The 72,089-nt window shown below is 36.7% G+C and overlaps 5 protein-coding genes across 5 annotated transcripts; all 5 read right to left on the reverse strand.

The window, feature by feature from the left end:
- Positions 1-317: 317 nt before the first annotated feature.
- LOC128235408 (uncharacterized) lies at positions 318-3,709 on the reverse strand. The gene is made up of 6 exons (XM_052950226.1): positions 3,655-3,709; positions 2,802-2,945; positions 2,325-2,404; positions 1,791-1,865; positions 1,140-1,266; positions 318-923 (listed from the first exon to the last, which is right to left on the reverse strand). The coding sequence occupies exons 1-6, from the start codon at positions 3,680-3,682 to the stop codon at positions 379-381; spliced, it is 999 nt and encodes a 332-aa protein (XP_052806186.1). The 5' UTR covers positions 3,683-3,709; the 3' UTR covers positions 318-378.
- Positions 3,710-5,671: 1,962 nt separating this feature from the next.
- On the reverse strand, positions 5,672-8,982 carry LOC128235514 (transient receptor potential cation channel subfamily M member 2-like). Its single transcript, XM_052950323.1, has 2 exons — positions 6,804-8,982; positions 5,672-6,177 (listed from the first exon to the last, which is right to left on the reverse strand). The coding sequence occupies exons 1-2, from the start codon at positions 8,980-8,982 to the stop codon at positions 5,672-5,674; spliced, it is 2,685 nt and encodes an 894-aa protein (XP_052806283.1).
- A 4,786-nt stretch (positions 8,983-13,768) lies between these two features.
- Positions 13,769-18,457, reverse strand: LOC128235409 (transient receptor potential cation channel subfamily M member 2-like). Its single transcript, XM_052950227.1, has 3 exons — positions 18,352-18,457; positions 15,001-17,181; positions 13,769-14,822 (listed from the first exon to the last, which is right to left on the reverse strand). The coding sequence occupies exons 2-3, from the start codon at positions 17,171-17,173 to the stop codon at positions 14,317-14,319; spliced, it is 2,679 nt and encodes an 892-aa protein (XP_052806187.1). The 5' UTR covers positions 17,174-17,181; positions 18,352-18,457; the 3' UTR covers positions 13,769-14,316.
- A 4,752-nt stretch (positions 18,458-23,209) lies between these two features.
- LOC128234918 (prefoldin subunit 2-like) lies at positions 23,210-28,288 on the reverse strand. The gene is made up of 3 exons (XM_052949538.1): positions 28,150-28,288; positions 24,816-24,939; positions 23,210-24,035 (listed from the first exon to the last, which is right to left on the reverse strand). The coding sequence occupies exons 1-3, from the start codon at positions 28,266-28,268 to the stop codon at positions 23,862-23,864; spliced, it is 417 nt and encodes a 138-aa protein (XP_052805498.1). The 5' UTR covers positions 28,269-28,288; the 3' UTR covers positions 23,210-23,861.
- A 5,865-nt stretch (positions 28,289-34,153) lies between these two features.
- Positions 34,154-43,829, reverse strand: LOC128235515 (mucin-19-like). The gene is made up of 4 exons (XM_052950324.1): positions 43,823-43,829; positions 40,249-40,380; positions 37,483-38,331; positions 34,154-37,386 (listed from the first exon to the last, which is right to left on the reverse strand). Exons 1-4 carry the CDS (start codon positions 43,827-43,829, stop codon positions 34,154-34,156), a joined length of 4,221 nt encoding a protein of 1,406 aa, XP_052806284.1.
- Positions 43,830-72,089: the final 28,260 nt, after the last annotated feature.

Genomic DNA, 72,089 nt, shown 5'->3' on the forward strand with positions numbered 1-72,089 from the left:
ATAAATAAATACATGCAATTTGCATGGTAAGTACAAGCCCGAGGAAGCTCACCTTTCTTCTTTGATTGATACCAGGTCCAGGATCTAGCTGCATGCAAGTTTCATTATCTGGCTAATGGCTTGATAGTATCAAGTAGATGTGACTATTGTCACACCCTCTGCAGTACATGAGTAAAGAGACCTTGGCTCAGACACTATTGCTTTAAAGAACACGATTTAACAATTAATTTCTTATAGGACTTAACAGTACGTAACTTTCTGTAGCTTGTTGACATTTTACCCTTTGTGTAACTTCTATTGCATACAACAAGCAAATGTGTGAAACATGCAATTTAATCAAATATCTTTAACAAATATCAAAGGCGACATCTGTTAGGTCTAGGAGCACAAGAGTGAGACCACCTGAGGAACAACACTCATAAGCCCCTGGTAGGTAGGCACTGCTATCTCATGGTTGGCATCAGTTGCGAGTAAGGATGCAAGAGCCGGGTTTCGACTTCCTACGTCAATCACCGTAACGCTTGAAGCCAAGCCGTCCAAATAAGATCCATGTAAATGCAAGTGACCATGATTCCTGTCATCCGATCTATCGTTTGTAATGAATAGGACGGCATCAGAAGCATTAGCCCTTGCACCATTGTCTTGGTGTTGGAGAACATTCCTAAGGTCATGCATTGTTCTGTCGTAGTCGAGTATAGAATGATGAGGACTAATAAACGTACTCGTGTTGTAGTTGAGAAGCTGAGTCGAATCGGCAAAATGGACCAGAAAATATATTCCTCTATCAAATACTGCGAGGCTGGCTTGACTGTCTGCGGGAAGGGATGATGCCAAGGCAGATAAAAACTGCGAAAGAAGCATGTCCGTTGTCTTGTCATCATGTAAGAAGGCTTCTACCAATATGTAAATGTCCCTCTGACACGCTGAAAAAATATATTTTAAAAAGGCAGTGATTTTAAACACCGTTTCATTAGTTTGATGTTTGTCCAGTGTTTTAATCATGACCGATAGTGCTATTAAACATTTTTAATAATATTTACCACATAAGCATAACGATTTGCATGTTTTTAGATTCAACTATTCATAAACAAATGAAACGCTTTTGTTATCGTTTTATGAAAGGCTTTGCAAGTACATACACAAGGTAGGAACAGACGTTGTTGTACTCGCGGTTGCATCGGGTTGATTACACAAATCCACACTGCAGCAGTGGGAGGAAATATCGCGACGACCAACGATGGAAAATATCATACTCCCGTCACACATCTGACAAAAAATATATACAGTTAAGTTTGCGGTGCACTTGTAATTGTGTTTGGTCCGAGCTGGTAACACAAAACCGCGTTGCATCAGTATATCGCGGCGACCAATAATAATAGTGGGGCTTATAGGCATAAGTGACATTGCGCTGACACCGGGCATGTTACACATATCTGAGCTTTACAATTGGAGGATAAATCGCGGCTTCTTTCACACTCAAATATCAGGTGTGTTTAATTGTTTAATTCGCAGTTGCGGTCCTCATACTCGAGTCAAATATCTACATAGACTAATAGTATTTAGTCATAAACATATTACAGTGTGAGGAAAGTAAATTGTGATGGCCGAGTGGTGCATAATGAAAAATGAAACGTAGTTCAAGAACTATTTAAACAACACTTTAAACAAACAACGAAGCTGAATTTATAGTTTTACTAACCAAAACTGTTCTATGTATTTGACAATACCTAATTACAAGCATAGTTGATCACAGCTACAAAATGTAATTAAAATATATTTTTGCAACATACCATATTTGAGGCACAATTGAGTCTGTATTCGTGGTGTCCATCTTTCGAAGACGATACCTCACTCGTCATGCATTTCTGCAATGATTCGTTAGATATATCAAAAGCCACACTCTCCAAAGTTATACACTTCTTTGCATTCAATGAACGGAACACTTTTTAGAAACCATGTTGTATTTATTAACTCATACAAATATTGCTATCGAGAAGCTTAAAATAGAAATGGCATTATACGACAGACACACTCTACAATAAATGGTGTGGTTACCGCATTGGAACGCTCAGCGAAACACAGAGCTCCATTGTGGAGGCGTGGGTGGGGTGGTTAGCCGGTAAAAGACTAGCGAGCCAGAAACGTGTCCTAACATTTATGAACCATTACAATACTAAACATACAAGCCTTATCGGTCCCTGTATTAACTCAAGTAAACTGATATCTGAAAGCCTGACTAGCGAAACATGTTTGAAGTGGATAGCTTCCATAATATGCTCATGGTATTATCCATTGATATTCTCACAGGGAAACTTCATACGAACCTCCCCCATTTGGCATTGTTTTGTCGCTGTGCAACTTTGCACATCCGTTACTGGATCAATGCAGTGGTAACACGTCAAAGCTGGAACAAGAACTAAATGTTATAATCATAAATCATACGCACATATTCATATCTTTTCTTAAAAAGAAAAACCTTAATCGACGCTGCTGACAACGCTGTTCACTTTGTGATTCTCTACCACATGGTTTCTGTTGATGAATCTAGTTTTCTATGTTCACTGTTCAATTGCAAGGATGTTTAAATATTCACTAGCTCTGGTGTTTTTAATACTGATTGGATAAAGTTTACATGAATCGAAAACTTGTTTTATATTATATTTGAGCCCTTCTCTTGCTTCAGCAGTTTTGCTTTGATCGCTTCCAAAATAGAAAAATGATATTAAGATCCTTCACGACATGATTATATATATATATTATAAGTATATCTAATACGCCGTTTAATCTATCTAAATGCTTACGACATAGTCCGCATGTTCTCTGACAGGCGGTGTGGGCAAATACCTCTTCCTGACACAAGCTGCTGTTTGCTCCAATCAGACTCGCACATCCCAAAGGGTCAAGGTCGTGACACACATCGCACCAGGAAGGAACGAATAGCAGAACTAACAGAACATTTAAATTCAAATATCAATTACCGGTTTATTGAGATTACATTCTCAAGACCCGAGCCTCTTCCAACCTCAAAAATCGGCAGAGACATGGTCACAACAATTTGACCTCCTCATGGAGACGATTAGGACATGGCAGTGTTGTTTTAACATGTTTTGATGGAGAAACTTCTAAGTAACATTCTCCCGTCATAGACTTCTTCAACCGTAAAGATAGAATCATAATAAGAATCAAAAGTAAGCTAATTATCAGGGGTGGTATTCAATATGCAAATTATTATTAGGGTCATACATCATTGACTTAATTCACTATATTAGCCAGTTTTGATAACAAATAATCCGATTATCTACATCGTTCTTAGATCCAGATCAGACCAATATTGAATACCAGAACAGCTAATCTCATACATGTACATGTCCGAAAACATTTAAAATAAAATTCGTATTATATGTGCTCATACTATTAGGAATTTGACCACTAACGTAAATTACCGGTTTTTCTTCATCGATGAGGGGCTGTTGGAACCTACGACAAGCATTCGTTTGCTTATATATATAACTGAGCTTATATATATATTCGCTGACCTAAACATATAAGTAATAGAAAAAAAGTTATTTATGTTGTCAAGCTACAATATTGCAATGCATATTGCTTTACATGTATGATGGTCAAAATAACTCTAAATATAAAATGATTACGTACCGAAACATATCCATAGCATTGTAACCATGGCGTCTGCTATGTATTTGGAAAGTCTTAATATGGCGCATAAACCTTATCTCAACCAGACACAGTGATTCCATTATCAGCCTACACCACGATTTAATACAAAACTGGAATGTCTATAAAATAGTTTGAAAATCAGCGCTTTTATAAATGTTCATGATGCATCTGTTTAAACATGTTAATCTACTTCAATAAATACAATTAATAGCAACCTTTTATTTGTTTTATTAAACTCGTAAATACGAAATATCAACGTTAATATGTTGTGTACAAACACTAAACAGTTTTGTATTATTTCAAAGCTCTATAAGACTGGAATGATTAACAAATACATGGCGTTTCAAAAGTATGAGTTTAGGACATGCATAACAAACCTTTATCAATGAACACTAAATAATTCGGCATGAAAATACGCACGTGTAAATATCACTCTTAATATATATGAAGCATTGTCATAAATAAGTACGTGAGTTGGTTTAAAACATGCTTATCAAAGTATATTCGAAATATGAATCAAATCGAAAAGGAAGACCTGACTTTAATATATATTGTATGTAAATAAGAAATGGTTGATAAACCGAAGACATGGAATAAATAATTGCAGGTAACGAGCCACTTGACTTGGAACGTTTTTGTCTTAAGAACACATTACAACATGAAACACAACTATAAAACACGATTTTTAAGTAAATGTCAAAGTATAATTCAGCATTCAGAAAGTCAGCAGGCCTATTAAAGCATGTATATGTATTATATCATTTTCAAGTATTTGAAAGCTCTAGAAGACTGGATATGATTATCAAATACATAGCGCTTAATACAATGGATTTAGGGCTATAATAGAACATGTTTGTATTTCATCATTACATATTACACATATCAGTATAATGTATGAAACAAATTGACAAAAATATGTGAAAAAACTTCGTTTTATTGTGTTCACCATAAACTGATATTAGCCACAATTCATTTTCTATATTAATTAATACGCAGTTGTCGACAAGTAAGACACTACCTCGAATGAAAAATAATGATAGTCTTGGTTCTACTAAAGTTATGTGTAACTTACTCTTCCTATCACAGGAATGCTGAGAACACATTGGTCAAGATATCACAGCCGGTAAGAAATAGTCACAACCCAATGAGCTTAATCCAAGCCAATTTACCTTTCTAATTTGCTAAATTTTAAATATTTGATACAAACTAATGAACAAATTTTAAATATTTGATACAAACTAATGAACAAATTGAAGCAGGATTGCCTGTCAGAGAGTTGCAAGTGGCTGGATTTCTCTCTCGACTGGTGTTTACTAATATATAAACCGAAATATTTTCAAAAATAGAATCCAGCTAAAACCTTAGGCAATAACTACATAAGCAGCCCCTGTGTTCTCAAAGGCGCATTAATTAAAAAAAAATAATTGGTGGTTGTGTATACAAGTAAATAAAATAGATATGAATACAAAATATCATATACTGTGGCAAAACAGTGTAAAGTAATACAGTGGATATTGACTAATGAAAATAGTGAGTTATTCCCCTTAAAAAGTCTACGATATAGGATAAAACAGGTTATTATGATTGAAACAAATAAGGTACGTTTGATATATCTATAAGTACGCTTTATGTATGCTAAATTTTAAATTCTGGAAAATGACAGAAATGTCAACGTCGTTTTTTCACTGACATATCATCAATACATAAGATTTTTTTTATAATATGACATGTTTTGACATTGTTATAGATCTACCCTCCTATAATTACCAACACAGTACGTATTGTGCAAATTAAAAAGGCGTTCCATGTTTTAGTTCTTGTGCTCAACCAACATTTGAAGATACATGAATTTTTCAGGCAACAACATTCGACCTTTATGTCGTCTGACTATACTTTAATACACTCACAGACTGCCTATTGTATTATACCACACGTTAGTAATGTAGTTTAGCATTATGTCAATAAAATGCATTGAAAACCGCAATGTCATCGACAGTTAGGTATCTATCAGCAAGTTTCGCCTGATCTCCGTGTAAGCTCCAGAAAGCGACGATTCTTGCAGACGTTTCAAGTCGTCTTTCTTTAGTTTTGCCTTCTCAGCATGCATTCGTTCCCATCTGATCAGTCGCTCACATTCCGTCCTCTCAACGTGTTCACAAAATGCATTGCCGCAGTGGTCGTGGTGTTTTACCCGCTTTCTGCGTATGTAAAATACAATTCGCATTACGTGACTGATCAAGATAAGTGGAGGACAGAGAAAGGGTCGGTCGTAGTACTCGCGAATCAACTTGAAGCGGAGGAAACACCAGTGCTTGTCGGTTTCGTCTTGGACCTTCTCAAACGTGAAGCTGAACATGGCGATCAAAAGGTTAAGCAGGAGGACTTGGACGATCAGCATGTAGATTGCCATCATGATTGGAACGATATACACCCCTGCTTTGGTAGGGCATCTGGGAAGATCGCCAAAACCAGCCATGGTATCGTTTGTGCAATTTCCAACATCTGGAATGTATAACACGTACATATTGTTGTAAATCTGGTTTAACAGGTTTTTCATTATTTATTCTGATTTTTTAAACATTAAACAATCAATTCTAAACATAAATAGCAGGGTTAGGTTAAGAGTAAAATACGGAAGAATGAGTTTAAGGGGAACAAGATACATATTTTTCAAAAGTATGCTCCCTTAGTGCCCTTGTTTACCTTAGACCTACTGACCTATAAATGAGTATGGTTCATCTACCGGTCAAAGGCCACCTGTCACTGAAACTTCATTGCCATGGGTCAAACAGATCTCGATTTATGGTGCAGACAAAGTTATCATGAGACCGTTGACCGTTAGCTTGACCTCTGAACTAGTAACACCAACAACAAAAGGGGTTATTTACTGTGATGTTTGACGGTCCTGGGTCAAACACTTCTCTAATTATATTACGGACGGCTGTGTTTTTTCCGGACGGAAGCACAGGCGGACGTACTGGCAGTGCTAGTATCAAATATACATCTTCGAGGCATATAAAATAGTGAACAAGTGCTGACTGATATATTGCTCTACAAGATTTATCGGAAAATGAGTTTTATAACTCGGATGACAGAGCTGAGAATCAAAATTCAAAATGTATTATTACCCTCGATGTCTTCCAATCCTAGTTCTCCAAAGATGTTCCAGTAGGGAATCTTCAATGTCTTGTAGAATGTATACCATGTGAAGGGTGAGTTGGGGTACAGGATTGATTGCGTAGCGATAGCATACGACACCACAACGACCATCATAATTATGAAGAAGTAGACAAGGTCTTGCATCATTTTGCCGATCATCACAAGTTTTGGTCCAATATTTCTAAGACATGTACATGCGTGAAGGAGTCGCAAGGAGAAAACAATGAAGTCAAGCGCCATAATTATCCTTGCTAAGTCTAAACTTATGTTGCGCAACACTTCTCCGACAATGAATAAAGCGAGCGCTAACAGGTCGATCCAGTTCCATATATCAGTGATGTAGTCGTCATTCGAAACAAGCTGTTGTCTGATTTCCTCAATAACGAAGGAAAACACCCATACCATCAATGCATAGTTCACTGCGGAGAGCGACTGATTGGTACTGAAAACAATAGCGTATGCAAATAGAGTCAGAAACACTAGGTAGCTCAGCATATTGTACATAAACTTGACCAACGGGCTATGAGTGTAGTCCCATGCTCTTTTTAACATCCATGCAAATCCACCGCAGCACATCTGTTTTCCGTTCCCATTTGTCATAGAATCTTGGCCTACGAAATGCAAGAAAAACCCTGCGAATAATGGATTTATCATTAAGAACATAACTTTCCAAAATGGGTTGGTGGTCTCATCTGTGCTCAATGGTTGAAGCCATATGTCATCCAAGGCCGCTTGGCAAGCGCTCTGTTGTATGAACACTTTATTCTGATTGGCCATAAGCAGTGTAGATGTGCCTCCAAATACCTTCCTCTCCCGTACTAGACACTTCTTGGCCTTGTTCTTCTTATCAGCATAACACTTTGTCAAGATCCAAGTAGATCTATGATCGTATTTACCAATCATCCATTCGATTCTTGATTTCCTATCGTCATCTTCTGTGTACTTCTTCATTCGTTTCAAACACTTGCATGCAAACACAGCCGCAGTCATCTTGCTTTCTGACAGTCGCCAAAACTGGTAAGATATATCATACCTCAGACTAAAGATGGACCAAATGAAAAGGCAGTTAATGGCAATTTCCTTTGATTTTACGCCTTCAGTAATGTCTAACAAAACTTCTGTGGCATCCGATACGTAATCCTGCACATCTTTAAGTGTGTCAAATTCCTTTTTATCAAATACATCGTTACCAATTTTGTTGAAAAGATCAATCAAGTGTCTGTTACAGAACTGAACCAAATCTATACCACTAGAAACAAGAGTGGTTGCGGTTTTCCCGTTGTCGCTTTCTAACGCAAAATTCAGCAGTGTATGTTTGTATGTTTCATTTTTCCACCGTTTGCTGTTTTTTACCAGTGAGGCAACTTGATCATGCGATTCATTCCAGACAATAGAAAGTCTTAAGGAATCGATAGATTCGTCGTTGGCCCCAATCACTGATTTCAAGATTGCATTAGCATATTCAATCGAATTGTCGCTGGTGACAGATGAAACTAGATGTTCTTTTCCTTTAAACTCTTCATCGGTAAATTTCATCTGGGTTTTAGACTTTCCATACGTTAACACCGGGTGATCATTTACCACAGACAGTTTCAAGTATTTTTTGTTGACATCGTGTCCGATGTATAATACCACAACTGGGATTTTTGCGTCGACAGTCCCGAATGCACTGCTTGAAATTGTAGAGTCAAGCTTCACTCGAAACTCATCAACATCGATGCCGTCATCAACAAAAATGAAATGGGTAAATTGTGTATTAACCACGGGATCATCCTTCGGTATTAAACTCTTTTCAACGATCTTCTCTGCGACGGTATTCCAGGGGAAAACACCAATGACCACCGGTTGGTAATCATTGATAGCTTCTACTTCTAAAACAGCTTCTCTCAGGATTTCTCCGACATCATCAATTGCGTCTGAGAACACCCATGTACCTGTGCTAGCAAACACCTCAGCAAGCGCCTTCACAATCTCTTTCTGTTTCTCTTTGTCCGGAAAATCGGAGCCCGTCAAGGACAGTAACAAGCCAGTTCTTTTTAATTCCCAGTTGGAAAATATACCCTCGATGTTGGAGTCGTGGTTCACCTTGCAGTATTTTACTTCTTGTTCATCCTCACCTTCAATCTTGAACGCACCAAACATTTCCATGACGATTTCTTGAAAAGTAAAATAAAAATAACTCTAATATTCATGTGTTTGTATCCCATAAATAGTTCAACTATTCATGATAAAGTATAAGTGAACATATTGTTTAGGAATGTAAACTGTAATTGGTATTCATCGTCGCTGAAAACAAATCGCTATAAATATTGAGTTGTTGCTTATTGGACACTTTTTACGCAGTGTACTAATTTAATGACTGATCTGTGTGAAACATAAGCCAGTGGGACAGCAACCATTTGAAAAAAAAAACGAATTTTTAGCATAGTATTGCTTTACGTTAGAGCTAGCAAACTTCAGTCAAATCATCAGTTTACTAACACCAATGTTATCTGTGTTGCCAAGTATTTAGTGTAAATTATATGTAATTGACATGCTCTCATAACGATCGGTCATTTTTTTTAAATATGTGTCGTTTGCGTTCAAAAAATGATATAATGTCATGAAACATATTTTACAGTACTGCTTTGACTAAACTTGACAGTTTGTGTTAGTTTTGTGCACTAGTGATGTACTACCATCTCACTTGATAGTGTACTAGGGTAAGGAATAAAGACAAGGGGCTGACCAGATAAGGCTATTTCAATTTATAATAACCATAAATTATGATAATTTATTAGGGATGAGGAGCAATTTATTATTTTATTGCAATCCTTGATAAGAAGACCCCAATGCCACAGTTGAGTGTAATACACTGACGCATGTAATTTTCTGTTGTTATTTTTTTCCATATTACGATACTGACATTTTTATCATTTAAAGCAAAATTAAAAGGCTTTCTATAGAACTATTCTGATGATTTCATACAGTACATCGCACCTATTATTGATAGTTAAACGTTTCTGTTCTGGTTTAATGGATGACAGCCTTTTTACAATTTCAATGCAATATATAGTAAACATTAATGTTATGCGTATGAATACTGTATATTAAAATGAGTTTTGAATATGTCAACCATGGTAATACATGTGTACATGTATTTGGATAAAAAAATGTTGACTCCAACAATTGAATGTAAATACGTTTCAATCGGATTTTAGTTTGAATACTGTTCAAAAATGTATTAATTAGTGTCTTAAAGACGAATATCAAGCACAGACATCATCAAAAGAATACTCACGTTAAAACTTATCAATCTTAAACTCCTCTTAATACATGTTCATGTATCCACGTGTGACTGTCGAAGCTGCTTTGCTTCACATGTTTATATATCATAACAGTGTATCCATATTCGAGGTCGTAGCACTATTAAACATCGTTTGAACGTTCAGATTATTCATACAAAACATTCAATACTTTTTTCAAATATAAGTAAAAAATTCAGTTTCATTGCTAAATATAAGTAAATGCTAAACGTGCATGACATTTTTAACAGTACTCAGCTATTTGATGCTATAAAAACGCCTGTCCACTAAATATGTTTTAAAAAGCATTTGGTTAAAAAAGTAGTAGTATTAGTAGTATTAGTAGTAGTAGTAGTAGTAGTAGTAGTAGTAGTAGTAGTAGTATTAGCAGAAGTAGTAGTAGTAGTAGTAGTAGTAGTAGTAGTAGTAGTAGTAGTAGTAGTAGTAGTAGTAGTAGTAGTAGTAGTGTTAGTGGTAGTAGTAGTAGTAGTAGTAGTAGTAGTTGTAGTAGTAGTAGTGATGGTAGTAGTAGTGGTTGTAGTACTTAGTGATTGTAGTATTCGTAGTAAGTTATTCAATAAGTTAAAGAATACTTACAATTATACGAATCTGAAAAAGTATCTCAATACATTCCATGTATCCACGTGAACCCTCATCTACCAAAGCTGTTTCGCTTCACATGTTTATATAGATCTTAACATTGTTAATATAGTTCAGCTGGTAACACTATTTAACATCGTTTGAACGGATTCCAAATGTTCATGCTGGGATGATGAGCTGAACATCAAAGAACAAATTCGATAACAGAAGCCAATAGATTTATACTTCTGTGAGCTATTTAACATACCAGACATAAATCAATAGCATACTTCCAGACATTGTGACTAAAAGCTGTCTACTGTAATGTATTTCCTGCGGGTGTTTTTTTATGAATGATTCAAAATGTGCTGGTCAAGCAATATGATTATAAGTTTTAGTTCATAAAAAAATAGTGCTGACGAGGGAATTCTCTTCAGCCATATTGTTCTCCCACTATGTTTAAACAACCAGTTGTTCTCCTTTTTGTATCTGTATAGGCCAATTTAAGACCATGATTGACATTGGATACGATACGTATAAGGTATATAAAAATATGTGAAATACTATTTATTTAATGTTGCGTTTTATAGTTATTGCATGAGTCGGTATGTGGGATGAACTTTTTGTGGTATTTAAAACAGCATTAGACAGTTATTAGAACTGATTAAACACAAACAAAACTTATTGTGCTTAGCTCAAATCTTTAATACAAATGCTCTAATTAAAGGGGCTAGACACCAGATGATATAGTTGCAACCAAAAAAAACAGGGATTGTCGAAAACAGTTTTTGCGTATTTTTCAAATTCGAAATTTACTGGGGTTGTCTACCACGTAAATCCCAGTCAATTTGAAATAGCGTCGGTATATGCATCTGTACTAATCACGTGACGTTCACATGTTAAATATGCACACTATAAACTGGGAAAACATTATGAGATATTTTTAAACGGATTAATTCAGCTAATACAAAATATTCTTTTAATCATGTAGAATGATGTATTATCGGCCTCATACTAGCTCGTATTGACAATTATATGCTTGTCTTGTGCAAATAATGTATTTGCCGATTTTAAGACCATCTGGTGTCTAGCCCCTTTCAACTGTTGAAATGCAGTGATTCTTATAGGATATCACCTTGTGATATATTCTCCTTTTAAACGCAATCAAAAAAATCGAATACACAGAATCTTATGTTTTATATTCTTTAAGGTATTATAGTGCGCTCTATTTCTGTAACGTAGGAAGCGCTGGAATTGTCGTTCTTTTTGTCACCGTTTATCACCGGAGGTAAATCCTGTAGATTTTCTCGTTATTTTTTAACAGATAAAGCATGTGATTGAACAAGAGCTGTCTTAAAACAGCGCGCTCGACTACGCCGCTTTGACTTAGGAGTGAATACAATAATGATGTATGTGTCTGTCAAAAGCAATAAAAAAATCAACTTAAAAAGTAAACAGTGACCATAACTCTCAGGGGCCCAGAACACAACCTCATGAAAGGTCTCTATAAACTCTTTCAATATACAAAGTTTGCTTGCAATATGTTAACCCTTACTTAAGTTATTCAATACCAACCATTTGTATTACATGTAATAGTAACTTTGACCGTGACCTTGAGTCTAGGGGCCTTAAACGCAATCCCATGAAAGGTATCCATAAACTCTTTATCATATCTCTTTATATATACCAAGTTTGGTCACTATATGTCGAACCTAGCTAAAAAAATTCAATACATAAGGTGACTTTGACGCTGCCCTCCCACCAGCCCGCCCGAAAAATGACGCAATTCATTCTAGTAACTTGTTTTCCCCTTGTGAAAACCTGGTTAAGAATATAAAATTGTACCTGTCAAAAGAAATAAAAAGAAAAAGAAAAAAAGGTTAGTCAATGGCCATAATTTGCATTTAGGGTTAAAATGGAGTTATGTAACCTTATTGTAAGATGGTCGTTATTAATTGTGCGAAGTATTAAGACAATTGAAGGGTAAAGGAGTTGTTTTTTATTATAATCCAAACTTGCCCTAAAACTATAACCTGCCTTAAAACTTTAACCGATGTTCCTAAGTTATTCAGGGGCCATAACTTGTATTAAGAATAATATGGAGCTATGTTACCTCATTGTGTGATGGTCCTGAGTAACTGTGTGAAGTATTACGTCAATTGAATGAAGGGTATAGAAGTTATTAATAAAATATCCCAACCTGCCCTAAAACTTTAGCCTAAGTTCCATAGTCAATCAGGGGCAATATTTTGTATAAAGGATAATATGGAGTTATCTTACCTCATTATGTGATGGCCCTGAACAACTGAGTGAAGTATTAAATGAATTCAATGAAGGGTATTTGACTTTTAAGTGAAAAGCCCAACCTGCCCTAAAACTTTAACCTAAGTTCCTAAGTCAGTCAGGGTCCATAACTTGTATTAAGAATAATATGGAGTTATGTAACCTCATTGTGTGATGGTCCTAAACAACTGTGTGAAGTATTAAGTCAATTGAATGAAGGGTATTGGACGTATAAGTGAAAATCCCAACTTACCCTAAAACTTTAACCGGACGCCAACGCTGACGCCGACGCTGGGGCGAGTAGTATAGCCCTTCTTATTCTTCGAATAGTCGAGCTAAAAATGAATCTGTCACTCGTACACTCGAACACAATTTTATTCAATTCGTCCAGGAAATAATTAATAAGCTTAATAATAAGTAATATGTTTTCCTAAATCATCAAGTACAATTGTGAATTATAACGACTTGTGAAGGATCGTATATTTATATTTATGGAATACATGTAGCATAATTGTCTTTTTCGGAACGTTACAAGAATACAACTAACATCTTCTCGCATTAAGGTAGATAATTTAAAGTGTATAGGTTCGAAAGATAAAAGTGAAAATTTAATATTTCCTATTTTTTATTGAAATACATGCACAACACTGGTAATATGACTGAAATATCTACTCGTAGTATTATAATTCAATATAGCAACATTGTGATTTGGATACACTTTGTACACATGATTTCACTAAGCTAGAAGATGAAATATATTTTAAGTTTCGAATAATACACAGTTCATGCCTTAAAATGACGATAATATAATATTCATATAAGATACAAAATTAAATGGATTTATACTGTTTCAGAAATATTAAATACAATATAATTCTACGTCTAGCACGATTGTTCAATGTATTAAATGCCGATTTGACATTTTAACGATTTGATATTAAAATGTATCCTTCCTTAGCATGTTCTGTCCAGCAAGCCATCTATAAACAAAACTAGTGGACACATTTACCTTTCTCAACACAGCAAAGAACCAGAACATTACACATAACTCGTATCCTAACTGGACGACTTACATCGTTTTGGATTTTGGGCGTCATCGGCAATGAAAAATATACAGAGTTAAAGGTTTACAAGAACAGCCAGTCAGGGTTTTTTATTTATAATTCGGACACTGTATATGTGTAATTGCTATTCAACACTTTTTCCAATAAAACAAACATTAAAAGTTTTTAAACATAACAACATTTAATGAATTGCACCGCATCAAGTAGGCTTCAATAGTTATCAATTCAAGGTCAAACCAGTATGTATAACAACAGTTTCGGCTAGTTATAGTTTAGCTATCGATCAACAAATTACGTCGGATTTCTGTGTATCTTCCAGAAAGTGACGAATCTTTGAGACGTTTCAAGTCGTCTTTCTTGAGTTTTGCTTTCTCAGCATGCATTCTTTCCCATCGCATCAGTCGTTCACCTTCAGTTTTGTGTATGTGTTTGCAAAATGCATTGCCGCAGTGGTGGTGGTGCTCTATCCGCTTTCTGCGTATGTAGAATACAATGCGCTTTATGTGACTGATCCATGTCAGTGGAGGACAGAGAAAGGGTCGGTCGTAGTACTCGCGGATCAACTTGAAGCGGAGGAAACACCAGTACTTGTCGGTTTCGTCTTGGACCTTCTCGAACGTGAAGCTAAACATGGCGATCAAAAGGTTAAGCAGGAGGACTTGTACGATCAACATGTAGATTGCCATCATAATTGGAACAATATATGTCCCTGCCTTGGTAGGGCATCTGGGTAGGTCTTCAAAACCAGCCATAGGATCGTTTGTGCAATCACCAACATCTGAAATGTATTTAATGGTTGTTTTTGTTGTAAAACTTTTGTTTCAATTAACAGACTGCAATTCAATTACTATCATAGGTATAGTGAAAGTAAGACAGAATATCACTAACGACGTTGTAAGGTTATACAATAAAACGTTTACAACCATTAGGAAAAGGCTTAGTTTACAAAACATTACCCTCAATGTCTTCCAATCCGAGCTCTCCAAAGATGTTCCAGTAAGGAATCTTCAACGTTTTGTAGAATGTGTGCCATGTGAAGGGCGAGTTGGGGTAAAGAATGGATTGTGTAGCGATAGCATACGACACCACAACAACCATCATAATTATGAAGAAGTAGACAAGGTCTTGCATCATTTTGCCGATCATCACAAGCTTTGGTCCAATATTTCTAAGGCATGTACATGCGTGAAGAAGTCGCAAGGAAAATATAATAAAGTCAAGGGCCATAAGTATCCTCGCTATCTCCAAGTTTATATGGCGCAACACTTCTCCGACAATAAAAAGTGTCAGTGCTAACAGGTCAATCCAATTCCATATATCAGTGATGTAATCGTCATTCGAAACAAGTTTCTGTCTGATTTCTTCTACAACGAAGGAGAATACCCATACCATTAAAACATAGTTCACTGCGGAGAACGACTGATTGGTACTGAAAACTATAGCGTATGCAAATAGGGTCAGGAAAACCAAATAGCTCAGCATATTGTACATGAACTTGACAAGCGGACTATGCGTGAAGTCCCATGCCCTTTTCAACATCCATACAAAGACGCCACAGCACTTCCCATTAACGTCTTTCTTGGAATCTTGGTCTACGAAATTCAGGAAGAAACCAGCAAGCAATGGGTTAATCATAAAGAGCATAATTTTCCAAAATGGGTTGGAGGTCTCATCTGTGCTCAATGGTTGAAGCCATATGTCATTCAAGGCCGCTTGGCAAGCACTGTGTTGAATAAATATCTTGTCCTGATTAGCAAGCAATAGTGTCGAGGTGCCTCCAAACTCTTTTCTCTCGCGCACTAGACACTTCTTGGCCTTGCTCTTCTTATCGGTATAGCACTGTGTCAAGATCCAAGTGGATCTATGGTCGTATTTTCCAATTATAAATTCTATTCTCGATTTCCTGTCGTCGTCGTCTGTGCACTTCTTCATTCGTTTCAAACACTTGCATGCAAATACAGCCGCAGTCATCTTGCTTTCTGACAGTCGCCAAAACTGGTAAGATACATCATACCTCAGACTAAAGATGGACCAAATGAAAATACAACTAATGGCGATTTCGGTTTCAGTGACACCCTCAGCGATATCTAACAAGACTTCTGTGTTATCGGAAATGTAGCGCTGGACATCTTCAAGCGTGTTGAAATCCGTATTACCAAATCCATTGTCGCCAATTTGGTTGAACATACCAACCAAGTTTTTGTTGCAGAAGTTAACAAGATCTATGCCACTAGAATACAAAGTGGATGCAGTTTTCCCGTTGTCACTTTCCAACGCAAAGCGCAGCAGTTTATTTTTGTATGTCTCATTTTTCCAGCGTTTATTATTTTTTGTCAGAGAGGCAACTTGATCATGCGATTCATTCCAGACAATAGAGAGTCTTAAGGAGTCAATTGATTCGTCGTTGGCCCCAATCACTGATTTTAAGATTGCGTTAGCATATTCAATCGAATTGTCGCTGGTGACAGATGAAACTAGATGTTCTTTTCCTTTCAGCTCTTCATCGGTAAATTTCATTTGGGTTTTAGACTTTCCAAACGATAACACCGGGTGATCATTTATCACAGACAGTTTCAAGTATTTTTTGTTGACATCGTGTCCAATGTTTAATACCACAACTGGGATTTTTGCGTCGACAGTCCCGAATGCACTGCTAGAAATTGTAGAGTCGACCTGCACACGAAACTCATCAACATCGATGCCGTCATCAACAAAAATGAAATGCGTAAAATGCGTATCGACCACAGGATCATCCTTCGGTACTAAACTCTTCTCGGCGATCTTTTCTGCGACGGTATTCCAGGGGAAAACACCAATGACCACCGGTTGGTAGTCATTGATAGCCTCTACTTCTAAAACAGCTTCTCTCAGAATTTCTCCGACATCATCAATTGCGTCTGTGGTTACCCATGCACCCGTGCTAGCAAACACCTCAGCAAGCGCTTTCACAACCTCTTTCTGTTTTCCTTTGTCTGGAAAAGCGGAACCCGTCAAAGACAGTAACAAGCCAGTGCTCTTTAATCCCCAGTTGGAAAATATGTCCTCGATGTTAGATTCTTGGTTCACCTTACAGTATTGAATTTCATTTTCCTCGTCACCTTCGATAATCAGCGTACCAAAAATCTCCATGTTGATTCCTTAAAATAAAAAAACACACATCAGATAATGTTCACTTATACTCCAATTTTATTCAGCGACAGTGTTGAAATTGTTCATAAAATATATATGAACATTTTTATTTAGGAATGTCGCTGCCGTTTTTCACCGTCGATGTAATTAGGCTATTAAAATGTCGTGTTGTGTGTTAGATACCATTTTTAATAAAATCCCGTTTTGTAATATGCTTAAACGAATGTTTAACAGCAAGTACCAACAGCGCTGTTTCATTATTTGTATAATATGCTCGATATACGTATCAAACTAACTAAGAATTAACAAAATTGTGATTCACGATTCAGTGAGACCTATTACTTAGCTTATCTTTTGCCGGACTGAATACATAACAAAATTATATGTTGGCCTTAATGAAGCAAATCAGTAATACTGTCCTCCTATTATGCTTAGTTTACATGCCAGGGGATGTGATCGGTCAAACGTTCAGTATGACCGAGTGAAATATGTGTCAACTGAATTCCGTAGAGTTTATGAAAACAAATATCATATATTGTACTTAATATAGTTAAGTCTAGTAAACTCGGGTTTTACAAATAATGAAAGATTTCTTAAAAACGGATTCATATTTTGCAATTATTTTGAATTTTGTAAACCAAAACTCGCTTAACATGATAAATCTAGGCGGCATATAAAATATGACAGTAATTAGACTTATTCAGAATGAACCACATGCTCATTTTTAGTTATCGTATAAATACGATGGTTTGTTGTCAAAATATGAGTACATTGTATTTGACAGAAACTTCTTAAAGTGACACTCGTATTTAAAACCAACACATACGCATGTATAACAAACAAAACTTTTGAGTGATATACCATTAATTACTTACTAAAAAATGCATTAATGGAAACTTTTGATTAATGATAACAAGACTGTGACCGTGTATTTAATAGCTGAAAACACACAAATCTTAAATGACTGCGAGTCCAAAAAGATTTACGCCGATCAACGATAGTCTCATAAGGTAGAAATTAAACACGGTATCCTTCGATAGAACCATCGATATGTATATGTAATTTTCGATAAATTAAAACAATTGTATTAAATGTGGTAATGCTTATCATCAGCATTAGCAACATCATCGTCATATTAATGTCACTGTAAATAAACTTTATCCACATCTAATACTTACAATTTTCAGTAATCCACTTGAGCAAAGGCGATGAACATTTTCACTGAGCATACACTATCGCGGAAGATTGCTTAACTAATGTAGAGCGGATCTCAACAGTATGTATATGAGGTATAAATCGGATAAACATAGGCGTTTACTGTGAAACTCCGTTTGTCTTTATTCCAGCCGGAATGCTCATTGCTGGGCATGAACTCATTAACAAGGAACACTTTTAGTAACAGAAGGCAATATGTTGACTTCCTCCAGTAAACAGCTTCCATAAATCAATATCATTATTCCACTAGACAATGCAACTTCCACATAGAGGCCTGAAGTAGTTCACATTCTGGTCACTTCTGTATTTTTCCGAGAAATGAAGTGTGAGTGTGCTGCCCGTTTGTGATATGTAATTGATCGGGGTTAGTTGGATTTTTTACGGGGAAAAGAAAACAGCGATTTAAAAAAAATCTAAATATCTTCAAAATTCATGCCACCAGTTCTTTAATCGTTCCTTCCATAGTATAAGCCGATGCTTACGCACTTGTCATTGAATTTATTAAGTGTAACTATACGTGAACTACTTACGTGTGGTCATTAAAGCATCAAGTGTGCTGGCATTTTACGGCCATTGCGTGTCAGATATGTATTATAAAAGCAAACTCCAGGGTATGATGAGTCACGAGGTTTCAAAAAGTGATCATATTTATACTGCAGCTGGAGATAAAATTACATCTTTAAAAGACAAACTCAGACTGTAAACTGAGTACGACCGGGCAGTACAAAACATCGATCTAACAGACATTTTTTAATATTCCATGTCATTTTTAACTATTAAACAGTGCATGTACTGTATAATTATGAAGAGACCGATGACCAAAGTAAACAAGAGGGCCAAGGTGGCCCTATATCGCTCATCTATGTACATGTACTAAGTTTTGTTTTGTTTTGTTTTTACCTTTCGTAACAATTTTGGTATATGTCAACTTCAGAAACCTTCCTGTAAAAATCATGGATATAGGCCTACCGGTTTGTTTGGTATGTCTTTTGAACTGTTTTTCTTAGTTGACCAATTGAGCCCTTTTTCTGACTAATCCTTCTTCTATAAACCAATGAAGTCATGGCACGACATGTCAAACAGGGGATATAATTTGCACAATATACCAGGTAGAGTTGTCTTACTTGATTGTTTTAGTTGGTTTGATAGCTGGGAAGCTTTGTGTAATTTATCAATCAAATGCATCATGTGAATTATAATACTTGCAGGTAAAACATGAACCAGGGTTATCATTCGCATTATTTACAACCTGGAGTTGTCGTACTTAATCGTTTTAGTTGTGTGAGGACTGGGGTGCCTTGTATAAGGTATCAATCCAATACATCACGTGGTTACTGAGATATTGCATCTATAGTTACTTGTATGCAAAACTTTAGCCAATGTGTGACACCAAATTAAACAACGATCAGCAGCAGGATCCGATCCCAGGTCGTCAGGATTGTTAGACACTGTCTTTACTGCTGAACCACACCATTGCAGTAAATGTTAACATTCAAATGTTTAAGTTTTACAGGTTGAGTGAACATACTTTTGAACAAAGTTATCTTTTTTGTCGACATTTCGCTATCAGGCAGGTCAATAAGAAACATTCGTAACACCCAGTGCAACCAGTATGTTTTTTTTTTATCTGCATTAATATAACAAGAGCTGTCACAGTATGTGACGAATGCCCCCGAATGTGACATTGACCTACGAACAAGGTCAGTGCATGAAAAGTTGATCTTGCCTTTACGTGTCAATACATATGGCAAGTTATTTTAAATTGCCTCTGAACATAAAAAAATACCACCCATACTTGACAACCTACACTGTTTTGTCCTTATATTCAAAATTCCCTTGTGAATAAACACTTAGTGTATCTTTCACCTTAGAGGTAGGGACATGGGTCTTGCACACGACACGTCATCTTTGTATGTGGAACACATGTAGCAAGTTATTTTAAAATCTGTCCATACCAGGGAAAGTTATAGCCCGGACACAACAACCTATACCCTATGTCCTTGTATGCAGCACTCCATTGTGAATAAACACTAAGTGTGACCTTGACCTTTGAGGTAGGGACACGGGTCTTGCATGCGACACGTTGTCTTGGGATGTGGAACACATGTGGCAAGTTATTTTAAAATCTGTCCATACAAGGGAAAGTTACAGCCCGGACACAACAACCTATACTCTATGTCCTTATATGCAGCACTCCATTGTGTATAAACACTATGTGTGACCTTGACCTTTGAGGCAGGGACACGGGTCTTGCACGCGACACGTCGTCTTGGTATGTGGAACACATGTGGCAAGTAATTTTAAAATCTGTCCATACAAGAGAAAGTTACAGCCCGGACACGACAACCTATACTCTATGACCTTATATGCAGCACTCCATTGTGAATAAACACTAAGTGTGACCTTGACCTTTGAGGTAGGGACACGGGTCTTGCACGCGACACGTCGTCTTGGGATGTGGAACACATGTGGCAAGTTATTTTAAAATCTGTCCATACAAGAGAAAGTTACAGCCCGGACACGACAACCTATACTCTATGGACTTATATGCAGCACTCCATTGTGAATAAACACTAAGTGTGACCTTGACCTTTGAGGTAGGGACACGGGTCTTGCACACGACACGTCGTCGTGGTATGTGGAACACATTTGGCAAGTTATTTAAAAATCTGTCCATACAAGGGAAAGTTACAGCCCGGACACGACAACATATACTCTATGTCCTTATATGCAGCACTCCATTGTGAATAAACACTAAGTGTGACCTTGACCTTTGAGGTAGGGACACGGGTCTTGCACGCGACACGTCGTCTTGGTATGTGGTACACATGTGGCAAGTTATTTTAAAATCTGTCCATACAAGAGAAAGTAACAGCCGGGACACGACAACCTATACTCTATGTCCTTATATGCAGCACTCCATTGTGAATAAACACTAAGTGTGACCTTGACCTTTGAGGTAGGGACATGAGTCTTGCACGCCACACGTTGTCTTGGTATGTGGAACACATGTGGCAAGTTATTTTAAAATCTGTCCATACAAGGGAAAGTTACAGAGCCGGACGGACGGACGGACGGACGGTGCGATTTTAATATGCCCACCTTCGGGGGGCATAAAAAGTCTACTGACCAAAGTCAAGAGTATGGTTTTAAGTATGATAAATAATAACAAGGCATTCCGAAGGACGGCTATATCCCCCGCCGTTGTTTTTTAGTATATTTTGTTTTTCCCGCAACCTGACTGGTATGTTGAATCTGACCAAAATTGTACACAACCACTGTTCAAGTGAGAATAAAGGAAGTTGTTTGATCGGTAACCTAAATATTCTTTGATATTTGAACATATTATAAAAGGATATTTGTTAAAGTTGTTCACATTGTGTGTAGTGTAGGTAAGATCAATGTCAAGGTTATTTTGGCTAAAAATAGGAAAGAAAATGAGTCCTTGATTTATAACATCGATGAAATAGCAAGCCTTATCCTCTATTTAGCATTGTCATAGTATGGACCCAAAACTTAATGATGGATTACTGGCACAAATTGCAATTGGTTGGAGTTCTTGGATCATTTCAGATATTGTTGCAAAAAGAACATGAAATGTATAAGGTCAATAAATCCAGTAAGAATTGACATGCCTACACTGCTAAATGTAAAAAGCCCGGACTCAAGCATGTGAACTATGACCTTTAAATGTCATATGTGACCTTGAGCTTTGGGGTATGGACCCGGTTCAAGGTCACTGCACATCGTCTCAATGAGGACAACATTTGTACCAAGTAATTTGGTAATCAATCAATGCATAAGTAAGTTATAGCGCGGACACGAGCCTGTGTACTCTGACCTTTAAATGTCTCGTGTGACCTTGACCTTTGAGGTATGGACCAGGGTCAATGTCACTGCACATCGTGTCAATGAGGACAACATTTGCACCAAGTAATATGGTAATCCATCAATGCATAAGTAAGTCATAGCGCGGACACGAGCATGTGTACTCTGACCTTTAAATGTCTTGTGTGACCTTGATCTTTGAGGTATGGACCCGGTTCAAGGTCACTGCACATCGTCTCAATGAGGACAACATTTGTACCAAGTAATATGGTAATCCATCCATGCATAAGTAAGTTATAGCCCAGACACGAAATGTTACAGCCAGACGGACGGACGGACAGACGGACGGACGGAAAGACTGACAGACGAAGTGCATTCCTATAATCCCCTCCCCACTCCGTGGCGGGGGATTAATAAATATGTGTAATTGTATATGTTGCAAAACGTTTGGAAAACCTTTGATTTCAAAGGCCAAATTGTTTATCCTACATGTACAGTGTGTGTATAACACGTGATAAATTAGGTCATATATGCTACGTCAGAAGGCACTATTTTGCTTAAAATAAAGACTTAAAACAAAGATAACTTTTCTTTTACTACACCATTTTAAATGAAACAAAGGGCAGTCCATGCCACTTAAAGAGCCCCGCCTTTGTTGTATTACCGGAGTTTGATAAGATGATTAGTTTCATCAAACACTTCGACAAACCCGTTTCCAAAATAATGTTTTGACAGTGCTCCATCAGACGGCCGTATTGTGAAAAGGTTTGTCGAAGTGTTTAAAGAAACTAAACTCTCAATCTTTCGTAAAAGACCGAAGGTGGGGCTCCGTAAGCGGCGTAGACTGCGATATGTTTCATTTAAAATGGTGAAAAAACGTGTAGTTATCTTTGAATTAAGTCTTCATTCGAAGCAAATTGTTGCCTTCCGATGTAGCATTAATGACGCAATTTATCACGTGGTATACACACACTGATGTATAATGACAACAGATATTATAAAAACGTTTATTTGTGTAATTCAGCATTTAATATTCAATCAGCATTAAAGATGTATTCTAAAAGTGCAATCTAAAGTGCTTTGTTGTTTATTACCAGGCAACCTTTGAAGTATAAAGAAAGTCTACTTATCGAAATGAGCCCTTTTTAACCTGTTGTCTTGATGGAAAGCTGGTGTTGTATACAAGTACTTTGATCCAGTAGACTATCAAAATGTAATAGTAAAGCACACGTTTTGAGGGCACAGTAAAGTTTTCTATTATCTCCATAAATAATATGAGCATTCACTACAACATTGTTTAAAAAAAAACTAAATAAGTAAACTTTAATATGTCAGCTTTTCTACGTAATTTTAAAGCCACAGGTGTACTACAAGTCTGTGTAGCCACAAGAAAACTAAAACTCAAATTTTCAAATGATGGTTGTTTCAGCTCTCTTTTGGCTCTGCTACTTTGAAAATGTTATAAATTAAGTAATCATTGTTTCACTAGTGTAGATTAAAACATCAATTAAGTTTATTTATTGAATATGCAATGGAATTCAAAAAACATATAGTTCAAAGGCTCGATATATAAAATTGTGAAGGAGTAAGCTATGAAAAATGCATGTAAATTATGGTTCAAAGTCCAAAACATAATCTAAGAAAATCAACTGTCCTTCGCCACAAGAACACCTCCAGCTTTTGAGGCATCCTTCTCCTTTTTCTCCGGCTCTTTGGAATCTTCCCCCTTTATTTTCAAGTTATGAGTTTCTCTGTATTTGTTGATTTCTTCTCCTTTAGTAACTAGAGAGCCCTTCATTGAGTCTACCATTTTCTCCATCTGAAACACAATCATTTCAATATAGAGGTATCTTAATGAAACATATTGATAACACAATAGTGTTGCGTCTTTATCGAGAACGGGTCTGACAGAAGCCATCATGTTTATTGTAATCAAGAAAAAGGTGATTTATCCAAGATAATGAAGGAATTAAAAAAAACTATCAAAATAATGCACCAGTCTATTGTAACCACGGCCCACCCGGGGTCCGGGGGTATACCGGGATAGCCGGGAAAATGGGCCGTGTTTTTACCTTCCAGGTTGCCCCGCAGTGCCCGGTGAATGCAGTGGGTTTGGCTTTGGGCCAAAAGTAGCGGGGAATGGGCCTTACCTAGGGTCCCTGGGGTGCAGGGGCATTTGACGGGAATATACCAGCAGTTGGGGGGGGGGGGCGTGGTTACAAATAACTGGTGCATAAGAACATTGTTCTAATGAACTTAAAATGGCTTTGCTTATTCGTCATTATACTTGATGTGGGTGAAAATTTAGTTTAGTTTCTTTTAAGGACTCACTTTTGCTGATTACTACACCAATAAAATGATGGTTTCATCTATTCATAAAGAGAATTTAAAAGATTTAACAAAGTATACAAAATCACTCAAATCAGAGAGATGGTTGATTTCAGACTTTTTTGGAGTTGATTCATGAGAGATGCTGGTTAGAATGTTGAATTTGTTGGGTGGGTGGGTATTTGTTAAAAATTGTAACATGATCTTTACATTATTATGACATAACAAAGGAAGTGTCTTCATCATGTGACAGTAAACAGATTAAACTGACCTGTTCTTTGTTATTCACTAAAGCTGGAAGCACGTCTTTCACAGTGCGCTCCACCAACACTCCGCCAACCAGCCTGAAGCACTTCCTACTCTCATCTACTTCTTTTAAAGTTTCTATTACCAGTCTGAAACACAGAATAAAAACTATTAATAATTCGGGGGGTTTCTATCAGACATATAATCAAGCTATCTGAAACAAATATAACAATCTTTGTAAAATATTTAAAACATAAAATTTGGAATTATATTTTCACCTTTGGACAAGAAGAATATGTTTTAGCAGGTCAATTTGGCCAACCCGGTAGTTACTATTTTGGCTTTGTCCTTTTCGGCCCACATTTCTTTTCGCATAACTTTTCAATAACTTAAACTCAAAGTCTGTTTGATAGCTTTTATTTATGTTGTCAATGTTGTCATATGTGTGGAAAAAAATGTTTAGGTGTATGAATCAAGTAAAAAGACTTTCTTAGCATAATAGTGCCAAATCCCTCAGCTCTGGGGAAAACATGAGGACTATTTAATCCATTCCCCAGTCCCCATGCAGATGAATATCCCTTTGGATATTTCTGTCGGTGAGTTTGATAAAAACTGTAGACTAGACTTCTTGATAAAAGACATTTTTCCACATGATTTAATCTCTGTACTCGATACAGTCCCTTTCAGTTAAAAATAGATACTAGTTTAAATAAAATCCTTTAAAAGTAGAACACACAATAGAAATCCCAGTGCCAGAGCAAATATTGAAGATATATATGATCTCCCTAGTTGAGAGCAAAATACCCTTGCAAGCATTCTAGATATATGGCATTTATTAAATGTTGACACATTTTTAAATGCATAAAACATCTACAGAGCTAATGGCAATCCCACTGGGAAGGTCTCTAGAAATATGACATGATTGTTGTAGAGACCATTTAATGTTTCAATCACCATCTACATTTAATGTATATTTTTTAAAGATTATTTCAAGATTTTTTTTCGAGTTTAAAGATTTATTTTTTTTAACTTGATTTATTATTTCTTATAAAAATAAATCTCATGAATAAATGTCTTTGTTCAGATCATCCGATGTATATTTGTGTTCAAGTATAAAGATATTTTCTTTTAAATCTATTTTTTATCATTTTTTTATGCATATATATAGCTTAATGGAAATAATTGAAATTTTATAAAAAAAATTCTTATATTAAAGCTGCACTCTCACAGATTGAACGTTTTGACAACTTTTTTTATTTTTTGTCTTGGAACGAGCCAATTTTTGTAGAGATTGTTGTAGAGACCATTTAATGTTTCAATCACCATCTACATTTAACAATCATGTAATAGAATAACAATGAAGAGGAAAGAATAACAATTAAGTGTATAGCTCAAGTGATTGTCTTGAAAATTGACATCATAAAACCTCTCTTCAGTTCCAAGTAAATCATACCATCAATATTTTAATACATGGGCTTTCATAGGCAATTTTATAGTCAGTATCAGATCATGTTCTCAGTGGCGAAAAAATATTAATATGTTGAACAGATTTTTAGTATTATTCATTGTGGTATTATTAATATTACATGTATATCCGAAGAAATTCCCAAATTTGCTATAAATGATGGGGAGCGATACAAATCGACCCCTTACCAAATCGGCCTACTACCAACTCGGCCCCTAAGACGTTTTGGCCCTGCCATTTCGTCCCCTTAATTTTATTGACTCGAGACGTTTCAGCCCCTTACTGATTTTCAACAGAGACATTTCGGCCGCTTAATTTTATTTTATTTTTTATTTTGAATATAAAGAAAAAATATCATTTGTCAAATTTTATTTCAAAAGAAGTTGTAAATGAGATCTTTAAATGCACAAATAGACAAATATTTATGAAATACATTGATAAAAAAATCATTAAAGTCTAAATTTAAACCCTTATTTTTAATATAAAATGTTAAAAAAATGTAAGAATGTATTTTGTGACTGTGAAATATTAATTGATCAATAAAGACTTATTTTATTCTATTTTTTATTTTGAATTAAAAGAAAGAATATAATTTGTCAAATTCTATTTCAAAATAAGTTGTAAATGAGATCTATTAATGCACAAATAGACAAATGTTTATGAAATACATTGATAAGATTGATAATAGGTGCTTGATACAGTTTTAGACAGTGGACTTGATATTAAACACAAATCATTATACCTCTTGTAAATATTAGCAGCATGCTTATGTATATTTTTTAAAGATTATTTCAAGATTTTTTTTCGAGTTTAAAGATTTATTTTTTTTAACTTGATTTATTATTTCTTATAAAAATAAATCTCATGAATAAATGTCTTTGTTCAGATCATCCGATGTATATTTGTGTTCAAGTATAAAGATATTTTCTTTTAAATCTATGTTTTATCATTTTTTTATGCATATATATATAGCTTAATGGGAATAATAGAAATTTTATAAAAAAAATTCTTATATTAAAGCTGCACTCTTACAGATTGAACGTTTTGACAACTTTTTTATTTTTTGTCTTGGAACTAGCCAATTTTTGCGAAAATCCATGGAAACCAGTTATAAAGATTGCTGATAAAAAATCAGATCACAGATTTTTATATTTAAGTTCAAAAATTGATGTTTTATGCATTTTTCTTAAACCGTTAGAAAGGGTTTAAGCCATAAAATATTAATTTTCGAACAGAAATATGAAAATCAATGATCTGATTTTTTGTCAACAATCTTATATCATCGGTTTGCAGATATTTACACCAAAATTTCCTCTTTCCAAGACAAAAAATAAAAAAAGTTGTAAAAATGGTATATCTGTGTGCAGCTTTTTAGAAATAAAAAAATAAGGGCAGAAACGTCTATGTAATCAGGGGCAGAAACGTCTACAGGATGGGCCGATTTGGTATAGGGCCGAAAAGGTAACCGATTTCACTAGGGGCCAATTTGGTAAGGGGCCGATTTGTCTGGTAGCCAAATGATGCAGCAATTCCCAATTCCACTGGCATGGGTACAGGTCATAATCCCATGACAAAATTATAACCAGGCCAAAATGATCAATACTGAAATGGTAACTGGGTGAAATTGACCCATTATGGGAAAAATTGAGCACCACATAATGTTGATATTTATAATAAGAACGTTTTAAAGCAGCTTTTCATTATAAAGTCTGAAAACAACCAAATACATGTTGCAGAGCAATACTAAGGTAAGATATTTAAAAAAAACAACGTGTGTTTGTTTCATTGTTTCAGCATGTTTATCCGAAATATCCGAAAATGGTGCAAGTATATTTATTTTGCCCTAATTTTTGAAGCGAATAGAGATAGTTAAATAAAAACAAAATGTACTCACTCATGCTCTTTCATGTCCATTTCAACTTCCGCTACTTTATTTGCTATATTTCTTTGCTGCACTCTTAAATCTTGAAAACCAGCAATGACTTGCTCTTGTGGTGGTTTCTTGGACGCCATGTTTGAAGCAGATTATGAGTTATTTTTCTGAAGGTAGCAGTCAACAGTATGCTATAATCCAGTCTAGAGAAATCGACTCTTCTATGGGCGTACATGCACGTACGTCCGCGTGCAATATTAATCGATGCCTTACCCGGCTGACGATTAAACATATACTTTTCATCAAATTATTCACGACTTCAAACTAAAAAGAGCACTAGTACATAAAAGATCTTTATAAATAATAAAGCGTCGATGATAGTTCTCCCTTTCTTACCGAATAAAACCACAATTTTGACCAATATGCTCTCCTACTGGCTTTTTGTCGTAGTTTCTATGTTTAGTGTTGAAAATCTTTTTGAATAGTCATTTTAAAAATGATGCTATCCGTTCCTAACTTGACAAATCTTAACAGAGCAGCTCAGCTCAATGACAGGCTGTTTTGAGGCAGTGTTTGACACTTCTACACTGATGTTTTCTCCACCTCAGATAAGTAGATCCAATATTTTAACAATGCTAGAAATTCTTATCTTGCCCACGGGCGAAGATAAAATGCCCGTATGGAACTCCTTTTTAAAGGTCACCACATTGTTATTACCTCCCTTGTTGATGACTGTCGTCTGTAACATCATGGAAATCTTGTCTTGTGACAATATTTAGAACGCTAATTTATTATTTCTCGCATTAAATGTCACCATAAAACAGTTTTCACGCACCTTTCAATAAATAATGCTTCACTCTCCTTAGAACTATTTAAAGACCGATTTGACTATTCACATTGTCTGAATCACTGCGCGCATATCCATGACAACCACGAATTATCGCATATCCATACGCAAATATTTTCACTAAGCACAAAAGAGTTCCAGCAAAAAATACAGTTTTCTTAATTTTGTTTGATAGAGGTGGGAGAAAAAGCATCTACCATAGCTGCTCGTGTAAGATAGGTTCATCGATCCCGACCCTCGCGCAGGGTGTTTTGCGGAAACTTGGTAAACCTCGTTTCCGCAAAAAAACCTGTGCTCGGGTCGGAATGAACCTATCTAACACTCTCGGCCAAGGAAGATACTTATCATCTCCTCATTTGAGGGGTTGTGGGAAAACGATCATTTCCGGGATACATTAAGCGACCGTACTTTGGGCACCAAGCACAGAGAAAATAATACAATAACGGGGTACGAGAATCTGCCAACATTCGGTCCCAAAAAGGCTACAGTAACTGTCGGGGTTAAAATTTGACGATATTATGAGAACAAAACAGCTGACGATTGTTACCAAAAAGGGGAACGGTTGTGTCATTAATGGCGACGTCGACGAAGCCCTGATTATTTATTACCATGCCGCGATATGGAAAAAAGGCTTTGAGCAGCACATCCAATTTGAACCCTTGCTAATAATGCTAATAATACGCCAATGTTGGAGGGTATGACAACGAGAGGTACACATACATCAACAACACAGTCTGTGGCAAGTATTATATATATATATACATATATAATCTTATATATGTTGGTACTTGATAAAGACAAACAATATGTATTTCATTTTTATACCAATGTGTATGAAGACGTATCACTTGAACAGCTGTTCTTTTAAACCAAGAAATGTCGTAAATAACTTATTTTTCGGTTGTTTTCAATAAAAAAAATGGACTAACCGATAGTTCTAGATATACTATTTACAAACTATTTAAATAATCAGTGCATAAGTGTATCCGGGTGTCAGGCAACTTTTGATTCTATGTTTTAAAATGGGTTAAGATTATTATAAAGATATTTTGTGATATTGGAGGTCCGCCCCTGACTTCCTGTTTAATATTTCTTCTTGTGCGTGGTTTTCAAAAAAAATAGCAGTAAAGTCAAAATATTGTACGTCGAGTTTCCTAACGAATATTTAAATGCTAGACCTCTCATAGGTAGCAGACGGACGTTATTTTCGAGCTTCTACTTATCCCCGTTGGCCTTATCAAACCCCGCCACATCACTAGTTACAAAAATGCATGTGTATGTGTGTACCAACTTGAGAAAGCATGCAAACGAAAACGACGGTTAATCTAAATTCATCTTTTCTGCAGTCATTTTAAAGTATTTAGTTGTGAAAAATGATTTGGTTTTATGTTAGATTCGTAAGTAAAGTTCCAAATACAGTTGTTTTTTTTAGATTAACGTGCTAACATTGCTAATGTCGAAACGCCCCTGCGAAACGCAAACCCCCAACTCCCAAGGGTGAGTGTGTGCGTCTTCCGGTGCATGAGTTGAGTGCGTAGATATGTGTTGTTGTCAGTTTGAACCAGGTTCTGGGTAGTGTTCAAACATATTTTACCAGATGTTGTCAAAATAGCGAGCTTGTCATTCCGCCTTCAATTAGACCAAGTATATAAAATTATAGATCTACACACAACAAATCTCCATTCATCATAGGGTATTGGCATCCTTAGGTCTATGTAAATGTCCATAAACTGACAACTGAAGGAAAGCACAGCTCATGTACCGGAAGACGCAGACCTCAAAGTAACCAAGCACTGTCGTTGTGTTGTGCGTCAAGCAGGGATGAAGAGTGACATTCACCAGCGGCAAGTTATTGTTCGTGAAATTAAAGTAAAATCGAAGGTAATGAAAGCAGCACGGCCACTCCATCTGTTTTGTTTTTCTTTTATTTAAATGATTGTGGTATTTCATATGAAATGGAGGGTGACAACAGAGAATTTAATCTGGTACTTTTAACAGGAATGTGATTATTACAAAATAAAGTTTTATTTCCTATCAAGTGTCAAACACGACACCGGCCCATTTTTATAACATTTGATAGAGAAATAAATATTTTATTACCAATGATTTAGTTTTACAAAACGTCAAACGACCCAAACCCCGTCATCCGTCATATACATTAACAAAAAGTCCACATACTGCACTTTATAACCTCTTGTTGGAAATAAAGGTGTTTATATCCCTGGTTAGCGCTTCCCTGGTTCTTTAACGTGCACAAGTGTATAGCACTGTCACACGGGACCCCCATAGAGAAGAAGAAGAAAGTTTATTCAAAAGCAATATACAACACACTACATATTTGAAATAGGCCAATATGACCCTTGATCAAATTAATATGATACAATGGCTTATATATACATTTATGGCGGAGCATATTTATAAATAACATCCCTCCCGGAAGACGATGCTTTTTTAGTGGTGCGGCGGGGAATCGACCCTGCGACCACTGAATTGACAGTCAAGTATGTTTCCACTAGACCGCGGATCCGCCACTTTTAGGTAACCTCAACATCTTGCTGTGTAAACCATTTTGCCATGAGTAGACATACGAGTGTTTAGATGCAAGACGTGGTCTTTGTAGTCACCATTTCACTACACCATTAGTATGTACGTTTATATATTTTACATTCATCTCTATACATTTAAAATGGCCCAAAATAATATTCATAAACTGATAAATGTTTGTATTCATGCTACAGCTTTCATACGATTCTCATTCTGTAGTCTTTCATTATTTTCATGACATTGTATATGTCAATTATCAGGTTAGGTGCCAATTTCTGTATTTATACTCTAGTATAAATAAAACTTCTTTTTTTTATCATAAACCGGGATACAAAAAAGAAACGATAAGTTGTACTTTTCATTGTATTCATCAATAAGCAAGCAACACCAAAATATACTGGTGAAATTGTAAAAACCATCTAAGTACATTTCTACATATGAAGTAGCTGGTATATGTGGAGAAACTATACTCGAACGTGACCCCATGTCATATAAGGGCTGGTGTGCTTAGGCTTGTAAAAACTGACGAAAATAAAGATTTAACACGAAATCACGAGGAAAATGTGTTTTTTGCGAGTATTCGGTAATACACAGATAGAAGTTATTTAGCAAAAGGATTTTAAATGAAACTGCAATATTTAATCACGAATGGCTACAAGTGACCGTTCAAGTAGTTTGCAAGAAGAGTTTCTACATGTACAAGGTTTACACAATCAATAAATAAATAAATAAAAATACAAACTTAAATAAAACATATGAATTATAAATATAGCACCAACTTAAATGAAATAAACAGTACAATAACAAAATTATGAGCACTAAACTATTAAAAACATATAATACATTAGTCAAGTAAAATTTGAGCAAACCATAATCATAAGTTTTAACATAGCATTTAACAAAGTATTTATCTAAATCAAAACCAAAAGCAACTTCACCAAGGAGACAAGCAAGGTGTTAATGTAGAAAACGGTAGAGATTGTGTTGTATTGAATTAATAATAGGTTTCAACTGCCAAATATGTCATGATTGTATGTATTTATAATTTTACATTTTAATGAAAACAAAAGAAATAATTGACATTCTTTAAAGTTCAAAAAGTTCTTTAAGTTCAATGCTGATCTTCATGAGGGCAGAAGGGTGCTCTCAAAAAAGGACAGGGTGCAGCACCCAACTCTTTAGCTTAAACCCTATTAGTAGTACCAAGACCTGAGACAAGGCTGGCATAAAGAAATAGTAAGCCAGCATATTTATGCATGTGTGGTCTGCCTGTGTTGATTGTACGTTTGATGTTTCTTGTTTAATGGTTTTTGTGTCCATACTTGTGCTTCTAAACAGGGTGTTTGCTTAAATAGTTGACTACTTGGCTAGACCCTGTAGTTTTCATTGTATAACCAATGCTATATGAACATGAACACACAAGTGTTGCAACATGAAGCATTGCTATATGAACATGAACACACAAGTGTTGCAACATGAAGCATGTTTACTAATAGGGATTAGATTAACTACAATCCAAACTATAAGATACTTAAATCACTACAAATGTCTGACATAAAAGATGTAAAAAGCGATACAGTCTAATGCAACAAAGAGTTATAAAACCAAGAAACTAACACCAATACAGCACGCATAAAGATATGTATATAAATAGTAAGAGATCAAAGCAACAGCATCAAAATCCTAAACAAGAACATCGCATGTGGATCTTTCAAATGTCAACGCTTGTCTCTCTTAGACTCTTTACAGTCATAAAGGAGTAAAACTCAAAAAGTATTAAGGCAGAGATTTGGGCTTTGCTATACATGTGAGTATGGTATTTGCCAACATTTTTAGTAAATTCCATTTTAATGTCTTGGACAGGTTTTGAGATATGAACAAGGTTTAAAAAAAATGCCAGGCCAACGTCAACACCTAAGCTATCACAAAATCCCTATACATTTTTCAAGCTAAAATTCATCAGCATAATATAATAATAAAATTTTGTAACAATCCGCAAAATAATTTGCAAAAATGATTCTCAAAATCTATTATAATTTGAATATGATAGGGTATTGACTCCAAGTCTGACTTAGCATGCCAAAGGGTGATGACAAACTATGATGTATAAATAAGCCTACATGTGTATGTGCATAAACAATTCATTGAATTACAACACTTGAAAGTTTGAATGCTACAAAAATGCCACATTTTCTAATGTGTTACACATATAAGTATAGATTACTAATATGTTACGGAATCAGTAGTTGTGTCTGGTGTAGTAGTTGTGATTGCTTCAGTAGTTGTGTCTGGTGCAGTAGTTGAGGCTGCTTCAGTAGTAGTGTCTGGTACAGTGGTTGTGACTGCCTCAGTAGCATTGTCCTGGTGCAGTAGTTGTGACTACTCAGTAGTAGTATCTGGTGCAGTAGTTGCGACTGCTTCAGTAGTAGTATCTGGTGCAGTAGTTGTGAGTGCTTCAGTAGTATTGTCTGGTGCAGTAGTTGTGACAGCCTCAGTAGTAGTATCTGGTGCGTAGTTGTGACTGCTTCAGTAGTAGTATCTGGTGCAGTAGTTGTGAGTGCTTCAGTAGTATTGTCTGTTGCAGTAGTTGTGACTGCTTCAGTAGTTGTGTCTGGTGCAGTAGTTGTGGCTGCTTCAGTAGTTGTGTATGGTGCAGTAGTTGTGATGCTTCAGTAGTATGACTGGTGCAGTAGTTGTGACAGCCTCAGTTGTAGTATCTGGTGTAGTATTGTGACAGCCTCTGTAGTAGTATCCTGGTGCAGTGGTTGTGAGTGCTTCAGTAGTATTGTCTGGTGCAGTAGTTGTGACAGCCTCAGAAGTAGTATCTGGTGCAGTAGTTGTGAGTGCGTCAGTAGTTGTTTCTGTTGCAGTAGTTGTGAGTGCTTCAGTAGTATTGTCTGGTGCAGTAGTTGTGACAGCCTCAGAAGTAGTATCTGGTGCAGTTGTTGTGACTGCCTCAGTAGCATTGTCTGGTGCAGTAGTTGTGACTGCTTCAGTAGTTGTGTCTGGTGTAGTAGTTGTGATTGCTTCAGTAGTTGTGTCTGGTGCAGTAGTTGAGGCTGCTTCAGTAGTAGTGTCTGGTACAGTGGTTGTGACTGCCTCAGTAGCATTGTCTGGTGCAGTAGTTGTGACTACTTCAGTAGTAGTATCTGGTGCAGTAGTTGCGACTGCTTCAGTAGTAGTATCTGGTGCAGTAGTTGTGACAGCCTCAGTAGTAGTATCTGGTGAAGTAGTTGTGAGTGCTTCAGTAGTATTGTCTGGTGCAGTAGTTGTGACAACCTCAGTTGTAGTATCTGGTGCAGTAGTTGTGAGTGCTTCAGTAGTATTGTCTGGTGCAGTAGTTGTGACAGCCTCAGAAGTAGAATCTGGTGCAGTAGTTGTGACAGCCTCAGTAGTAGTGTCTGGTGTAGTAGTTGTGACTACTTCAGTAGTAGTATCTGGTGCAGTAGTTGTGAGTGTTTCAGTAGTATTGTCTGATGCAGTAGTTGTGACTGCTTCAGTAGTTGTTTCTAGTACAGTTTTTGTGACTACTTCAGTAGTAGTATCTGGTGCAGTAGTTGTGACTGCTTCAGTAGTAGTATCTGGTGAAGTAGTTGTGAGTGCTTCAGTAGTATTGTCTGGTGCAGTAGTTGTGACAGCCTCAGTAGTAGTATCTGGTGCAGTAGTTGTGACAGCCTCAGTAGTAGTATCTGATGCAGTAGTTGTGAGTGCTTCAGTAGTATTGTCTGTTGCAGTAGTTGTGACTGCTTCAGTAGTTGTGTCTGGTGCAGTAGTTATGGCTGCTTCAGTAGTTGTGTCTGGTGCAGTAGTTGTGAGTGCTTCAGTAGTATTGACTGGTGCAGTAGTTGTGACAGCCTCAGTTGTAGTATCTGGTGTAGTATTTGTGACAGCCTCTGTAGTAGTATCTGGTGCAGTGGTCGTGATTGCTTCAGTAGTATTGTCTGGTGCAGTAGTTGTGACAGCCTCAGAAGTAGTATCTGGTGCAGTAGTTGTGAGTGCGTCAGTAGTTGTTTCTGTTGCAGTAGTTGTGAGTGCTTCAGTAGTATTGTCTGGTGCAGTAGTTGTGACAGCCTCAGAAGTAGTATCTGGTGCAGTTGTTGTGACTGCCTCAGTAGCATTGTCTGGTGCAGTAGTTGTGACTGCTTCAGTAGTTGTGTCTGGTGTAGTAGTTGTGATTGTTTCAGTAGTTGTGTCTGGTGCAGTAGTTGAGGCTGCTTCAGTAGTAGTGTCTGGTACAGTGGTTGTGACTGCCTCAGTAGCATTGTCTGGTGCAGTAGTTGTGACTACTTCAGTAGTAGTATCTGGTGCAGTAGTTGCGACTGCTTCAGTAGTAGTATCTGGTGCAGTAGTTGTGAGTGCTTCAGTAGTATTGTCTGGTGCAGTAGTTGTGACAGCCTCAGTAGTAGTATCTGGTGCAGTAGTTGTGACAGCCTCAGTAGTAGTATCTGATGCAGTAGTTGTGAGTGCTTCAGTAGTATTGTCTGTTGCAGTAGTTGTGACTGCTTCAGTAGTTGTGTCTGGTGCAGTAGTTGTGGCTGCTTCAGTAGTTGTGTATGGTGCAGTAGTTGTGAGTGCTTCAGTAGTATTGACTGGTGCAGTAGTTGTGACAGCCTCAGTTGTGGTATCTGGTGTAGTATTTGTGACAGCCTCTGTAGTAGTATCTGGTGCAGTGGTCGTGATTGCTTCAGTAGTATTGTCTGGTGCAGTAGTTGTGACAGCCTCAGTAGTATCTGGTGCAGTAGTTGTGAGTGCGTCAGTAGTTGTTTCTGTTGCAGTAGTTGTGAGTGCTTCAGTAGTATTGTCTGGTGCAGTAGTTGTGACAGCCTCAGAAGTAGTATCTGGTGCAGTTGTTGTGACTGCCTCAGTAGTTGTGTCTGGTGTAGTAGTTGTGATTGCTTCAGTAGTTGTGTCTGGTGCAGTAGTTGAGGCTGCTTCAGTAGTAGTGTCTGGTAAAGTGGTTGTGACTGCCTCAGTAGCATTGTCTGGTGCAGTATTTGTGACTACTTCAGTAGTAGTATCTGGTGCAGTAGTTGCGACTGCTTCAGTAGTAGTATCTGGTGCAGTAGTTGTGAGTGCTTCAGTAGTATTGTCTGGTGCAGTAGTTGTGACAGCCTCAGTAGTAGTATCTGGTGCAGTAGTTGTGACAGCCTCAGTAGTAGTATCTGATGCAGTAGTTGTGAGTGCTTCAGTAGTATTGTCTGTTGCAGTAGTTGTGACTGCTTCAGTAGTTGTGTCTGGTGCAGTAGTTGTGGCTGCTTCAGTAGTTGTGTATGGTGCAGTAGTTGTGAGTGCTTCAGTAGTATTGACTGGTGCAGTAGTTGTGACAGCCTCAGTTGTGGTATCTGGTGTAGTATTTTTGACAGCCTCTGTAGTAGTATCTGGTGCAGTGGTCGTGATTGCTTCAGTAGTTGTGTCTGGTGCAGTAGTTGTGACAGCCTCAGTAGTATCTGGTGCAGTAGTTGTGAGTGCGTCAGTAGTTGTTTCTGTTGCAGTAGTTGTGAGTGCTTCAGTAGCATTGTCTGGTGCATTAGTTGTGACAGCCTCAGTAGTATCTGGTGCAGTAGTTTTGAGTGCGTCAGTAGTTGTTTCTGTTGCAGTAGTTGTGAGTGCTTCAGTAGTATTGTCTGGTGCAGTAGTTGTGACAGCCTCAGAAGTAGTATCTGGTGCAGTTGTTGTGACTGCCTCAGTAGCATTGTCTGGTGCAGTAGTTGTGACTGCTTCAGTAGTTGTGTCTGGTGTAGTAGTTGTGATTGCTTCAGTAGTTGTGTCTGGTGCAGTAGTTGAGGCTGCTTCAGTAATAGTGTCTGGTACAGTGGTTGTGACTGCCTCAGTAGCATTGTCTGGTGCAGTAGTTGTGACTACTTCAGTAGTAGTATCTGGTGCAGTAGTTGCGACTGCTTCAGTAGTAGTATCTGGTGCAGTAGTTGTGAGTGCTTCAGTAGTATTGTCTGGTGCAGTAGTTCTGACAGCCTCAGTAGTAGTATCTGGTGCAGTAGTTGTGACAGCCTCAGTAGTAGTATCTGATGCAGTAGTTGTGAGTGCTTCAGTAGTATTGTCTGTTGCAGTAGTTGTGACTGCTTCAGTAGTTGTGTCTGGTGCAGTAGTTGTGGCTGCTTCAGTAGTTGTGTCTGGTGCAGTAGTTGTGAGTGCTTCAGTAGTATTGACTGGTGCAGTAGTTGTGACAGCCTCAGTTGTAGTATCTGGTGTAGTATTTGTGACAGCCTCTGTAGTAGTATCTGGTGCAGTGGTCGTGATTGCTTCAGTAGTATTGTCTGGTGCATTAGTTGTGACAGCCTCAGAAGTAGTATCTGGTGCAGTAGTTGTGAGTGCGTCAGTAGTTGTTTCTGTTGCAGTAGTTGTGAGTGCTTCAGTAGTATTGTCTGGTGCAGTAGTTGTGACAGCCTCAGAAGTAGTATCTGGTGCAGTTGTTGTGACTGCCTCAGTAGCATTGTCTGGTGCAGTAGTTGTGACTGCTTCAGTAGTTGTGTCTGGTGTAGTAGTTGTGATTGCTTCAGTAGTTGTGTCTGGTGCAGTAGTTGAGGCTGCTTCAGTAGTAGTGTCTGGTACAGTGGTTGTGACTGCCTCAGTAGCATTGTCTGGTGCAGTAGTTGTGACTACTTCAGTAGTAGTATCTGGTGCAGTAGTTGCGACTGCTTCAGTAGTAGTATCTGGTGCAGTAGTTGTGAGTGCTTCAGTAGTATTGTCTGGTGCAGTAGTTGTGACAGCCTCAGTAGTAGTATCTGGTGCAGTAGTTGTGACAGCCTCAGTAGTAGTATCTGATGCAGTAGTTGTGAGTGCTTCAGTAGTATTGTCTGGTGCAGTAGTTGTGAGTGCTTCAGTAGTTGTGTCTGGTGCAGTAGTTGTGGCTGCTTCAGTAGTTGTGTCTGGTACAGTAGTTGTGACAGCCTCAGTAGTAGTATCTGGTGCAGTAGTTGTGAGTGCTTCAGTAGTTGTTTCTGGTGCAGTAGTTGTGACTGCTTCAGTAGTATTGTCTGGTGCAGTAGTTGTGACAGCCTCAGTAGTAGTATCTGGTGCATTAGTTTGGAGTGCTTCAGTAGTTGTTTTTGGTGCAGTAGTTGTGAGTGCTTCAGTAGTATTGTCTGGTGCAATAGTTGTGACAGCCTCAGTAGTAGTATCTGGTGCAGTAGTTGTGAGTGCGTCAGCAGTTGTTTCTGGTGCAGTAGTTGTGAGTGCTTCAGTAGTAGTATCTGGTGCAGTGGTTGTGAGTGCTTCAGTAGTATTGTCTGGTGCAGTAGTTGTGACAGCCTCAGAAGTAGTATCTGGTGCAGTAGTTGTGACAGCCTCAGTAGTGACTGCTTCAGTAGTAGTGTCTGGTACAGTAGATGTGACTGCTTCAGTTATAGTGTCTGGTGCAGTAGTAGTGACTGCTTCAGTAGTAGTGTCTGGTGCAGTAGTAGTGACTGCTTCAGTAGTAGTGTCTGGTGCAGTAGTAGTGACTGCTTCAGTAGTAGTGTCTGGTACAGTAGTTGTGACTGTTTCAGTTGTAGTGTCTGGTGCAGTAGTTGTGGATGCTTCAGTAGTTGTGTCTGGTGCAGTGGTTGTGACTGCTGCAGAAGTAGTGTCTGCTTCAGTAGTTGTGACTGCATTAGTAATAGTGTCTGCTGCAGTAGTTGTGGCTGCTTCAGTAGTAGTGTCTGGTGCAGTAGTTGTGGCTGCTTCAGTAGAACTATCTGGTGCAGTAGTTGTGAGTGCTTCAGTAGTATTGTCTGGTGCAGTAATTGTGACTGCTTCAGTAGTTGTTTCTAGCACAGTAGTTGTGACTACTTCAGTAGTAGTATCTGGTGCAGTAGTTGTGAGTGCTTCAGTAGTATTGTCTGATGCAGTAGTTGTGACTACTTCAGTAGAAGTATCTGGTGCAGTTTTTGTGACTACTTCAGTAGTAGTGTCTGATGCAGTAGTTGTGACGTCTTCAGTAGTAGTATCTGGTGCAGAAGTTGTGACTGCTTCAGTAGTATTGTCTGGTGCAGTAGTTGTGACAGCCTCAGTAGTAGTATCTGGTGCAGTAGTTGTGACAGCTTCAGTAGTAGTGGCTGCTTCAGTAGTTGTGTCTGGTGCAATAGTTGTGGCTGATTCAGTAGCTGTTACCTGTGCAGTAGTTGTGTCTGTTACATAAGTTGTGATTGCTTCAGTAGTAGTGTCTTCTGCAGTAGTTATGATTGCTTCAGTAGAAGTTTCTGCTGCAGTAGTTGTGGCTTCTTCAGTAGTAGTGTCTGATACAGTAGTTGTGGCTGTTTCAGTAGTAGTGTCTGATACAGTAGTTGTGGCTGCTTCAGTAGTAGTGTCTTCTGCAGTAGTTGTGGCTGCTTCAGTAGAAGTGTCTGTTGCAGTAGTTGTGGCTGTTTCAGTAGTTGTGTCTGGAACAGTAGTTGTGGCTGTTTCAGTAGGAGTATCTAGAATAGTAATTGTGGCTGCTTCAGTAGTAGTGTCTGCTGCAGTAGTTGTGGCTGCTTCAGTAGTTGTGTCTGCTGCAGTAGTAGTATCTGGAACAGTAGTTGTGACTGTTTCAGTAGTAGTATCTGGAACAGTAGTTGTGGCTGCTTCAGTAGTAGTGTCTGCTGCAGTAGTTGTGGCTGCTTCAGTAGTTGTGTCAACTTCGGAAGTAGTATCTGGAACAGTAGTTGTGGCTGCTTCAGTGGTAGTATCTGGAACAGAAGTAGTATCTGGAACAGTAGCAGTGTCTGCTGCAGTAGTTGTGGTTGCTTTAGTACTAGTATCTGGAACAGTAGTTGTGGTTGCTTCAGAAGTAGTATCTGGAACAGTAGTTGTGGCTGCTGCAGTAGTTGTTGCTGCTTCAGTAGTTTTGTCTTCTGCAGTAGCTGTAGCTGCTTCAGTAGTTGTGACTGAAACAATAGTTGTGGCTGATGCTGTAATTGTTGCTGCTTCAGTAGTAGTATCTGCTGCAGTAGTGGTGGCTGCTGCAGTAGATGTGGCTGCTTCAGTTGTAGTTACTTGTGCAGTAGTTGGGTTTTGTCCACTAGTTGTGGCTGCTTCAGTAGTAGTGTCTGGAACAGTAGTTGTGTCTGGTGCAGTAGTAGTATCTGGAACAGTAGTTGAGGCTGCTTCAGTAGTAGTATCTGGAACAGTAGTTGTGGCTGCTTCAGTAGTAGTGTCTTTTGCAGTAGTTGTTGCTGCTTCAGTAGTAGTGTCTGCTGCAGTAGTTGTGGCTGCTTCAGTAGTTGTGTCTGCTTCGGTAGTAGTATCTGGAGCCGTAGTTGTGGCTGCTTCAGTAGTAGTATCTGGAACAGTAGTTGTGGCTGCTTCGGTAGTAGTGTCTGTTGCAGTAGTTGTGGCTGTTTCAGTAGTAGTATCTGGAACAGTAGTTGTGGCTGCTTCAGTAGTAGTGTCTGCTGCAGTAGTTGATGCTGCTTCAGTAGTAGTGTCTGCTGCAGTAGTTGTGGCTGCTTCAGTAATAGTGTCTGTTGCAGTATATGTGGCTGCTTCATTAGTTGTGTCTGGAACAGTAGTTGTGGCTGCTTCAGTAGTTGTGTCTGCTTTAGTAGTAGTATCTGGAACAGTAGTTTTGGCTGTTTCAGTAGTTGTGTCTGCTTCGGTAGTAGTATCTGGAGCAGTAGTTGTGGCTGCTTGAGTAGTAGTATCTGGAACAGTAGTTGTGGCTGCTTCGGTAGTAGTATCTGGAACAGTACTTGTGGCTGCTTCAGTAGTAGTGTCTGCTGCAGTAGTTGTTGCTGCTTTAGTAGTAGTGTCTGCTGCTGTAGTTGTGGCTACTTTAGTAGTAGTGTCTGCTGCAGTAATTGTTGCTGCTTCAGTAGTAGTATCTGCTTCAGTAGTTGTGTCTGCTGCAGTAGTTGTGGCTGCTTCAGTAGTAGTGTCTGCTGCAGTAGTTGTGGCTGCTTCAGTAGTTGTGTCTGCTTCGGAAGTAGTATCTGTAGCAGTAGTTGTGGCTGCTTCGGTAGTAGTATCTGGAACAGTAGTTGTGGCTGCTTCGGTAGTAGTGTCTGCTGCAGTAGTTGTGGCTGCTTCAGTAGTAGTATCTGGAACAGTAGTTGTGGCTGCTTCAGTAATAATGTCTGGAACAGTAGATGTGTCTGGTGCAGTAGTAATATCGGGAACAGTAGTTGTGGCTGCTTCAGTAGTAGTGTCTGGACCAGTAGTTGAGGCTGCTTCAGTAGTAGTTTCTGCTGCGGTAGTTGTTGCTGCTTCAGCAGTAGTGTCTGCTGCAGTAGTTGTGGCTGCTTCAGTAATTGTGTCTGCTTCGGTAGTAGTATCTGGAGCAGTAGTTGTGGCTGCTTCAGTAGTAGCATCTGGAACAGTAGTTGTGGCTTCTTCGGTATTAGTGTCTGCTGCAGTAGTTGTGACTGCTTCAGTAGTAGTATCTGGAACAGTAGTTGTGTCTGCTTCAGTAGTAGTATCTGGAACAGTAGTTGTGGCTGCTTCAGTAGTAGTGTTTGCTGCAGAAGTAGTATCTGGAACAGTAGTTGTGGCTGCAGTAGTTGTGGCTGCTTCAGTAGTAATGTCTGGAACAGTAGATGTGTCTGGTGCAGTAGTAGTATCGGGAACAGTAGTTGTGGCTGCTTCAGTAGTAGTGTCTGGACCAGTAGTTGAGGCTGCTTCAGTAGTAGTTTCTGCTGCGGTAGTTGTTGCTGCTTCAGTAGTAGTATCTGGAACAGTAGTTGTGTCTGCTTCAGTAGTAGTATCTGGAACAGTAGTTGTGGCTGCTTCAGTAGTAGTGTTTGCTGCAGAAGTAGTATCTGGAACAGTAGTTGTGGCTGCAGTAGTTGTGGCTGCTTCAGTTGTAGTTACTTGTGCAGTAGTTGTGTCTGGTCCACTAGTTGTGGCTGCTTCAGTAGTAGTGTCTGGAACAGTAGTTGTGTCTGGTGCAGTAGTAGTATCTGGAATAGTAGTTGTGGCTGCTTCAGTAGAATTATCTGGAATAGTAGTTGTGGAAGCTTCAGTAGTAGTGTCTGCTGCAGTAGTTGTTGCTGCTTCAGTAGTAGTGTCTACTGCAGTAGTTGTGACTGCTTCAGTAGTTGTGTCTGCTTCGGTAGTAGTATCTGGAGCCGTAGTTGTGGCTGCTTCAGTAGTAGTATCTGGAACAGTAGTTGTTGCTGCTTCGGTAGTAGTGTCTGTTGCAGTAGTTATGGCTGTTTCAGTAGTAGTATCTGGAAAAGTACTTGTGGCTGCTTCAGTAGTAGTGTCTGCTGCAGTAGTTGTTGCTGCTTCAGTAGTAGTGTCTGCTGCAGTAGTTTTGGCTGCTTCAGTAGTTGTGTCTGCTTCGGTAGTAGTATCTGGAGCCGTAGTTGTGGCTGCTTCAGTAGTTGTGTCTGGAACAGTAGTTGTGGCTACTTCAGTAGTTGTGTCTGCTTTAGTAGTCTTATCTGGAACAGTAGTTGTGGCTGCTTCGGTAGTAGTGTCTGCTGCAGTAGTTGTGGCTGCTTCAGTAGTAGTGTCTGTTGCAGTAGTTGTGGCTGCTTCAGTAGTTGTGTCTGGAATAGTAGTTTTGGCTGCTTCAGTAGTAGTATCTGGAACAGTAGTTGTGGCTGCTTCAGTAGTAGTGTCTGCTGCAGTAGTTGTTGCTGCTTCAGTAGTAGTGTCTGCTGCGGTACTTGTTGCTGCTGCAGTAGTTGTGTCTGGAACAGTAGTTGTGGCTGCTTCAGTAGTCGTTTCTGCTGCAGTAGTTGTTGCTTCTTCAGTAGTAGTGTCTGCTACAGTAGTTGTGACTGCTTCAGTAGTAGTGTCTGCTGCAGTAAGTGTGGCTGCTTCAGTAGTAGTGTCTGCTGCAGTAGTTGTGGCTGCTTCAGTAGTAGTGTCTGCTGCAGTAGTTGTGGCTGCTTCAGAAGTTGTGTCTGGAACAGAAGTTGTGGCTGCTTCAGTAGTAGTGTCTGGAACAGTAGATGTGTCTGCTTCAGTAGTTGTGTCTGGAACAGTACTTCTGTCTGGTGCAGTAGTTGTGTTAGCCTCAGTGTTAGTTTTAACAACAGTTGTATTGGCATTTTCAGTTGTAGTCCCGGTTTCAGAAGTGGCAGATACCGTAGTTATAGTGTATGTATGATTTGTTGAATTTATGTATTTGGCGTAGAAAAGTAATAGGAAGCAGACTCTTTGGATAGTTTTTATCCTGAAATTATAAAACAAAATGCTGTTTTTACTTGAATATAACCTAATAGAAAGATGATATGTCTTTGCAAATTATTATGTGTGAGCACATTCGCGCGAGTGTATTTCTCTTGTTAACGTATGTATGTGCGTGTGGTCGTGCGAGTCACTGTGTGTGTTTTGTGTTTATAATTTAAAATGTTCAAGCAGACAACTTGTTGTACAAACCCTTCATGACGAATACTGTATTGTTATTGATATATAAAGTTGCTGTAATAGCTTAAAACAGAAACTTTACCTATTATGAAACATGATTGTAATTTAAAACAAGCTTAATGGTATACAAGATGGAAAATGTGCGCGGTGTTTTTTTTATAGAAATAAAATGTAAACACCACAGATGGATAGAATATATGTGTAACATACAATAAACATGTCGGACGCAGTTTTTTGTATTATGTAGTAAGGTTAATAGACACCAAGTTTGTTGAAAAAAAAAATATAACGTAAAACGCAATAATCAATAAAATACGGTTTTAAAATATCGTTATTACACGGCCGCTTTTCGTTCTCCGGGAAACTTTTAAAGACAAGCGGAAGTATTCCTTTTGACCTTCAAACGTAAGAATACAACCTACATTTTCAGCCAATGAAATTGCAAAAAGGCAACCATTAAGTAGTAGACTTAATCATTAAGATTTTCAACTTCCGCGCGTGTTTAAATGTATCAACCAATGAGGTTATACTCTAAGTCAGTTAGATGACATGAAGTGAATTTTTAATGATATGGAAGGACTCGTTCGCTACGCTCACTCCGCTCATTCTTAATCATTAAGAATTCACTTCATGTCATCTAACTATTACTTTTATTTGCTGTGTATTGAATCACGTCGTGTTTTTTTCAGCATTTGATTGGTCTAAAAAATATAGGTCAAACCAATCGAAAAAGCCACGCCTAAAACAAGTTCTCTTCAACAGGTTTTGTTATCTTTAGAAACTTTCATTGGACGAGACGATTTGGGTTTTTTCGATTGCTTTTTAACCTTGCCCGTGTTCGAGGACAGCTTCCTACATCATGTACAACAACAGTACAATGAACATGAAAATTGTTTATTATTATTAAATTCATTCGAGTACACAATAACGGATTTGATTTAAACACAAGCGTTTCTCAAATTGAAATAATAAATGCAAACTAGGTAAGAACAGTGTGAGAAATAGGTGACAAAATGCCCTTCTGCCAACGAATGATCTTACAAAAAAGGTTTTTTAATGTTTCGTTTTTGTTTCAAGATGACCTTATCGATTTCTACGCATAATAAAACACTGGAACTACGACTAAAAAGCATTATAAGCGTAATAACTGAACGCGTCAGCAATGACGAAATTCCTTACAGACACATATGTTCATGACATGGTTTAATTCTCTGCATAACAAAGAACTGTACTGAGGCTGCAACTACAAGGGGTGTTACACTGTATTCTGATGTGCTTGTCACATTAAGGACACACTATAATGCATCAGTCAAATGTAACCACGCCCCCCAAGGTCCGGGGGTATACCGGGATAGCCGGGAAATGGGCCGTGTTTTTACCTTCCATGTGGCCCTGCAGTGCCGGGTGAATTCTGTGGTTTTGTCTTCGCGCCAAAAATAGCAGGGGATGGGCATTAGCTATTGTCCTTGGGGTGCTGGGGCATTTGGCGGGGATTGTACCAGCAGTTTGTCTCCGCAGGGTGGGAATTTTTCCCGGGCTTGGCTGGACCGAAAGTCAAAGTCCCCGCTATTCCCCGGACCTTGGGGGCGTAGTTACGGTGCATAAACACACTCCGCCACTTTAATTCCTCAAAACTCACATATTGCGCTGAGGTGTATTTTACTTAGCTCCGTAATTATTATAATAGTTTACCAAGTTACAATAGTCAAAGTCAGTTGTCGCTATGGCCTCACTTTCGACATTACTATTCAATGTCGCTTAACAATGAACTGCTCCTGTAAGGACAAAGCCACAGTGAAAGATAAATGTGAGAGCAACCCCATACATCCACTGTGTTAAATATTCCAACCATATGTAATCATTAACATAAAAAGACGTGCGCCGTCACCTCCAAAACCATCGACAATAAATTAAGGCTCCAGCGTGTAATGGGGCTTTGGTGGCTCCTCCAACAATAAATCTAGGCTAGAATCAGGCTATGGCGAGGCGTTCTGACGTTATGCATACATGCTTTTCTACCATTATAGATTGAACAACTCACTAGGGCCGGTGGCGTCGTTGTTATTATTCTATTCTTTGTAGTTCTCGTCTTTCTCAATCTACCTTTTGGGGACTGCGAGGAATACAGAATGTTGTATTGACCTTCATGTTACTCGCATGTTAAAACACGCCTTAACACGGCCTTAATCGTTAAAGCTGCATTCTTACAGATTTACCGTTTTTACAACTTTTTTTTAATTTTTGTCTTGGAATGAGCAAATGTTTGCATGAATATCTGTAAACCAGTGATAAATGACTGCTGACAAAACATTTGATCGCAGATTTTTATAATTTCAGTTCAAAAACTAATGTTTATGGCTTAAAGCGTTACTAATGGTTTAAGAAAAATGCATAAAACATCAATTTTTGATCTTAAATAGAAAAATACGCGACTGATTTTCGCATAAATTGGCTCTATCGAAGACAAAAAAAGAAGAAAAAAAATGTCAACACGATCAATCTGTGAGAGTGCAGCTTTAAGCTCAAGGAATTGACTTGCTTAAAGCTGCACTATCACAGATTGGCATCTTTTTTATTTGTTTTTGTTTCAGCATCAGTTGGTTTTGGTATCAATGCCTTCAATTCAGTCATATAAGATAATTCGCAATAGAACAGATCTCAATTGTTTGGAAAACTGCCGAAAATATATTTTTTTCTTAAATCGTTTTTGTAAAAAAAACCCATCAATTTTCGAACGTACATATGAACAACTGCGAACTGATCTTTTGTCAGCAATCTTATCATTGGTTTTAAGACATTTACGCAAAAGTTGGCTCATTCCAAGACAAAAAAATGTCAAACGGTCAATCTGTGAGGGTGCAGCTTTAAGTTAAATGATTTAAGGCAGTAATAAGTATTGATACTCAAATTCCGATGCATGATGACCCTCTAACATTTGGATAGCGTTTTTTACAAAAATAAACATGTAGATAAAGGATATTTAAATATCATACGGAAGAAAAAACATGCTTTTAATATTGGTCTTGAAACTGATACGACCTATGACACGCCTTACAAGTTTACGTACTAAGAGATTATGTAACAGGGCATAAACCAAACAGGTAAATGCACTCGGAGAGGTCACCAAGCCATGAGCATCATGTATACTGTATCAAAAAACAATGTTTATATCTGAGTTTAACATGATGTAATGGCGTTAATAGACACTATATTTTTTGAAAGCAGCGCACTTTGTTTTCTTAAATAATTGTATATGCATTAATATTTTAAACATAACAATGACGATAACATGAACCTGCATTCTTTATTAATAATGAATAAAACAATACATACTATCATATCAATTTCATTTACCTCTAATATTAGGATCATGACTTAAGATATAAAATGCGAAAGAGTACATCAGCTCACTTGTGGATAATAATAAGTGGTTCCGCTTCGCCACTTAGGGCCAGTTCTTGTTCTTTTCAATGCATAAAACTGCACCTTGAAAATGATACTGACTGTGTTTCAATGTATTGAATTATCTATATTATATCAAACCAATAGAGGCTATTGAGTTGGTCTTCGATTTTCAATGCATACATGCCATTGAATACGGAAGAAAAAATCCAAATATTGGAAAAAATGATCAAAAGAGTGAATGGAAATGACGAACTTTTGGGCGTATAGGCAAGTTTAATTATGATAAATGCATACGATTTATCGATAACAACTTGTCGTGTCTGTGACATATAGTAATATGAAAATATTTTTTCGCTAAAGAACGTGACTAATTATATAAATAGTTGTGCAATTATCATGTCTATGCATTTATTCAACCGAATAATAAGGCAACAATTATGTTTATGGTACCCGGAAGAGTTAAAAGTGAACACCGCAAAGTCCTTGCTTACATGACTTCTATACTAACGTGACTTGCTAAATTTTTTGTAAAAGCGCTAGATTTTTTATATAACGCTTAACATCAATATGATATACACTAATTCCTGTACATATAACAAGATGGAGCTTTGAAAAGACATAATACTGGTACATGTAGACAGGTTAGTCTACCATAATACTAGTACATGAAGACAGGTTAGTCTTCCATAATACTAGTACATGTAGACAGGTTAGTCTTCCATAATACTTGTACATGAAGACAGGTTAGTCTTCCATAATACTTGTACATGAAGACAGGTTAGTCTTCCATAATACTAGTACATGAAGACAGGTTAGTCTTCCATAATACTTGTACATGAAGACAGGTTAGTCTTCCATAATACTTGTACATGAAGACAGGTTAGTCTTCCATAATACGAGTACATGAAGACAGGTTAGTCTTCCATAATACGAGTACATGAAGACAGGTTAGTCTTCCATAATACGAGTACATGAAGACAGGTTAGTCTTCCATAATACGAGTACATGAAGACAGGTTAGTCTTCCATAATACTTGTACATGAAGACAGGTTAGTCTTCCATAATACTAGTACATGAAGACAGGTTAGTCTTCCATAATACTTGTACATGAAGACAGGTTAGTCTTCCATAATACTTGTACATGAAGACAGGTTAGTCTTCCATAATACTTGTACATGAAGACAGGTTAGTCTTCCATAATACTTGTACATGAAGACAGGTTAGTCTTCCATAATACTTGTACATGAAGACAGGTTAGTCTTCCATAATACTTGTACATGAAGACAGGATAGTATTCCATAATACAAGTACATGTAGATATGCTACTCTTACATAATACGAGTACATGAAGACAGGTTAGTCTTCCATAATACGAGTACATGAAGACAGGTTAGTCTTCCATAATACTTGTACATGAAGACAGGATAGTCTTCCATAATACTTGTACATGAAGACAGGATAGTCTTCCATAATACTTGTACATGAAGACAGGATAGTCTTCCATAATACTAGTACATGAAGACAGGTTAGTATTCCATAATACTAGTACATGCAGACAGGATAGTCTTCCACAATACTTGTATATGAAAACAGGATAGTCTTCCACAATACTTGTACATGAAGACAGGTTAGTCTTCCATAATACGTGTACATGAAGACAGGTTAGTCTTCCATAATACTTGTACATGAAGACAGGATAGTCTTCCATAATACTTCTACATGAAGACAGGTTTGTCTTCCATAATACTAGTACATGTAGATATGCTACTCTTACATACTACTTGAACATGTAGATATGCTACTCTTACATAATACTTGTACATGTGCTACACTTACACAATACTTGTACATGTAGATATGCTACACTTACACAACACTAGTACATGTAGATATGCTACTCTTACATAATACTTGAACATGTAGATATGCTACTCTTATATAATACTTGTACATGTGCTACACTTACACAATACTTGTACATGTAGATATGCTACTCTTACACAACACTAGTACATGTAGATATGCTACTCTTACATAATACTTGAAGATGTAGATATGCTACTCTTACACAATACTTGAACATGTAGATATGCTACTCTTACATAATACTTGAAGATGTAGATATGCTACTCTTACACAATACTTGAACATGTAGATATGCTACTCTTACACAATACTTGAAGATGTAGAAATGCTACTCTTACACAATACTTGAAGATGTAGATATGCTACTCTTACACAATACTTGAACATGTAGATATGCTACTCTTACACAATACTTGAACATGTAGATATGCTACTCTTACACAATACTTGTACATGTAGATATGCTACTCTTACACAATACTTGTACATGTAGATATGCTACTCTTACACAATACTTGTACATGTAGATATGCTACACTTACACAATACTTGTACATGTAGATATGCTACTCTTACACAATACTTGAACATGTAGATATGCTACTCTTACACAATACTTGTACATGTAGATATGCTACTCTTACACAATACTTGTACATGTAGATATGCTACTCTTACACAATACTTGAACATGTAGATATGCTACTCTTACACAATACTTGTACATGTAGATATGCTACACTTACACAATACTTGAACATGTAGATATGCTACACTTACACAATACTTGTACATGTAGATATGCTACTCTGACACAATACTAGTACATGTAGATATGCTACACTTACATAATACTAGTACAAGTAGATATGCTACTCTGACATAATACTAGTACAGGTAGAAATGCTACTCTTACACAATACATATACATGTAGAAATGCTACTCTTACACAATACTTGAACATGTAGATACGCTACACTTACACAATACTAGTACATGTAGATATGCTACTCTTACATAATACTAGTACATGTAGATATGCTACTTTTACATAATACTTGTACAGGTGCTACACTTACACAATACTTGTACATGTAAATATGCTACACTTACACAATACTTGTACATGTAGATATGCTACTCTTACACAATACTTGTACATGTAGATATGCTGCTCTTACACAATACTTGTACATGTAGATTAAAAGTATCTTCCATGGCCGAGAGTGTAAGATAGGTTCATTTCGACCCGAGCGTAGAGTGTTTTGCGGAAACGAGGTTAAACGAGTTTCCGCAAAACACCATGCGCGAGGGTCGGGATTAACCTATCTTACATTAGCGGCTATGGTAGATGCTTTTCTACCACCTCAGTTAAACAAAATTAAGTAAAAATGTATTTTTTTTGCTGGAACTCTTTTGTGCTTAGTGAAATTAATTGCGTATGGATATGCGATAATTCGTGGTTGTCATGGATATGCGCGCAGTGATTCAGATTATGCTAATAGTCAAATCGGTCTTTAAATAGTTCTAAGGAGAGTGAAGCATTATCTATTGAAAGGTGCGTGAAAACTGTTTAATGGTGACATTTGAAGCGAGAAATAATTAATTAACGTGGTTGTCATGGATATGCGCGCAATGATCCAGTTACTGTTAATAGTCAAATCGGTATTTTTAAAAAGTTCTAGGGAGAATGAAGCATCATTTCTTGAATGGTGCGTGAAGACTGTTTTATGGTGACATTTGAAGCGAGAAATAATAAATTAGCGTTCTAAATATAACCATTAGATAAGATTTCCTTGATGCTACTGATGACAGTCTTCAACAAGGGAGACAATTACAATGTGGTGACCAATAAAAAGGAGTTCCATACGGGCATTTTATCTTCGCCCGTGGGCAAGATAAGAATATCTAGCATGGTAAAATTATTGGATCTACTTATCTGAGGTGGGAGAAATGCTACTCTTACACAATACTTGTACATGCAGATATGCTACTCTTACACAATACTTGTACATGTAGATATGCTACTCTTACACAATACATGTACATGTAGATATGCTACTCTTACACAATACATGTACATGTAGATATGCTACTCTTACACAATACTTGTACATGTAGATATGCTACTCTTACACAATACATGTACATGTAGATATGCTACTCTTACACAATACTTGTACATGCAGATATGCTACTCTTACACAATACTTGTACATGTAGATATGCTACACTTACACAATACATGTACATGTAGATATGCTACTCTTACACAATACTTGTACATGTAGATATGCTACTCTTACACAATACTTGTACATGTAGATATGCTACTCTTACACAATACTTGAAGATGTAGATATGCTACTCTTACACAATACTTGTACATGTAGATATGCTACTCTTACACAATACTTGTACATGTAGATATGCTACTCTTACACAATACTTGTACATGTAGATATGCTACTCTTACACAATACATGTACATGTAGATATGCTACTCTTACACAATACTTGTACATGTAGATATGCTACTCTTACACAATACTTGAACATGTAGATATGCTACTCTTACATAATATTTGTACATGTAGATATGCTACTCTTACACAATACATGTACATGTAGAAATGCTACTCTTACACAATACTTGTACATGTAGATATGCTACTCTTACACAATACATGTACATGTAGAAATGCTACTCTTACACAATACATGTACATGTAGAAATGCTACTCTTATACAATACTTGTACATGTAGATATGCTACTCTTACACAATACTTGTACATGTAGATATGCTACTCTTACACAATACTTGTACATGTAGATATGCTACTCTTACACAATACATGTACATGTAGAAATGCTACTCTTACACAATACATGTACATGTAGAAATGCTACTCTTACACAATACATGTACATGTAGAAATGCTACTCTTATACAATACTTGTACATGTAGATATGCTACACTTACACAATACTTAATAGTCATTTATGAGTTAATTGCAAACAAAATATAAAGGTACAAGGAATGTGTTAGTAAGCAAGCCTATAGAAATGTTATTAACATATTTCCGGGCTACAACCAACATCTACAGAACAAATTTGATACCGTTTCAAACTTTTCAGTTCCGGTTGGAATGGTTGCAAAATTGGACAGCCGTCTACAATCCAAACTAAACTATAACTAAACTAAACTAAACTATATCGTATTCAAAACGGGAATTATCCTTAAAAGTTAAGGTTCGTAAAAACACACACCAATATCCAAAGTGACTGAGATGTAGTCGTTTCGTCAGTCGATAAGTTACTTTACCGACGATTGTAATCGAAACACACAGAAGGGTTCAAAATTTGTTAACGATCTTCAAATTCAGTAAGCAAGTATGTCTGAACTCTCAAACACAATCCAAAGTGAAAATGAGTCCTACGAGGAGGAACACATTAATCTCAAATGAGGGGAGATCTATGAAGGAAAACCTCGTATTCTTTAGTATCCATGAAAATTTTAGCACATACACTAATAACTCATAAGACACAGAAGTCAGACAACATATGAACATTCACAAACAAGCACTTGTAAAACATGTACAAACTGGTCCAACCATGAACAAAGACAGTATGGTCAAAGAAGCCAATGTTAGATTTGATCGTGTACTTCACGACTCGGAAAACTAAGCCGGTCAAAGCAAAATTTTAGAAGTTTAATGTCAGAAAAGTGGTTCGAGATGCTAGAAAAAGAAATATGAAAAAGTCATGTGTTTTTATATAAACGACCACTTTCCCCCAGAAATGGAAGATCGTAAACGCGAACACTACGGAGTAATGCGCAAATTCGAATCAGACCAATCAGTTTCGGATAATTGTCCGCGATAACCCATTTGTAGGGAATAAAGTGCACGACCTTTTTGCAGAAGCACAGGTATTTCCAAACCCAAGGTATACAAGACCCCGACAAAGTGAACGACCCTCGGGCAGGCCATTAGTAAACGAAAGGCCACGTACACGCAAAAGTTTTTTGTGAACCAGCCAATACATCTTTACCTTTCGACGCAAAACAGGGTAAGTGCTTTGAGTGACATGGCCGATGAACAGCCTTACATTAGAGACCAACACAACGTTCTCCACACATTCCGCTTGTTGAAACGACACTAAAACGATCTCTTGATGACACAGATCCAAATTCTCTACTTGCCAACACCCCCAACGAGCCTCATTCTTCTGGTTCCGTTATCCTCGAAGAAACGTTCAGGCAGTCGTAGGGGTTCTTCAGGACAGGCCGGAGGACAGCTGTATTACTAGTGCATTTAGTACTGTATCCTGGTCAAATAGTGTAGGTCAGGAACGGATTATTACATTTTGTTTTTATTGAATGTGTGTGGACCCTATTTGAAAACAAGCTAGTCCAGTCTTTTGCTCATATATTAATATTTACACCCCAACTATCATTCCTTAAATGAACTGCCTTTCGGCAATTGCGATTACCAATCGACGGACGCAACATCTTCGGATATGTTCGGATCGCAATTCATCGCATAACAGTATACATGAAAACTATTGATCTTATTATTGTTTGTATTGTGTCAGCAGGTCCCTTAAAATATGAATCAACATTTTAGAAAGTGTTATTTTATTATATTTTCAATTTATTGTTACCATTAGTGTTTCAATTTTACGTTTAAAAGTGATTTCAAGAGGTGGATCTTTTCCCGCGTTATTGTGACGTCATTTGAAAAAAATGTTTCCGGTTACAGTTGGGTCGTTCTATTTACAGAGTGGGTAAGAATGGATTGCTGAAAGGTTTTCTTAAATGAAATGAAGTATTTTTCAACAATTCTTCAATGAAATAATGAACTATTGGTGTAATTTTTAGTAATGAATTGCGGGGTTGATGTCATTATCAGGAATATGAACGCAATTGGGCTGGTCAAAGAACGCGTGGAGTCCTTCGGACTCCACACACTTTGACCAGTCGAATCGCAATTATACACCGATAATGACATCAACACCGCATTTCATTCCTTAAATGATTATAACAAAATTGGTCTCCAAGAAACAAAGACCGACTCCTTAAGATACCGTAGAAATCCAAAATTGTACTTGTTATTTTAAAACCAGGCCAACTATTGCTAAAAGAAAACCATGTCGAGTATGTGTAGGAATTAAAAAATAGCACCTTATATTACAGTAATCGATTAAGATAATGATCTTGTGCAGCGGTTTATTTCATCTAGCAAAATAACCTGTCGCAGTGTCTGTGGTGGTGTCGTATACTTGCCACTTGAAAATTCGGATTATGCAAACGCTGGCCGTTTTATGATATTAGAAAAGGACGTCGAACAGTTTGCAGAGAAGTATGAGCACATCTGTCTCTTTGGAGATTTTAATGCTAAAACTTAAGATATGCAAGATTATTTAAGCAGTTATTATGATATAGTTCATGAAATGCAATAAGATGAACTTGATGAAGATTTATAGATAAACGTTAAGTATTTCTTATCAAATGTGCTTTAGCAAAACATCAATATGGACTGTGTATGAAATAATTATGGTAATAATTGGGCAAAAATTGTGACTTTGTGAAGTTAATTAATATGTATATTTTAAACGGTCGTACGACCGGTGATTTTGAAGGAAATAAGACAGATGTTAGCACGGTCGAAAAATTTAATTCGAACACCAAATTTGTTTGCAAATATTATTGAACTCAAAGAAGACGATTTCTCATTTTTTTTTCAGATATTCACAATCGTGTTTATACTTGTATGCTATTTTGAGTCAATTGTGAAACATTTGTTAAATAAATTGATAGTCCTCCGAAAGTGTTAGACTATAGGATGATAGTAAAAAGTATGATTATGTTAGTAACATTGGTTCAGGAAAGATTAGCGATATTCTTTAAGAGTTGATACGGCTAGAAAATATAAGTTCTATCAACGTAGATGCATTGAAAATGTTGTGTCAAGTTTTTGTCAACTGTTACAAGATGGTCTAAAAAAACGTTGAAAGTGAACCACAATCTAAGCATGTCAATGGAAAAAGAAATGATTAGTCACGTTGTTGGCTTAATGGCTAATGCGAAGAAAGTGCAAGACAAAGATTTCATACAGCTAAGTTAAGGTATACATGAAATAAAAGAAATGATGCTAATAGACAAAATTTGAATTAACAGGAAGACTTTTCGAGAAAGTATTGAGTGTAAATTTTAAAAAGGTTGACGAGAAAACGCGAATGAATTAAGGAAATTCGGAAAAGCTCAACCAAAACATTTTTGGAAAGATATTCAAACAAAACAACCCAACCGGTTCAATACCTCTTGGCAAGATATGTACACCTACTTTAAAAAATATAAATTCATATAGCCATCCTGATAATTTGGATCGTAATGGTGACAATATGGTTTACCCCATCAATGAAGGAAATGAGTTAGATATGCCAATTAAAGAAGCAATTAAACATTTCAAGAAAAATAAGGATAGTGGCGAAGATATGATTTTAAATGAACATATTAATGATGAAGGTTCTGTACTACAAAACTAGACTGTTGGTGTTATGAATCCAATTCAAAAGAACAAGAAAGATATGTCTGAACCAGCTAACTACAGGCCAATTACCTTACTGAGTTGCTTTGGTAATGTTTTACTCTAATAATGAAAAACAGGCTTCAGAAATATGTAAAGAAATATGATTTGTAAAGTTTTTAATCTAATTTTGGCAAGGATATTCAAAAGTAGACAACATGTTTTTACTAATATGCCAGTACATATTCTTCATAATTTCAAGAGAATGTTATTTGTGCATTTATAGATCTTAAAGGTGCATTTGGCATTATAAATAGAAAATATTTGTGGCTCAAATCAATTAAAATATTCATCGAAGGAAAGTTCTTACGAATTGTTCGCAACATCTACGAAAACGCAAAGAGCTGTTCTTGTGTAAATGTAATATAACATATTAAAAACGTGCTATAGGTGTATGGCAAGGAGAAAGTTTATAACCGCTGATATTTTCGATATTTGGTAAAAGATTTGCACAGTGTTTTTTTACACAGTAATTTAGTAAATGGGACAAATGTGTAAAAATATGATAATGATGTTGATGGACTTTTAAAATTGATTTTAGTATTATATGCTGATTGTTTTTGTCAGACACATATTCAGATAATCAAAATGCTCTTATATATATGACAATTATTGTATTATATGAATTGTTAACAATACCAAAACTTTTCTTAGGGCATACATATTAATTATAAATTCTTTCAATGTAATGAAAGACTTCAATTAGTTTACGAATACAAATATTTAGGTGTGTTATTTAGTAAAAGTGGTTCTTTTTTAACGGAAAAGAGAATATTACAAAGCAAGGTACTAAAGCTATGTTCTGTTTTTGGAAATAAATATATCACTGTCTTTCGATCGATGTACAATAAGATTTATAAAACAAGGATGTTTAACTTATTCTGTTATATGAGTGTGAGTGCTTGGTATATGGTTACAATAATATTCTGAAAAAAAGTTCAGTTTAGGTTTTTAAAATATGTTTTAGGTGATTTAAATAGTACATCGAACTATATTGTATATGGCAAAACTGGCGTTAAACCATTACATGTTGATATTGACACTTTGTTGATTGACCTTTGGGCAACATTCATAAGCCACACTTTCCCAAAAAACACAATCTTGTTTTGTGCAGATTTATGTTTTCCGAAAATCCTAGACAGGCACACTTTCAGTGGATACGTCATACAAAAGATATATTTATAAATTGTGGGCTTATCAACATTTGGCAGAGTCATGAATTTTTAAATAAATGTTGAATTAAGAAACCTATATCTAAAACATTGTCAGACCTTTTAATTAATGAATGGTTTTCTAGTATAAATAGCTCAAGAAAATGTATTGTCTTCAAATTGCAAAAAGAAAACGAATGAATTTGAAAATTATCTTATATGTGATTAAATTTAGCACAAAAAACAACAAATTGGCAGTCGAAATTGGAAGCTGGAATAATATCGAGTATAAAAATAGAAAGTCTCCAATCTTTAATGATAAAAGCATAGGGGACGATTTCATTATCTGTTAAAATGTAAGGAATTTATCATAAACGGAAACGCTGTATAGACAGCAAATACATACGTTACCCAAACATTGTTAATCTTAACCAAGTGAAAATAATAAGTTCAAGTAATACTATACAGTATGAAAGTAAATTGATGAAAGAAATAATGCCTAAATTTTGTTCATGCGCAATTGTTATTTTATATGCCTCCTCCATGAATTTGTGTCTCATGTTAAACTAATGTTAAAGATCAATGAACAGTCGCAATTATGGCATGGTATGTATTGTATCTATTCTTATTAAAATTACCATTGTCTCAGACAAGTCTCGCTCTTAATATTGTGAAATATGTATGATACCAAAACTCTTTTTTTGAGGTGTGACATGAATTATATTTAATAAATTTGAAGCTTGAAACTTGATACGGTTATGACCTTTAGCACATATCACTATTCCGCAATTTATCATTGACGCACGATGCATTTACGTACTTCAGTACATAATGGACAAATGTTTTAATGAAGCAATAGTTTAAATATATGAAACAGTAAACGGGATAATCGCCAAATTAAATACAATCAAAATTATTTTATGTTATGAAAATCCCTAATTTGTCTCAACGATTAATGTGGTTATGATAATTATACTATCCTATCTCCTATCGCATGTCATGAATACATGTGTTGCCCCTCAGACATTACAAAGCTGGAGGGGCAATTAGCTAATACCGCACATTCCAATGCACCAGTCAAATTAAATGTTCAAAGATGTCTTTGATTTACATAACTTGTTCTTAAACGGAAAAGTGCATTTGTAAATACGTATTATGAGCTATGTATGGTTCCCAGGGACGATATTAAAATCAGATAATTTGAAAATTATGTATGTTAAATATTGATAGACAGGTAGATACCTTATAAATAAGTTCCTTCTTATTTCAATCTACCGAGGTTTTCAAATATATCCTTAAAAGGACCGAAATGTGAATATCACATGAACATAAAAAAATATCATTCAGACATAATTTCCTATCAGTAACACAGAAACGGGGAAGATATATTATAAAGAAATGAGCTACAAAGCTTTAAGCAAACATTGTTTCCAATTTAATTGCTTACAAACGTCTGGAGTGGTATTGTCAAATTACACATGTGTAAAACAGTAATATACATGATGTTTATATTTAACCGGAAACAAGATATGGCATGTGATAAATTATTATATGATGTAGTATTGTTAAAGGTACTAGACACCAGATGCTACACTTGCAAGAAAAAATAACATGAAATTGATAGTGTTGTGTACAGCACATTGAATCCTACTTCCTAAGGTATCACATCGCTTACGACATATTCATCTTTCGCAGTTTTTGCGTAATCTTTAAAATATCAAAATCAAGTGCGTTCATTTATCCAGGAAGTTTAAAAATAGCTTCGGTATATTTATCATTACTCTTGACTTTTACATGCTAAATATACACACTTCATGGCTTACCAACAGTAAGGACAGTGCAATGAAACTCTGGTAAAGAACGTAGACAAGGTGCCTGACAGAACATCGGCGGTTAAATTGATGTATGAAAACATTTGAAAGAGGTTAACAATGTTGAAAATGACACTTATCGATATGATAGTGTGTTAAACGATCACGTGACTTGCAAGGTATTTGGAAAACCTATTTCGAGCTTTTTAAAACGGGAGAGCCATTTAACGCTTTTTAAACGGGGAAACTACGCCAAGACATAATAGTTATAATCATGTGTAAAAAAACATTTTATCGGCCACATTCTAGCTCGATTTATGGTGTCTAGTCACTTAAGTATTGATTAACATCGATTTTACAGGTTTATAATGATAGAGAGGTATATGTTGAATCACAGTATTTGTTTTATTCAGTTTCGTTGGTCCAAATTGAGTTATATCAGTGTGTGTATACCACGTGATCAATTACGTCATATATACTACGTCAGAAGGCAACATTTTGCTTAAAATGAAAACTTAAAACAAAGATAAATTTTCTTTGAATACACCATTTTAAATGAAACAAAGGGCAGTCTATATCTCTTAAAGAGCCCCGCCTTCGCTTTATTATCGGATTTTGATAAGGTGATCAGTTTATCAAACACTTCGACTAACCTGTTTCCTAGATCATGTTTCGAAAAAACTCCGTCAGACGGCCGTATTGTGAAAAGGTTTGTCGAAGTGATCTAAGTAACTGAACTCTCAATCAAACTCTGGTAATAGACCGAAGGTGAAGCTTCGTTAGCGGCTAGACTGTGCTGTAATTCATTTAAAATGGTGTAGAAAGAGTGAAGTAATCTGTGTCTTTATATGAGGCAAAATGTTGCCTTCCGACGTAGAATTTATGACGGATTTTATCACGTGGTATACACACACACTGTATAGGACTAGCAGTGGATATATTGAAAATTTGTATGATGATCATATTAACCTAATACAAACATACATATATATATCGATACTGCATCACAGTTCTTGACACTAAATATAACAGTAGATATCACCTGTTCGCTTTACCATTGTCCGGCTATTATGGAAATGCTTAAAATTCTAATTTTTATGACATTTTAAGGGGCTGTCCCACGTATGATAAAATAGCGGGAAAAAAAGAAAATTGTCAAAAACTGACATAAACTTGGCATCGATGTGTACAATGCATTGAAACATACTAACTGAAGTACCACATAGTTTACAATTTATTTAAGTTTAGCAGTTATTTCGTATTTTTCCATTAAAAAAGATTACTGGGTATGTCTACCAGGTAGAATTCATTCCTTATGCGTGATTGGCTAGTCGGTGCTATCACGTGATATTACCGAGGTAGGTATATGGCTTAATTATGTCAGCCATTTACAGTAAGCCTTTGTAGCTCAGTCAGTACGACGCTGAAGTGCAATTCTGGCGACAAGGGTTCGAACCCGGTCTCCGACACAACTTATTTTTATATTTTGGTACTTTTTTTACAATTATGATATCAAAGTGTAAGACATTCTATTAGATAATTGTCCTGAGATTCGTTACAGAAAAAAACATTTTTGGTGCCAATATATGAGACAATCTGTCAATATTTTGCTTGTGCTATGTTAAGGTTAATCCCGACAATAAAGATATTTGATATTTTGTTCAGATTTCTAGAGGTAATAAAGATGGAGAATAGGGCTGGTATTCAATATTGGTCTTAATTGGATCTAAGAAAGATTAAGCTAATCGGATACTTGTTATTTATAACTGACAAATACAGTGAATGGAGTCAAGTATGAATAACCATGAGATTGAATGAACTTGCACACTGAATATCACCCATGGACCATGGTCAGAATATGTTTCATTTTATATCATATCCTATTACTTATCGTAAGCATAGCTAAGTTTAAACAGTTCTTATTCACAATACAAGATCAGGTATACAAACATATAGCATTATTAAACCGGTACGCTGATGAAAAACGCACGCTAAATTGGATACGCTGATGAAAACGCAAGCTTAATAATACGCTGATGAAAACGCAAACTAAATTAGATATGCTGATGAAAAACGCAAGCAAATTAGATACGCTGATGACAAACGCAAGCTAAATAAGATACGCTGATGAAAACGCAAGCTATATTAGATACGCTGATGAAAAACGCAAGCTAAATTAGATCCTATTATGAAAAACGCAAGCTAAATAAGATACGCAGATGACAAACGCAAGCTAAATAAGATACGCTGATGAAAACGCAAGCTATATTAGATACGCTGATGAAAAACGCAAGCTAAATTAGGTCCTATTATGAAAAACGCAAGCTAAATAAGATACGCAGATGAAAACGCAAGTTTAATTAGATACGATGATGAAAAACGCAAGCTAAATTAGATCCGCTTAAGAAAAACGCAAGCTAAATTAGATATGCTAATGAAAAACGCTAGCTTAATTAGATACGCTGATGAAAAACGCAAGCTAAGTTAGACACGCTGATGAAAAACACAAGCTTAAATAGATACGCTGATGAAAAACGCAAGCTAATTTAGATGGTAAATGGATAATGTAGGTCGAAATGTGTTGCGAAAATTGAGAAAAATATTCAAGCTTATACAGTGTCTCTTTCTTACAAGCTGCCTTAAAATACAAAGTGGTTGCATACTAAGTATATTAAATTGCAATGTAGTTACAGTATTGCATGATGTAGGTATATCGGTTAATCGTATTGCAATTTAAAACGGGTGCATGAACTTGAGAATGTACATGCAACAGTGGTATGCAATGAAATAAACATAAGATTACGAATGTGGAGAAGCGAGAAAGGACGAAGGAGGTAGAAGTTGTCAGGTCTGTTTAAAATATGTTATTGCAGTCCAAATCTGTTGGTCTGGTTAGTTTAGTTTAAACTTCTTTATTTTACAACGATTGTGATGCAAGCTATTGTAACTTATATTAATCACTCTCGTTGGCACGATGTTGCGCGAGAGTGTGGTCTTGTGTAGTGGGGGAAACTGGAGTACCCGGAGGAAACCCACTTGCCCGTCTTGGTGACCACAAACCAAACTCACATGTACCCAGGCCGGGAATCGAACCCGAGTGCCTAGGTGAGAAGCGAGTGCACTAACCACTGCGCTAACCGGACACATCTGGTTGATAAATGTTTGGACACACTTGAAGTCGAATTCATTTGGTCATTCGCCTCTTTTCAGCCAAACAGAATGAGTTTAGTGTGATCGGCCTGAAGGTGTAATGGTCTATGTAACTTGTCAAGTAGGCTGACTTTTGAATTCCGGAAAATTTGGCAGAGAAAGAAAAAAGTGACACGTGTCTTTGTTTTCCCCGCACTGACAACATTGACTATCTACAATAGTTTTGAGAACAGGTGCTCGTTAAGAGAGCTGCAATGCATGTGTAACCTTGCTTGGTGCAAACTTGACTTCCGATCTCAATCGTAATTAAACCGAGAAACAATTGTTTTGTTTAGATTGCAGATTGCGTTTAAAGGCTGGAAGGGATTGGGATGATGGAGTTTCGTCAGGGCGTTCCACGAAGAGACAAGAGATTGGACAAGAGCTGAGATCTGCATAGAATAATGTGGATGTTATGCCCCGATGTATGAAGATTACAGATGGTTGTACCTTCAACACGGAAGGGTATCATGGACGACAAGTAAAAAACGGAGTCATTGAATTCGACGTATTGTATAATATGGTGAGTTTGTGTTTCAGTAGCCTGTCATTGAGTGACTGTGTATAGATTGTTTAAAGACACAGGTCGTGTTGCACCGGAGATAATGTATTATCTCAAGTTCTTCATCTACCGCTTGCGCGATATTGTCCCAGACGACATCGGCGTACTCGGCTAAGGGTGTATAAAATAGTTCTAGTGAATTTCGATCGAAAAAAGACTTGTAAAAACTCACTAAATGTACCCGCTGCCAGACCATTTGTTTGTCTGACTGAATATGTTCATGCCAGGAGTAGGAACTTAAAAGGGGACACACACGTGTGCATGTTTAGTAACTGCCTTGGTCTGGGTATAATTTAAAAAAAAATAGTATAGCTTAAATAGTCCAAATAAAATAATTTGTATAATTCCTGTGACATGTCTGAACAAAAAGGGAAGGTAGGTCGGTTTGGTCTTTGGCACAATTTCCTACATATTGAAGCCATTCATGATGCTCCCTTAGTGCACATGACCCCTGGGATCAGGTAAGAAAGCTTGCCACATAAGCAGGTTCACATGAAATCTCAAAGCAGCTGACCAATGATGGCTGATGCTTAAGTATGAACTGGTTTACCCCGGGAAATAATTCAGGGTTAGATTGCATGTGTCTGCATTTGACTGCTTGAGAGTTCTTCTGGCTCATTAGGTGACAAACCTTTGCCCAGAAAACAGACGACAGCAACGTTAATGTGTCGGAGCTACACAGTCTTGACAAATGTATAAATCATTTAATACCTGTCAATCTATTCCACCTTTTACTACTATTAGCCTATTTAACATACTATTAATTTCTTTTGCATACTTCAATCCTAGCTCAAGAGTATTATTTTACGGTATAAATTTCAAGGTTACTTTATCAAAAGTACATCGTCATCTTAAGCTGAATGCTGCTTTAAAAATGCTATTTTAAAACCAATACGTAAAACAAACAACTCGCAAGGATTATCCTCATTCACGGACGTTGACACCAATGTTCTGACAGTTGACGTGATGCTTGTAGGGTGATCATTACTGTGAAACAACTCTACAAATGCCCAACTTTAGGGATATGATATGGAAACTTTTTGAAACTACAGGTAGAAGACATGAAGTCGCGATAGAGGCTTCCATATTGTTGTTTTTCAGTTCAACGAAACAATCGCGACACATCCGGTAGATTCGTACTCACCGGTTTCGTACCTCTCAAATCATTACCTATGATTCGTACCTATTTGGAATACTTTTTTTTTCAGAATTTTGAAATTAAAAAGATATTTGTTCCCGGAACCATACCCGTTATTTTGTTTGGCCTTACCAAGCTATATTCGTATACAAGCGCTAGATATTAAACTTTGTCTTTCACAACATGGACCAAAATATTGACTTTTCCCATGATCCTCGCTTTTGGAATTATTCAATCATATCATGCGCTCCGCGTATACTTTCAATAGCCCAGGCTTTGGGTTCAGTTACTTTTGAATGTGTTCATTCGGCTACGTCTTTGCTTAGATTTTTCTTATAATTATAGTCAATTAGTGGCTAGAACACTTTTTTTATTTTGGTTCACACACTGTATTGTAGAAGACACTTTTGAAACTGAACAATTTCACTAAAATATAATAAAGTCTTGCTTTAAACTCTGAACGTTTAAACAATTACATAATAATGGCAAGTCATAAGTCACGCTTACGGAAACGCGGATCTATTGATCGATTACATCTTCATTCAATATCTTCTTCACAAGTTTGAACATTTCGCCCCGAGACCTTCAGATAATTAGTAGTTTAAGAATACTAGAAGTAAATGTTTACTTAATGGAATTATGACAAAAACGAGTTACACACAGAACTATCCTCTTACAGGCATATTATTATTAATCAAAATTAAAAGCTGTCTGTACAAGGTGTCTATGTAATTGTTATGTCATAATAATTGTATTGACCTAATTCATGTGACAATGTCGACAATCATATTCGGCTGTGTCACAACGCCTTTTCGCAGCACATTTCAATAACCGTAAAAAAATGTTAATTACTTATCAGCGTAAGTGACCATGATGTTTAACATTTCATTTTTAGAAAAACACCTTTGAAAATCATATGAACATATAAAATGTACTTGAAACTATATCAGCGATAGAGTTGCTTTAAAATAATGAGATGTAGATCTGCATTTTTTTATACGCCGTATGTATAGGGGTGCTTATAATACTTCGTGTTTATAGTGGCGCTTTATAAAATGTCGTATGTATAGAGGTGTATTACAATACGTCGTGAGTAAAATGATGCTTTACAATACGTCGTGTGTATAGAAATGCTTTACAATACGTCGTGTGTATAGGGGTGCTTTACAATACGTCGTGTGTATAGAAATGCTTAACAATACGTCGTGTGTATAGAAATGCTTTACAATACGTCGTGTGTATAGAAATGCTTTACAATACGTCGTGTGTATAGAAATGCTTTACAATACGTCGTGTGTATAGAAATGCTTAACAATACGCCGTGTGTATAGATGTTCTTTATAATACGCCGTATATATAGAAATGCTTTACAATACGTCGTGTGTATAGAAATGCTTTACAATACGTCATGTGTATAGAAATGCTTTACAATACGTCATGTGTATAGAAATGCTTTACAATACGTCGTGTGTTTAGAAATGCTTTACAATACGTCGTATGTATAGAAATGCTTAACAATACGCCGTGTGTATAGAGGTTCTTTATAATACGTCGTGTGTATAGAAATGCTTTACACTACGTCGTATGTATAGAAATGCTTTACAATACGTCATGTGTATAGAGGTGCTTTATAATACGTCGTGTGTATAAAGGTGCTTTACACTACGTCGTGTGTGTAGAAATGCTTTACACTACGTCGTGTGTATAGAGGTTCTTTATAATACGTCGTGTGTATAGAAATGCTTTACACTACGTCGTGTGTATAGAAATTCTTTACACTACGTCGTGTGTATAGAGGTGCTTTACAATACGTCGTGTGTATAGAGGTGCTTTTTAATACGTCGTGTGTAAAGAGGTGCTTTATAATACGTCGTGTGTATAGAGGTGCTTTATAATACGCCGTGTGTATATGGGTGCTCTCAAATACGTAGTGTATATAGAGATGCTTTACAATACGTAGTGTGTATAGAGGTGCTTTACAATACGTCGAGTGTATAGAGGTTCTTTATAATACGTCGTGTGTATATGGGTGCTTTATAATACGTCGTGTTTCTAGGAGTGCTTTATAATACGTCGTGTGTAAAAAGATGCTCTCAAATACGTAGTGTATATAGAGATGCTTTACAATACGTCGTGTGTATAGAGGTGCTTTACAATACGTCGTGTGTATAGAGATGCTTTACAATACGTCGTGTGTATAGAGGTGCTTTACAACACGTCGTGTGTATATGGGTGCTTTATAATACGTCGTGTTTCTAGGAGTGCTTTATAATACGTCGTGTTTAAAAAGATGCTCTCAAATACGTAGTGTATATAGAGATGCTTTACAATACGTCGTGTGTATAGAGGTGCTTTACAATACGTCGTGTGTATAGAGGTGCTTTACAATACGTCGTGTGTATAGAGATGCTTTACAATACTTCGTGTGTATAGAGGTGCTTTACAACTCGTCGTGTGTATATGGGTGTTTTATAATACGTCGTGTTTCTAGGAGTGATTATAATACGTCGTGTGTAAAAAGATGCTCTCAAATACGTAGTGTATATAGAGATGCTTTACAATACGTCGTGTGTATAGAGGTGCTTTACAATACGTCGTGTGTATAGAGGTGCTTTACAATACGTCGTGTGTATAGAGGTGCTTTACAATACGTCGTGTGTATAGAGATGCTTTACAATACGTCGTGTGTATAGAGGTGCTTTACAATACGTCGAGTGTATAGAGGTGCTTTACAATACGTCGTGTGTATAGAGGTGCTTTACAATACGTCGAGTGTATAGAGGTGCTTTATAATACGTCGTGTGTATAGAGGTGCTTTACAATACGTCGTGTGTATAGAAGTGCTTTATAATACGTCGTGTGTATAGATGTGCTTTATAATACGTCATGTGTATAGAGGTGCTTTATAATACGTCGTGTGTAAAGAGGTGCTTTACAATACGTCGTGTGTATAGAGGTGCTTTTTAATACGTCGTGTGTATAGAGGTGCTTTATAATACGTCGTGTGTATAGAGGTGCTTTATAATACGTCGTGTGTATAGAGGTGCTTTACAATACGTCGAGTGTATAGAGGTGCTTTATAAAACGTCGTGTGTATAGAGGTGCTTTACAATACGTCGTGTGTATAGAGGTGCTTTACAATACGTCGAGTGTATAGAGGTGCTTTATACTACGTCGTGTGTATAGAGGTGCTTTATAATACGTCGTGTGTATAGAGGTGCTTTACAATACGTCGAATGTATAGAGGTGCTTTATAATACGTCGTGTGTATAGAGGTGCTTTACAACACGTCGTGTGTGTATGGGTGCTTTACATTACGTCGTGTTTCTAGGAGTGCTTTATAATACGTCGTGTGTAAAATGATGCTCTCAAATACGTAGTGTATATAGAGATGCTTTACAATACGTCGTGTGTATAGAGGTGCTTTACAATACGTAGCGTGTAAAAAGATGCTCTCAAATACGTAGTGTATATAGAGATGCTTTACAATACGTAGTGTGTATAGAGGTGCCTTACAATACGTCGTTTGTATGAGGTGCTTTACAACACGTCGTGTGTATATGGGTGCTTTACAATACGTCGTGTTTCTAGGAGTGCTTTACAATACGTCGTGTGTAAAAAGATGCTCTCAAATACGTAGTGTATATAGAGATGCTTTACAATACGTAGTGTGTATAGAGGTGCTTTACAATACGTCGTTTGTATGAGGTGCTTTACAACACGTCGTGTGTATATGGGTGCTTTACAACACGTCGTGTGTATATGGGTGCTTTACAATACGTCGTGTGTAAAAAGATGCTCTCAAATACGTAGTGTATATAGAGATGCTTTACAATACGTCGTGTGTACAGAGGTGTTTTTCAATACGACGTGTGTATGAGGTGCTTTACAATACGTCGTTTGTATGAGGTGCTTTACAAAACGTCGTGTGTTTAGAGGTGCTTTATAATACGTCGTGTGTATAGAGGTGCTTTACAATACGTCGTGTGTATAGAAATGCTTTACAATACGTCGTGTGTATAGAGGCGCTTTACAATACGTCGTGTGTATGAGATGCTTTACAATACGTCGTTTTTATGAGGTGCTTTACAATACGTCGTGTGTATATGGGTGCTTTACAATACGTCGTGTTTCTATGAGTGCTTTACAATACGTCGTGTGTAAAAAGATGCTCTCAAATACGTAGTGTATATATAGATGCTTTATTATACATCGTGTGTATAGAAAAGCTTAACAATACGTCGTTTGTATAGAAATGTTTTACTATATGTCGTGTGTATGCGTCTTGAAATGACGTCATGAATATATAACAAATTATGACATCATCTTACCGGATATGACATCACAATTTAAAGAAAGGAATTTTCTTTCAAAGTGTGAGTTTATGGTGTAATTTCTACATTCGTTCTCTTCATATTCGGAATTAAAACGATCGGATATATTAGCATAAATGATTTCGGGTACATCTCTGTAATACAGTAGCGCGTGAATTGCTATTGCTTAGTCGGCTCATCGGCAACGGTGGTGCAATAAGGGTATGTCTGTTTGCTTTTTGCAACCGGAAAAAAGCATGTTATAAAAGGATTCTGACATTTGTCATCATATACTACATAGAGGATAAGTGATCCTTTCAGCGTGAGATCGTCATACATTTCACCGAGTGAGCACCAATGGATATATTTCACGAATGGCGTAGCCACGTAGCCAGTTTGTATGCGCACGTGACGTCGTTGAAATCGTGTCACAGCCTTCTGCAATTTGGTATTTTCACTGTTTGTTACAGTGACATATCAATTTTATTTCACTGATAAATCTCTATTAACCTCATGAAAGCATATTATAAACACTTTCATTCAACTCGTCCTGGAAATATGTTATAAAGCTTGCCAAGTTCTCATTTACTAGCACACTTCTAGAACTCGATGAATAAATGTGTGTATTTCATATAACAAAACGTGAAATGGCCTATGCATATTTATACGTGCATTGTATATCTTTAATTGAATATGATTGACATGTGATGGTAACCAAAACTGCAAATTGTGTCCCACATTTAATCTCATCTGTAGTCACGCGACTGCATGTACTAAGTTTAATTTTAATTGTCTGTTAGGACTGAATTTGATTGAATGTTTCATTTTCGTTTGAACCTGTTGATATCAAATCATTTTATTGTATAAGAAGAGAAATATTCAGTATGTGCAAACCCTTCCATTTAATAACCATTATTTTGTTAAGAAAGTAATTACAGTCTATTGATATTATCTACCAGGCGGGCTGTTGTATCTAATTTCAGTTCAACTAAAAATTCATTATAAAACTACCTGAACAGTAACAAAAATTTCATAGTATCCGCATCAGATTGTTCCATTCAAATATTATACTTTGCAAGCAAATCGGCCTTAAAATAATTGTTTCAAAGACAGTTTTACAAAGCAAAAAAACTATTGATTTTTCCAGCGCTTGACATATTGATCATGATCGAAACCATAACCGAAACTCTGGTAATTCATTGACTCATGTCTCTCTTCAAATGATTTGCAAAAGGTATATTTGCATAATTTTGATATCTCTAAAATATGGATATAATTGTCTGTATACGATTGCGTTCGTAATTTACCTTAAATGGCAACACAGCAATGTTCAAGTTAACTGATTTTAAATTATCATTAACACTTTTGTACAGAAGTGAATAGTTATTACTACAAATCATACAGCCATCCTGGCCAAAAATTTCATTGTAAGTTCTGTCCTCGACGAAAATTAGAAGCCTTCTTTCGAAAATTAATGCCCGCCTTTTGAAAATTGAAATTACATTTCAGAAATGCATAATTTTATAATTTAGAGACAGTTAATAGGATGGGAACATATTTTCAAGTTTCGTCGTTGTCGTTTTTTTTCAAACTAGTTAAACATTTGTCGAAGGAATTGGTTGTGGTGTTATGAATCCCACGCATTATCTTCTACTAAATAATATGAATCTGTATATAAAGTTTGAAGTAAATAGCTCAAAGACGTGGGACAAAACATAACAGACTATAATTATAAAGTACCAATTAGTTATGGTTCATATACATACTCTTCTCCTCAGCCCTATATGTGTTTCAAATTGAAGACAATACCTTAGCTACTTTTTGAGTTATGTTTCGGGCAAAAAAAAGTATAAAGATATGATACAGGGGAGATAATCCTGTAAATATAGAGGTTGGATTAGCGCCTTTTCTCACTGAACTTCCGCCTTTTGTTATCTTTCTATATATCATTTTTGTTTTAAATAACTTCAATTCCTTTCAAGTAATGGTCCGGACCAGCAGCAAAGTTTACAAGTAAAAGGGGAGATAATTCAGAATATAGGATTATGGTTCTTGAGCGAGTTGCCCTATTTCTATGTTTTAAGTATAATAGAAATTTCCTGAGTAGTTTGTAAGTTATTTACGGGTAAGAGTGTAACGGACAGACAAAAAATGGGCCTGACAAACGGAGGGACTGACAAAGCGGCGATTATAAGCCATCCCCTTGATAATAATATTAACATACAACTTAAAACTGTATTGAATGTCCTATAATTGGCCCTTAAAATTGGCTAATCGATTTCTTTATCTATCAAGGCATTGATAGGTCCGCTGTTCTCATATTACATTTTTTTGTTATCATTGCAATTTATACAACAACCAATTAGTGCCAATGCGTCCCCAATTTTCTTAAAAACCGGCGCTCCCTTCAAATGCCTTTACAGGTACTAGTGAACTGTTGAAGTTTAACACGGGAAAGAAAGGAAAGAATGTCGAGTGCGTCTAATCTTGATTATGCCGAATAAAAATGTAACTAAAGCTTTTGTTATAAAGGATATCAAATACATTTACTCAAGTTAAAATCGGTGCATCTTAAGATCTTCTCTGTTTCATAATCATGCTTGCTTTAAACTGATGTTAAGCCAATACGCAACCAAAAATGAAATTGTTTTAATAAAATGTGTTCCATTTATAAGGTTATGATTAATTATAAAGTTACGTGCTAAGTCACTGGTATTTTACACAGTAGTTTGATGGGAATAAACTCCTTCTTTGGTGTCACATGACCTATAATAAAATAGTGACATCGAACTTAAAATATTGTTTTCTTCAGATTTATCAAAGGGGTCACTCTTACCAAAGATCTAGCAAAATAACTATGACAAACTGAATTTTAACAATGTCAGAAAAAAACTCGAAATGCCTGAATAGCAGATATTTAGCCACGTCCTAATTATTGTCAAATACGTATCTAAATAACGATAATTTGAAGTAATATTTCCAATTATCTCACCTTGTTACTTTAATTCCCATGTTAGATATTTATTGTACATCCATATGTAAAAACAATCCCAATATACAGCACGGCATAAACGTCCGCTCTTTTTTGAAAACCACAAAGTAGTTCCAGTTCTATGAAATCGTTCACAAAAAATAATCAAACTTCACAATAAATCAAAATCTTGTTTTTTTCATTAAGTTAATACACATTGTGAGTTCTAAAATGTATCCAGCTTGGGTAGAATGTGAAACCCTTATCACAAACACGTTTTATTTCCTTTTTCTACCAAAGTATTAACAATTACCAAGTTAAACTCCAACTCTACAAGAACCGATCGAAAATATTTTTTCCAAGTCTGATTAAGATGACGAAGACGACCCGCCTATCCCTTCGTAAAATCTACTATTGTAATTGTTATATTACGGGTGAGATAATTCACCAATGATAAGGTCTGAGTAAGTACCCGCAAGGACTAGGCGCATTGCAGTGTATGAACAGTGGCGGTTAGTCTCGCATAGATGGTAGTTTTAACTCAAGAAATAAAGCCAACCCATACACAAGTACTCGCACTTGTCTTGAAAGGCCTTGATGCATGAACACTTTCGCGTAAACTGTGTTGATTGATATCAAACGATTTTCGATACTATATCTCCCTTTTGCTTGCATTTTGTAACAAGTAAGTCGTCGGATCCAATGTTACGGGTAGATGACAAAACCTGACGTAGGTCCCAGCCCTAAACACTTGTGATGTTGATAATGTGCAGTCATTCAACTAAAATAAGACCAGTGATATATTACTTATTCCGTATTGGACTGATGCTATGGACTGGTCAACATAGTACAGAGAAGATAATGCAATACTTCATAATACTTATTCTAGTTTGTAGTAGTCTTTTTATGTCTTTTGACTTAAAGGCACGTGTGTGGTGCCCACGTTGATAGCGTATCAGAGTCAGCGGATCCCGGTTTTAATCCACGCTCGAATAGCGTATCAGAGTCAGAGGATCCCGGTTTCAATCCACGCTCGGAGCTTCGTGGTCATCTCCTAGGACCGGTAAAACTTCTTTATCACGTTTACATTTGATTTTACAACTTTTTATAAAAAACTATATATATACGGTTATCATGGGCTCTGCGTGGTATGTGTTTCTCCACTACAATGTTAGTCCCCTGCAGTGATTTCTTTTGACACTTATCTCCCAAAGCAGGAACCGTGATTGAGAACGATATATCAGACATGTGTAAGCCAGAGATGGTAAACACTTTTTTG

This window comes from Mya arenaria, chromosome 5 (assembly GCF_026914265.1).
Source record: "Mya arenaria isolate MELC-2E11 chromosome 5, ASM2691426v1".
Lineage (NCBI taxonomy): Eukaryota > Metazoa > Mollusca > Bivalvia > Myida > Myidae > Mya > Mya arenaria.

Excerpts from the sequence above, each read along its gene's own strand:
- LOC128235408 (XM_052950226.1), bottom strand. The coding sequence starts at position 3,682 with ATGGTTACAATGCTATGGATATGTTTCG. Across the intron at positions 2,405-2,801 it reads GAGAACATGCGGACTATGTC|CTTTGACGTGTTACCACTGC; the intron begins GTAAGCATTTAG and ends TTCTTGTTCCAG. Across the intron at positions 1,866-2,324 it reads AACAATGCCAAATGGGGGAG|AAATGCATGACGAGTGAGGT; the intron begins GTTCGTATGAAG and ends GAATCATTGCAG.
- LOC128235514 (XM_052950323.1), bottom strand. The coding sequence starts at position 8,982 with ATGGAAATGTTTGGTGCGTTCAAGATTGAAGGTGAGGATGAACAAGAA. Across the intron at positions 6,178-6,803 it reads AGGATTGGAAGACATCGAGG|ATGTTGGAAATTGCACAAAC; the intron begins GTAATAATACAT and ends TATACATTCCAG.
- LOC128235409 (XM_052950227.1), bottom strand. The coding sequence starts at position 17,173 with ATGGAGATTTTTGGTACGCTGATTATCGAAGGTGACGAGGAAAATGAA. Across the intron at positions 14,823-15,000 it reads CGGATTGGAAGACATTGAGG|ATGTTGGTGATTGCACAAAC; the intron begins GTAATGTTTTGT and ends AATACATTTCAG.
- LOC128234918 (XM_052949538.1), bottom strand. The coding sequence starts at position 28,268 with ATGGCGTCCAAGAAACCACCACAAGAGCAAGTCATTGCTGGTTTTCAA. Across the intron at positions 24,940-28,149 it reads ATGGACATGAAAGAGCATGA|ACTGGTAATAGAAACTTTAA; the intron begins GTGAGTACATTT and ends TCTGTGTTTCAG. Across the intron at positions 24,036-24,815 it reads TAGTGAATAACAAAGAACAG|ATGGAGAAAATGGTAGACTC; the intron begins GTCAGTTTAATC and ends ATTGTGTTTCAG.
- LOC128235515 (XM_052950324.1), bottom strand. Across the intron at positions 38,332-40,248 it reads AACTACTGTTCCAGATACTA|ACAATACTACTGAAGCACTC; the intron begins GTACTAAAGCAA and ends CTACTGCACCAG. Across the intron at positions 37,387-37,482 it reads TACTACTACTGAGGCTGTCA|CTGAAGTAGTCACAACTACT; the intron begins GAACTACTGCAC and ends CAGATACTACTA.